General features: G+C 42.4%; 1 non-coding gene across 1 annotated transcript; it reads right to left on the reverse strand.

The window, feature by feature from the left end:
* Positions 1-38,399: 38,399 nt before the first annotated feature.
* On the reverse strand, positions 38,400-38,474 carry Trnat-ugu. Its single transcript has one exon. It is a non-coding gene; the product is annotated as a tRNA-Thr (tRNA).
* Positions 38,475-72,089: the final 33,615 nt, after the last annotated feature.

Consider the following 72,089-nt stretch of genomic DNA (forward strand, 5'->3'; position numbering starts at 1 on the left):
TATAAAAAATTGGATCTGCCATTAATGTAGCCTCATTAGATCAATATCTTTCCTCAAAACGTTTTATTACAAAATTCTTTTTAAATAGCGCTGCCTCTAATACACGGCTGGCCAGCTTCTGTCCGTTTTAAACCAAGTACATTGCCAGACTGTCCAACACACGCTGACTGCTACTTGCTGATTTACTCCGACCAACATCGCTGGTCTCAGACACAGTCTTACAAGGAGTATGATTATATCGGTACCATAGAGGTTGAGTACAAATTCACATTTGTGACTGAAACTTTTTGAAAATTACCATGGCAAATAGGCCAGCCCTCTTTCACAGTATCCAGGGTACTACGGACTACATACTACAGTTGTGGGCTAACTTGCCTCAGGAGAAGATATAGTGACTTCATGACAACCTTTCTAACCGAATCAGGTCATGCTTGCAGGCCCGACTGTGTGAAACGTCATGATGGTAAGTGGACTCACACTTTTTAAATTTGACTCAGTACTGTAGTCACTACAATATCGACTCCTCGGAACCCTCGGAGCACTTCACTCTTCTTTGCCAACCAGTGTGCTTTTATATCTTATATGAAAATTCTATTGTGCAATGACTGTCACATACCGCTATACTGGGTGTCCCAGCTATCTTGTCCACCCAAAATATCTCTGGAACAATAACAGCTATTGGAAAACGACTTTCACCGGTATCAATGTAGGGCTGGGGCCCATGAATGTACATATTTGGAAACATTCTAAAACGAAAGCACATGTGTTTTTTAACACAAACTTACGTTTTTTTTAAATGGACCTCCTATATTTTTTCCTTCAGCAATCCATAGCATGACAAAGCACATACACAATGGCGTTGATTGCATCGCAATAGTCCCATTACATCCCGAGACATTGAGATGCGAAGTTGACGCTTGAAACAGCCGACATGCGCTGCTAGCGCACGTCCTGAGGCTCAGGCGTGAACCCCATGCTGCCCGTAATCGCGATGTGATTGACATGCGTAATCAGACTTCCATACTTATCAATAGGTCCGAAACGAATAATACGCTCTGCTGCCATCCTGCATTAACGTCGTACATTCCAGCAGGTATTTATCCCATAGGCTAGGGGTGATGCGGTTCTGTAAAATATCTGAGTACTGCAACGTTAGTCACAAAGTTAACTTCGCTTATCGTTAATCCGTTACTAAAAAGGTAATGCCGTTCAACGTTAAAACTTAACTTTGCTGTAGATCTAGCGCAAGTGACAGTTAATCATTCACTCGTAATAGTAAAATTCATGTTGATGGTTTTAGTGAAACGAGCAAGTGGACTAGAAGTTTTACCGTTGTTTAGGTAAAAATGTTTTGATTTGCGAAGTTCAGGTAGGACATAGATGATAACTGTAAACATCTTTAACCAATTAGTTTTATTACCACATAATTATCAATGTTATGTTTATCTAATGCGATAAATGGCAAGTTGTTGCAAACAAATGTTTCTTAACATCACTGGGTAAAATGGCCCTTTGTAGGAACTTCCACTGTGATACCAGCACTACATACTAAACATAGCGTTCACATCTCATGCTCAAAGTGATGCCCATTGGCTTGCATACATAGGGTCACTCTGCGGATGAAGGATGCCCTACTTCGTGCTACTGTTTCCTCTTTGATGGCTGTACAAGCATCAATAATGCGTTGCTTCATGTCCTCTGGTGTTGTTGGTTCATGTTGGTAAACAGCATCCTTCACTGCTCCCCAAAGAAAATAATCCAGTGGTGTAAGGTCCGGAGATCGGGCAGGCCACCTAACTGGGCAACCTCGTCCAATCCACCTACCAGGGAACTTACGGTTCAGAAGTCGTCGTGCTCGTAAGGCGTTATGAGCAGGGCATCCGTCCTGCTGATACCTCATGACCATTCTCCGGTTCAGAGGTACGGTGTCCAAGAGAACAGGAAGATTGTGTCGTATAAATCTGGAGTATTGTCTACCATTTTGGATGCCATTTATAAAGAAAGGTCCGATAATGGTATCTCCAATAATCCCACACCAAACATTAACTTTCCACGGACGTTGATGCTCTACCTGACGGAGCAATTTAGGATTGTCTGCGGACCAATAATGCATATTCCTCATATTGACAATTCCTTTGTTGGAGAATGATGCCTCGTCGGTAAAGAGAACATCTGCAAATAATTAGGATTAGTCAGAAGTTTTTGCTGAGCCCACCGACAAAATGTTACCCTATTGTGGAAGTCATTTCCATGAAGATCCTTTTGTAAATGAACATGGTAAGGATGAAATTTATGACGTTTAAGAATACGCTGTGCACTTGATTTCGACACACCAACTTCACGTTCAATTTGACGTGTGCTGATTTGAGGATTCACAGCTATGGTAGCGAGCACTGCTACTTCAGCACGTTCATCTGTGCGTATTCTAGGACGATGTCGAGGTCTTGGATTTAAGCTTCCCGTTTCACGTAGACGAGATGTGAGACGACCAAACATCCGGCGCGAAGGCGATGGCTTGTCAGGGAATCGTCTTCTGTACAGTCGTTCTGCCTGAACAGCATTTCGTCCACCTACAACAGGGTACAGTACAGGTATGTAGAGTAGGGTAGAAAACAGACATATTAACTTAATAATCATAATGTTCGCTACACATTACTATCAACAAACAAGCAATCTCATAACGTATTTCCCGTCAACGTACATTCTCCATAGATCAGCAGCATTTCTACCATATCATCATGTGTGTACATTATACTGTACGGTATAAGTTCCACAACACAACGTTTATTCACAATGTGTACTACCTCCGTGCCGTCACTAGATTACTCTGATGCACGACTACACTGGCAAGCGGTGTACTGCACGCCAAAGCAACAACAAATGGGATGCTCGGAGGGTGGTGGAGTACAGGAGTTTGCATGGGTCGCAAATCATAAACAAGGCGAAGTGGTAACTGTGGCAGTAGTGGGAACTACGTTGGACACTTGACTAGGTAGAGCCAGGCCCTGCGCGACAGGCACAATGGGTCACATAACGCATTAGATAAACCTTATTTTGGGTGTGCAGGATAAATAAGACAACCTGACGAGTGTACACCGATCGGTACTGGTTCATATTGTGTACGTAGATACGTAAAACGTGCGAGAGGGAAACCATTTTGTGCTTATGAGAGTTGATGGCGGCAGACCGTATTATTCGCTTCGGACCTCTTGATAAGTATGGAGGTGTGATTACACATGTCAATCACATCGCGATTACGGGCAGCATGGGGTTCACGCCTGAGCCTCAGGACGTGCGCTAGCAGCGCATGTCGGCTGTTTCAAGCGTCAACTTCGCGTCTCAATATCTCGGGATGTAATGGGAATATTGCGATGCGATCAACGCCATTGTGTATGTGCTTTATCATGCTATGGATTGCTCAAGAAAAAATATAGGAGGCCCACTTAAAAAAAACATGTTTGTTTTAAAAAACACATACGCTTTCGTTTTAGAATGTTTCCAAATATGTACATTCATGGGCCCCAGCCCTACATTGATACCGGTGAAAGTCGTTTTCCAATAGCTGTTATTGTTCCAGAGATATTTTGGGTGGACAAGATAGCTGGGACACCCTGTATAGTATTGTTTAGTTTTCTGCAACTTCTTTGTGGTTATTTTAGTGTGAGTAGTAGACGTATTTGAGAGGGAGGAAATCTTTGTGTTTTTCCTCGCTGGGGAGGTGCGCTCGTGGTGTGATCTCAAGTTCCTGTTTGTTGGCAGAAAGCGGTCTGTGAATCTCATTAAGATCAGCGAGCGTCCGTGGGGCTGAGTAGTTTACGTGGAAGTTTAGCCGTGATCAGCTCTGTATTAATGCTGGCACAGACGGCTCCTGTCCTCGCGAAGGTCATACGATGCCGTGCCGCCACTGCTGTTCCCAAAGTACCTTTCGCTCCAAAATTTTGATGTAACCGGTCGAATGAGGAACCGCCACCACTGTGTTGGGCATGAGGAGGTCGCCCAATCGAGAAGTCACTGCTCCACTCCAGTACCAAGCTCTCATTTCTAAATATGCGTTTTGTACACCAAGAATGGGAAGTTTCTGATGCGCAACCTCGCTTTCTCTTAAAGTAAGCGATATTCTCGTTCATAAAAATGGTAGCGGCACTGAATGTTTTTTGAAAGCCGGCTGATTGAGGGTTTTAAACGAAGATTTGCGGCAATTCATCTCCCAGCCACCACCTGGTAATCACTAGTGCCCACTACCTAATTTTCGCGAAATGTACATGTTGTAATCGTGGTACCATGATCCATATCCTGAGCAGTTCGCTCCTTACTTTCTCTGTCATGAAACTTATGTTGCTTAATTGGCTGTAATCTTTAGCCTCATTTTGTTTTGTTCACGAGCTGCTCTGATGAGAGATGGAGATGTTGTAATGTTTTCTCCATAGCGCCTCACATATAATTCGGTACCTCCCTACAGTGTTAGTGTACTTTTGCACTTTCTTTTCAGTTTCTGGAGAACTCTTCTGTCTGTCAGTTTCGTGTGAATAATGTCAGTCATTAAGAGCAAATAAATGTCGGTTACTCTCAAATTTGACATAGATTTCAAGATCCGTTACTCTCCTACAACGTTTCCCTGGTTAGGCAGTGGCCGGCCGCTTTGGCCGAGCGGTTCTAAGAGCTACAGTCTGGAACCGCGAAACCGCTACGGTCGCAGGTTCGAATCCTGCCTCAGGCATGGATGTGTGTGATATCCTTAGGTTAGTTAGGTTTAAGTAGTTCTAAGTTCTAGGGGACTGATGACCTCAGAAGTTAAGTCCCATAGTCCTCAGAGCCGTTTGTACCATTTGGTTAGGCAGTCCACAAATAATAAATACAACCTGTTGTATTCAGAAGATGTTGTTCTCACTGTGACGGTGTTATCGTTGTACACAGTGGCCACACTCAGGGATCAGCTATTTAAAAATTCAGAGAAGGAACCAGGGATTCCGCTTGCTCATCCTTTGTGTTTACCGATTTGCTTATTGTTCAGAAAAAGGGGCTACTCGGATTTACCTCCCGACTGTAAATTGGTTTTGTATTGTTTCATGATATTACAGCTAACAACTTTGCAGTAGACAGCAAATGTACTAAAAAATAAACGTAAGAATGCCAAGATCATCAAAGAGAAATCAGCGTCCCTATAATTTGTTTTGAATATTCCATTCTCGGTCTCCCTCTACTACTTTTTTCCTACCCGCTGCTCCTTGTAGCTATAGATTAGCTATTGGATGTCTTAACATATTTCATGCTAATCTCTCCCTTCTTCAGGTAAGTTTTTCCATAGACTTCTCCCATCATCCTTTTTACTCGTAATTACCTACGTCTTCACTTCGCATCCGCTCACTTAGTTTCTAACCTTCTTTTCGATGCTTCCACTTTGTTCCTCACCGGATTCATGCAGTATTCTTATGAATGTAATGAAAGATGCTTCTAATAGTAAAATATGGTTAACTGAGTTTTTTGACTAGTTTATTTTGTGCTGAGTATATTGTAACTTGTTATTCAGCCAGACTCAAAGAAATTTTACACAGCGTTTCATTTAGTGTTTGTTTATAACTAATTCTGGAAAAATGTAACAGTTTCGCTTGTTTAAAATTGCACAACAGTGTTTCAAGATATAAGCGCCTAAACTGTAAACCAGTTGCAGGCTTTTACGGAATTTTCTGGACTTTTCCTGGTAAGATGACGTTGGGTCACTGATTAGTATGGTCGTGTAATCAGTACACGATACAGTTTTTGAATCGTCCTCTTAAGCCAGTGGATGAAAGTTTATGTAGGTTGTAAACAAGATCGGATACAGTACCTAGTCTTCTTGAACTCAACAAGTTACTCTCCTCCGATGAGTAACTGTTTTCATTCTGTGTCACAATTCGCCAGTGTGAGCCTCTGTTTTCCATACAAACAATATGTATGCAAGAAGAATGTCATCAATGCTACATCATTTTAATTTCTCAAGTGCAACTTCACAGGTTATATCAGTGGGATAATACATTTTCTCTAGCTCTGCCTCGACTTTTATGGCTTTCTCTGTAGAGCTGCATTACTTAATCGATGAAGAGAGGTAGATAAAGAGTTCTATGAAAGCCCATATTCTTAAACATCTAGAAAAGACTGCAGGGGGTGAGATAGGTATGTAATCAGATGTTGTTTCCGGATTCCAGCTTTGTAGATGGGTATTACTTCAGCACAATTAAGTCTGTATACAAGCACCTATGACGCAGGGCCACAGGGGGGAAGTTTTTAATCTATGGCCGCACTGCAGCCTGGCGCGGCCTGGACGGTTTTTCCTCAGTCTTGTTTGTGTCTTCGTGTGCGTCGTATCGTTGTTTGCTCCGTAGCATCAGTTAGTTAGCCCGATAGTAGCGGCACAGTGTGCGCGTAATGTCCACCATGGGTTCCAAGTGTGTTCAGAGAAAAGTTCCAGTCCGCTTTAGTGTCGATAAAGACAGGCATGTTGTGCAGCCTCGATCTTTGGAGTTTCATGATTGCTTCGTTGATACAAATTATGTAATATCCGACCAAATTCATGCTACCTATTTTGATTTTGATAACTATGCCTTTTCGTTATAGTTTTTGGATCCATTACAGTAGATAGGTTGCTTTTGCGTTATGGTTCTAAAGTTCTTGCCAGCGTGGAACTCTATTACGTCAGTGTCTGAGTGTTCAGTCTCCCGCCGGAAGTTGACGACAATTTACTTAAGGAGACGACGTTGCTCCCTTATGGTGGTACGAGGGGTATACGACGCAAACGCTGGTCCACACCGGCTGCGGTATTATAGCGGAATCCGTTCAGTGGAGATGGTAGACAATCGCAACATTTCTTCCCATCTACAGGTCTGTGGTTACGGCATTCATATAAGTTATAGTGGACAAGTGGTGACAATTTTTCTCATCAATGAAAATGGCCATCTTAGGTCTAATTGCCCGCGGTGGGCATTTGTCTGAAGTCCTCAATTGAATAAAGTCGAAAATTGACTTTAACTGATGACAGATGGGCAGCTTACTGCATTGCCAAGCCGGCAGTGTCCGCAGAGCAATATAGGATACCTCGTACACAGGACGGTGAGAAGCAAAGGACACCTCTACTTCTCACCCATCCTTCCCTGAATAACTTAGTCTGTTGATGTGTCTTGTAGTGCTGAGTCTCGTATTGAAACAGCTACTGAGAACTCTAGGGTTTCTCCTAGTGTTCCTCCCGCGGTCGAGGTAACTCTTCCGGAAGCACCCAAAGGTGTGGAAGTCTTTGAGCCTTTTGGTATTCCAGTAATTCAACAGCAGCTTCCCTAAATTATCTTTTCCCTTGCTGTCACCCATTCAGGTGACGTCGGAACAACGAACTGTTTTCACTCTAATGGAGGCGATTGGTGGCCATGAAATCCCACCTGTCGACCTAGATGTTGTGGTGCCCTACCCCCTCTTGTGTGTCGACCTCAACCGCACGGATCACATCATACAGAGTGGTCATCACCTACTTTAGTTAATGTTTAAGTACCGCCTATGTAACCGCCTGTCGATGCTACATTGCATCGTAGTCATTTTAAATAACGCTTCCAACTTGAGCGGGTGGTGGCTAGTAAAAAGTAGCGACATAAACATTCCAGAGGCGGGGTTTAGAGCCCTCCACCCTCTGATTCGTCACTAGATACAACGAAGGATCTTGACCCTCACTGATGACGTAATTGAGTTGGCCAACATCTCAAATTTAATTTTCTTCTTGTAAAAGTACACCGACTTGAACATTTCTTTCTTTGGATGTTAATAGTGTGGAATCGCATTTTCGGCTCACTTATTTGCCTAAGTTTATCCATGATCCCTGTGCGGATATCGTATTCCTACAACAAGTACAATTTACTCGCTTCTCTCTCCCTGGTATTTTGCATTGTGTTTAGTGCGCCTCCCGAAAGATCTACGGGGACAGCCTTGTTCTTTAAGGACGGCGTTCCCATTGAAGGGATTAAAGTTACTGATAAAGCTAGAGCCGGCCGTGGTGGTCTAGCGGTTCTAGGCGCTCAGTCCGGAGCCGCACGACGGCTACGGTCGCAGATTCTAATCCTGCCTCGGGCATGGATGTGTGTGATGTCCTTAGGTTAGTTAGGTTTAAGTAGTTCTAAGTTCTAGGGGACTGATGACCATAGATGTTAAGTCCCATAGTGCTCAGAGCCATTTTTTTGACAAAGCTAGAGGAACAGGATGTACTTTTCTTCCTCTGACCTTGATTCTCCTTTATGCACGTCCGACACCGGACTTACTTTGGACCATCCCGATTTTATAAGGAAGAGGTGATTTATTTGTTACGAAAAATTTCGCAGAATAGTTTGATAGGAGCTCATGTGCATCCTGTAGGTTAGTCGCCCAGTTTTAATCTCTGTTAGGAACTGCAAAATTTAGTTTCTTTCTCGAAACTGGATGATTTTTGGCTCTGTAAATATTCGACTCCTGTTAAATATACCTATTTTACTGCTATTTCTAGCAGTAGGCTTGACAGGTTCTATTTATCTGATGGGATTCGAGATAGGATTTTTGCTGTCGATGAAATCCACTCCAGCTTCACTCACCGTTATGCAGTGAGTGTTACTTTAAATCACACGTGACGGTCGGTGCAATTGTTTCGATCGCCCACGATGCTTAATGTGGCACACGTTGAGGATACCTCTCTCGACCACGTGATCCGGGAAGTGTGCACCGTAGTCTCTATTCAGCTGCACGATGCGCCACTATTTTTGAATGGTGTGTCCAACTTGCAAAGCCGAGGCTCAGGCAAACGTTGATGCGATCTGCTCTGGCAGAGTTCAGGAATATCGGAGGACGCGAACATTTTGCTATCCTCTTTCACTCGACCATTATGAAAGTGCGCTTTGGGCCCCGCTACGGATTGCAGACGACAGACGTGTAAAGGCGCAGTTGTTACGGTCGAAGCAGCGTCAAATGGAGGGATTCCGAGGTAGCGGATGGTCGGACCTCTTGATATAATCTAATTCGACATCAGACTCGTCGTCGATGTGCATAACAGAAGGCGGCAATATTGTGACGGCACAAAAGGACATATTGCATGCTCTACATCAATTCTATATTGGGATGTATGAGGTTCCTATTCATGTCGATAAGTCATCCGATTTATTTGTACAGGCTCTGGATCGCAGACTAACGCTCATAAAGTTGCGTTCTTAGAAACTTTTCAATGTGGCGATGTCTATGATCCTATTGTCAGTTCACCTTTTCACAGGTCGTATGGAATTATCGCATTTTTCAATTACGTTACGAGGGCGCTGCATGTGCGTGTTCTCTCGGGGGACTTGGGACTCTTTGGTATTCAAAGGAAAGTTTCTGTGTTATTCGTTCGGTGCACCGCGATAACTCTCACGTAGTGCACAAATTCACTTCTCGTTATTTTACTGTCTGCGGCTGGCCAACCTTGATCTGCCTGCCGATGTTTCTCGAGAGAATTTCCAGTTAAAACATGTCCGTTAATTTTATGTAGTGTCAGTTATTAGAGGACTGACACTCTACAGAGTCAGAACCTCACTTCCACAGTTTCGTTAATGCGTGGGAGAGGACTGACTGTACGGAGCCGGTTGAAAGGGCATCACCGCAAACTTCTTGCAAGACGGTGTGGTTTCATCTTAGTCCTCGTGTTCTACCAATGGAGGTAACGTCCTCGTGATATCACGTGGTACAAGATTTGTTATCTACCAATGAGCGCCTATTTCGTATTGGACTTAGTGTTACGGATCATTGTAGTCGCTGTCCCTCCGTAGACACGCTACAATATACACTCCTGGAAATGGAAAAAAGAACACATTGACACCGGTGTGTCAGACCCACCATACTTGCTCCGGACACTGCGAGAGGGCTGTACAAGCAATGATCACACGCACGGCACAGCGGACACACCAGGAACCGCGGTGTTGGCTGTCGAATGGCGCTAGCTGCGCAGCATTTGTGCACCGCCGCCGTCAGTGTCAGCCAGTTTGCCGTGGCATACGGAGCTCCATCGCAGTCTTTAACACTGGTAGCATGCCGCGACAGCGTGGACGTGAACCGTATGTGCAGTTGACGGACTTTGAGCGAGGGCGTATAGTGGGCATGCGGGAGGCCGGGTGGACGTACCGCCGAATTGCTCAACACGTGGGGCGTGAGGTCTCCACAGTACATCGATGTTGTCGCCAGTGGTCGGCGGAAGGTGCACGTGCCCGTCGACCTGGAACCGGACCGCAGCGACGCACGGATGCACGCCAAGACCGTAGGATCCTATGCAGTGCCGTAGGGGACCGCACCGCCACTTCCCAGCAAATTAGGGACACTGTTGCTCCTGGGGTATCGGCGAGGACCATTCGCAACCGTCTCCATGACGCTGGGCTACGGTCCCGCACACCGTTAGGCCGTCTTCAGCTCACGCCCCAACATCGTGCAGCCCGCCTCCAGTGGTGTCGCGACAGGCGTGAATGGAGGGACGAATGGAGACGTGTCGTCTTCAGCGATGAGAGTCGCTTCTGCCTTGGTGCCAATGATGGTCGTATGCGTGTTTGGCGCCGTGCAGGTGAGCGCCACAATCAGGACTGCATACGACCGAGGCACACAGGGCCAACACCCGGCATCATGGTGTGGGGAGCGATCTCCTACACTGGCCGTACACCACTGGTGATCGTCGAGGGGACACTGAATAGTGCACGGTACATCCAAACCGTCATCGAACCCATCGTTCCACCATTCCTAGACCGGCAAGGGAACTTGCTGTTCCAACAGGACAATGCACGTCCGCATGTATCCCGTGCCACCCAACGTGCTCTAGAAGGTGTAAGTGAACTACCCTGGCCAGCAAGATCTCCGGATCTGTCCCCCATTGAGCATGTTTGGGACTGGATGAAGCGTCGTCTCACGCGGTCTGCACGTCCAGCACGAACGCTGGTCCAACTGAGGCGCCAGGTGGAAATGGCATGGCAAGCCGTTCCACAGGACTACATCCAGCATCCTTACGATCGTCTCCATGGGAGAATAGCAGCCTGCATTGCTGCGAAAGGTGGATATACACTGTACTAGTGCCGACATTGTGCATGCTCTGTTGCCTGTGTCTATGTGCCTGTGGTTCTGTCAGTGTGATCATGTGATGTATCTGACCCCAGGAATGTATCAATAAAGTTTCCCCTTCCTGGGACAATTAATTCACGGTGTTCGTATTTCAATTTCCAGGAGTGTAGATTTACCTGCCATGCTCACGAAGCGAATTGGCACTGGCTCAGTAAACAATTACCATTTACAACTCCATCGGCTGGAACTGCCTTTCCGGATGTTATCCTACTGCGTTGAGACTCCTCTCACTGCCCGACAGCAAAGTCAAATATCTCTACATGGTTGTTGGGCCATTATTTTCATTACATTGTCAAAGGAGGGGGCGGACCCACTACCCTTCCAGTGAATATTAGAAGTGTTTGCGCCTGCCACGGTATCACGACTTATGTGCCAGGACGTTGAACCTAGTATTTCGTCATCAAGATATCTGTTAGTCAACAGGTTCCTGTGGAATTCTCATCAAGCGTCCCTGTTCGGGAGTGCTGTTATGAAGTTTGTCTGATTTATGCAGCCCTGTTTGTCTTGCTTTTCTTGTTTACTTAACAAAAAGAAAATGAACATCAAATTGTTTCAGGCAACGACTGGAAATGATTTATTTTCTTTTTTTAATGTCGGAAGCCAGGAAGCCATGCAGAATTAACCCCAATTCTGTTTCTATTTTTGTGTACAGCAAATTGTATGGATTAAAAAAACCTAAATAAAAATTTAAAAAGGCAACATAAAAATTTCAAAAAAGGCTAGTAACATATGAGGGGCCAGCTTTTTTACAGGTGGGAGGGGGGAGGGGGGAAAAATTTGGACATTTGTGGTATGGTCTTATAGGACCAAACTGCTGAGGTCCTTAAGGTTAGCCTCGCGTCCAAGGCTTTTTGTGACGGTCCGCGCGGCCCCCCTCGTACGAGGTTCGCGTCCTCCCTCGGGCATGGGTGTATGTGTTGTCCATAGCGTAAGTTAGTTTGAGCCAGATTAAGTAGTGTGTAAGCTTAGGGACCGATGACCTAAACAGTTTGGTCCCATAAGATCTTACCACAAATTTACAATTTCCCTAAGCTTACGCACTACGTAATCTAACTTAAACTAATTTACGCTAAGGAGAGACTATTGGTGTGTGGAATGTGTGAGACTCGCGATATACCATCAGACTTTGGGGAAAACATCAACCTTAAAACTTGTAAGACTACAGGAGCCTACAGGAGCGGGAATTGTCACACAATCAACTTAACAACTCATGCACCCAAATTTCTGCCAAGAATAATATACAGCAGAATGGAAAAGAAAATTGAGGATCAGTCAAGGACGATAAGTTTGGCTTTAGGAAAGGTAAAGTCGTCAGAGGGACAGTTGATAAAGGAAACAAGACTGAAGTAGAATCAAGACACGTTCATTGTATTTGTCGACATGGAAAGAGCATTGGACAATGTCAACCGGTGCAAGATTCTCGAAACTCTGTGAGACATAGGTAAGCTACAGGGAAAGACGGGTGATATTCAGTACCTACGAGAACCAAGAGAGAACAATAAGAGTGGAAGACCAAGAACGAATTGCTCGGAGTAAAAAGGGTGTAAGACACGGATTAGTCTTTCAACCCTAGAGTTCACACTGTACATCGAAGAAGCAACGACGGAAAGAAATGTAAGGCTCAAAAATAGGATTATATTTTAAGGTGAAAGAATATCAGTGATAAGAAGCACTGATGATACTGCTATCCTCATTGAAAAAGAAGAAGAATTACAGGGTCTGTTGAATGGAATGAACTGTCTAATGAGCACATAACGTGGCTTGAGAGTAAATCGAAGAAAGGCAAAGAACTGGGGGGAGTGAGAACAGCGAGAGACTTAATTTTAGAAATGATGATCACGAAGTATATGAATACAAGGAATTCTGCTACCTGGGTAGCAAAATAACCAATGATGGATGGAATAAGGTGGACATAGAAAGAAGACTAGCACTGGCAAAAAGGGCGTTCCTGGAGAAGAGTACTAGCAACGAACACAGGCTTTAATTTGAGAAAGATTTTTCTGAGAATGTGCGTTTGAAGCATACCTCTGTATTGTAGAGAAACATGGACTATCGGAAACTGGGGCAGAAGAGGATCGAAGCAATAGAGATGCCGTGCTAACGAACAATCTTGAAAATTAGGTGGCCTGATAAGGTAAGGAATGAGAAGATTCTCCGTAGAATCGGCGAGGAAAGAAATACATGGAAAAACACCAGTAGGAAGAAGGGACACTTGATATGCCATCTGTTAAGATATCAGGGAATAGCTTGCATGACACTAGTCAGAAGACTGTTGACTAAAAAGAATTGTACCCAGAGTCACTGACTAATCTTGAAGGTAATCTGAGGATAATGCTATCAAGCATGCTAAAGATTTCAATATACTGGTAGCGTAAGGATAACATAGGGTAACTTCAATATTTTCTTATGTCGTAATGAATTTTTTTTAGCTCCTTATGGCTTTTATTGGTGAATATAATGTCTTATGGTGGCGATTTCATTGTCCGTTGTAGTAAATCTAGTGCTTCCGATTTTGATTTTTTTATCTCTTTTGATGTCGCTCGGGTCATAATGAAACATTTCTACCTGGAAAAACACTCTTATTTGCTTTTTGTTTCCCATAATTTATTTTTGCGACGTAGATTTCACCAATACTGGCTGGTACGTTGTTATGCATAATTGTATGAACATAAACTGTAAAGAATTTATGACAATCAGTGAAATTATTTGTTAATACTGTGTATACAAAGTAGCACATTCACAACCATACAACACTAAAACAGATAACTAAGTAACTGACTCATAGATTTATAGGGGGATATAATTTTAATGGATCATTAGCATATTTCTAGCAGAGACGGTTTCAGTCTATTGTGCACAGAGTGCAGCATTTCTTCATCCACTACATAACTGTGTCTGGTTTCCGAACTACATTGTGGAAAGATGCTTCCTGGTTTCTGCATCTCCGAACTTCTGCGTTGTTCTATTGCCTGGCACACGTAGATCGGTCCGTTTTTCCTGTGTAGTACGAGACAGACTATTTGCAACTGACCTTATGCATTTCATTCCTGCTCATTGGGGACCGCTTATCTTGGTGACTTTTACCAGCAGTCCATGTGGTATATTTGATCACTGACAAGGGAGGCCACGACGTTGGGATCACAAATTTACTTCAAACTTTGTACACCTTCAGTAGAACTTTAAAACAACATAATGGGCAAGTAGTAAGGTACACTACTCTGGCAGTTCCGAGAAAACCACAAGAGAAGTTTTACGCGTGTACTATGTAGCTACATCTACATCTACATCTACATTTATACTCCGAAATCCACCCAGTGGTGTGTGGCGGAGGGCACTTTACGTGCCACTGTCATTGCCTCCCTTTCCTGTTCCAGTCGCGTATGGTTCGCGGGAAGAACGACTGCCGGAAAGCCTCCGTGCGCGCTCGAATCTCTCTAATTTTACATTCGTGATCTTCTCGGGGGGTATAAGAAGGGGGAAGCAATACATTCGATACCTCATCCAGAAACGCACCCTCTCGAAACCTGGACAGCAAGCTACACTGCGATGCAGAGCGCCTCTCTTGCAGAGTTTGCCCCTTGAGTTTGCTAAACATGTCCGTAACGCTATCACGCTTACCAAATAACCCTGTGACGAAACGCGCTGCTCTTCTTTGGATCTTCTTTATCTCCTCTGTCAACCCGACCTGGTACGGATCCCACACTGATAAGCAATACTCAAGTATAGGTCGAACAAGTATTTTGTAAGCCACCTTCTTTGTTGATATACTACATTTTCTATGGACTCTCTCAATGAATCTCAACCTGGCACCCGCCGAACCAACAATTAATTTTATATGATCATTCCACTTCAAATCGTTCCGTATGCACACTCCCAGATAATTTGAAACGTCCCCTTTGAACAATTATACAGGACTGTGCTTAAACTGACACACAATATTTTGTTAGCGCAACGCAATCTGACTTTCAAAATTCCCTACAAAAGAATGGCCCTGACTAACATTAAACTATACCTTTCACAAATCACTTACCTCACAAAAATCTTTAAACTATACCTTTCACAAATCACTTACCTCACAAAAATCTTCGCTGCTCAAGCTACTGCAATACAGCGAGCGCCACTACTGCCAGCTAAATAAAAGATTCAAACTACTGAAGGCACTAACTACTGATAGGGATAGTTAGCAAAATGAAAGATATTAATAGAGAACAAACAATGTATTTACCTTGATATCATCATATACAAATATAGCAGTTCATGACAAATTTCAAAACTCCGCCATCTCTCTCTCCACATCCACCACTGCTGGCGGCTCACCTCCAACTGCGCAACGCTACGCGTTGTTCACAGCCAGCTGCCTAACACTACAATGGCGAGTATTACAACAATGCAAAGCAGCCACAGACTGCACACAGCACAGCCAGTGATTTTCATACAGAGGTGGCGTTACCAATAAAAAAACCTAAACAGCCTACTTACATAGCCCCCATGCTCCCCACAAAAAATTTTACAAAATATTTTTGGGCAGTGGCCAATAATGATTTGAAAAAATTTTTCATAATTACAATAACAAAGATATCAAATGCACACACTTATTGATACAATGTTGGTCAAAAGCTAAAAATTTCTCACAGTCCATAAAGACAGTCCAGATTGTTCATCACAGTAAAAATGCAGTGTTTTTCTCAAAGTCTGAGCAGTAAAAGACAATGCACACAGAAGTAGTGGATTTCCATGCAGTCTTGAAGAAGTAGTGCTGTCCTTCCAACGGAAAGACAGTGCTGACTCTTGACATGCTGACAGGTAGTGGGCCACAATGGAGCAAACCCACAGCAGAGTCATTCGAAGTTTTGAAGAATATTGGTAGGTAGGTCATCACAGAGCAGACCCACTGGAGTCCTGGTAGAGATTGTGGTATTGGTGGGCCATCGAAGGTGCAGACCCACTGCAGTCCTTGTAGAAATAATGGTATTGGTGGGCCATCAAAGATGTAGACCCACTGTAGTCCATGTAGAGATTACGGTATTGGTGGGCCATCGAAGGTGCAGACCCACTGTAGTCCATGTAGAGACGGCCAGAAGCCATCTGTTGTGACTGTGCAGGTGCACAATCACCATTGAAGAGTCTTGCGGAGAATATAGCAAGTCCATAAACCACCACTTGTGCACTCACAAAGTTTCTGGAATAGTCCTTAGATCCAGCAATGCTGTTATCCAGTCCCTTGCTGAATCATTAACACACATGCAAACACTATCAGTCCCTACTTCTCACATATTGTCCATATACTATGACCAACGGAAATGTGTGCAGTGAAATGAATGCTTACAAGTTACTTAGTTTGATAAACTGGTGTCAATTACAATTTTATAACATGAGAATAGAATAACAAAGGTACAGAATACATCATTAAAGAACATAACAATACAGATAACATTTGTAGTAAAACAGGCTTTACAAAAGAATAGAAATAGACATATACATCAATGTTACAGGAATTATGACATAAGTAAATACATAAAAGATTAGAATAATTATTGAAACATCACCTTCACATACAAGCATTAACACAAAACAGAATAAATAATGTCTAAGCATATTTACAAGGTAAATAACATATTATTAATGCCAATTATATTTGAGGATAACAGTATTCCTCATCATAGTGAATGTAGCTTAATATTAAAAGAAGAAAAAATTCTATGAAACTACACAGAGACAGGAAGAAAACAAATACACAAGGGTACACACACACATAGTGGGATAACACCAATAGGAAAGGACAGGGTTCGTTTTCAGTGTAACATTTGGTACTGCAGTCCAACCCAAAACTTCATATAGCTTTCCTCTTATTTCATCCTTTGTTTCCACCAAAAAAATTCTATCTAAGCATGCTTTCTGTATTTATATGTTCACACATTTCTTACCTCAACATTTATTTCCAAGAAAATCCTACCTAAACCTGTTTTCTGTACCTTTTTTGTATAACTTTTCAATGCATTTCTTCCAATTCATCGCAACTCATTCTCTTCTATAGTCTACCCCCTCTTAATCTAACTTAAATCTACTGAGCTCAGATGCTAAACTAAGGAACGAGGCAATGCAGCAGCACATAAAACAATTAATATAAACAGCAATAAAAAAAAATGGAAAATCGCAAAGCAAGCTACAGTAAATCTAAATTACCAAGCAATTCAACATTACAACTAATATGAGGCAATGCAGCAAACAAAAAATAAATCTGGCTTAGCAGAGTAACACAAATTAAAGTTCAGTAGCAGTATGCCTGGCAAACAGCAGCTTACATCTAAACATGACATAGCTCAAGGAGAAAAAATAGTACACTAAAGATAACAATGCAGATAAGGGAAATGTATATTCACATCTTAATGTCTATGTAATTAAAGTGGTGCACCACAACAACTGATTGTAAAAAGAAATATTACCATGTACTTGAAAAGAAAATTATGTGTTACTGTTACTAGTTCCTTCTTATTGTTCTTTCCTTTCCAAGTGCTCCTTTTTTAAAGAATGTGGATCATAAAATAATTATTTAATAGATCTGTTGACAGAAAGTGTTCACATTAGCAAATGCATTTCATTTTATAAAAGCAATGCTGCAACACAGCTGGAAATCAGATATCAAATGAAATAAGCAATTACGCAAACCAAAGCATAAAAACATCATTCAATAGCTATGTGGCATTTCGTAAGTCAGTAGCTCTCAATTCTCAATTCTCAGTAGCTCTCAATTCTCGTAGAAAGACACTTGTCATTATCAGGTTTGCAGATGTAAGAATATTTCCAAGGATAATGGCCTCCCCTTTTTTTTTTTTTTGTTCTACCTGTGCCGCTGAAAAGGGCTCGCAATAATGGCTTTTTCTCCAGGCGTCTGACACAGCTGGGTGCCCGTGACGCATTACGTGCAGGTGGTCACTTAACTTTCGTACGGAAATATTTACGACAGCAGTTTCTGCTACCGTGGCAGTCTCATATAAAAATATTTCACAGGTCAAGAATTAGCGTTGCAAATCTGTAGAAACAAAATCCTATAAATATAAGTGTCCAAAAAAAATATTGGTCAGCATTGTGATACAGTCACACATTTCATAACTCTTAAAGTACGTTTCTTGGTTTCCAACATCCTTTTCATAAATCAGAGTCCCTAAACACTACTCATTATTCCTTACCTCATTATACATATACATATTCGTCGACACTTCTTCAATATTTCATCGTGAGAAATACGTAGCATAATAAACATCCCTCAACAACATAATACACATCGTCGTCGTAATAATAACATCATAACTCTTCAGTCAAATCTCAAAATCGTCGTAACTTCCTCCAATAATTTGTAAGCCTAAAAAAATTCTCTGCTCATGTCAAAAGTGTCAGCTGCCACAAGCGTACTTTAAAAATCATGATCTCATACCAAATACATCATTCAAAGCTCTCATAGTATCACAATGATTCCGAAAAAATATGAACAGTTTACAAAGTACAGACAAAATACAGTTTCATAAGTGTGAAGTTATCCAACTGTATAATTGCGTAAACATGTGTCACTGATGTAGTAAAATAAATGTTTGTCTCTCTCAGTTAAATAATCAGATAGCTGTGTAATTTGTGTGTTAGAGAAATAAGGTACCGATGTGTAGAGTTGTATAAGCAAATACCGTATTAGCTAGGGTTCCTTGTGGTTGCCACACACATAGTACACAAAGTAAGCGTGTACCCCCCTGAGGATTAATGTAATTATACCCTCAGGTGTTACAGATTACAGCAATGGAATGAAATGTATCACGGAAAACTTTCTTTGTAATTCAAAAAATCTTTAAAAATAAATGTTTTAAGTATAAAATTGATCACTGAAATGCGTGTCCTGTAGCACTAAATGTGCATCTTGTTGTAAGATAATCTCTGTGGAAGTGTCGTAGTTATTTTCCTCCGAAAGCTAAGTTCTGCAGAAGCCAATGTACTTACCTCATGATAAACAAAAGTGAAATGCTTTGCGTATAGATATCGTAGTTATTATGCTTATTGGCGTGATGAAGAAAGTACTGTACAGTAACGTAATGTTGTGCCACGAAAAAGGCTGTCTCATTGTTGCTATACCACAAAAGTTACTACTGAAACATGTTTTTCTTTCCAGAAGAATTCAGAAGACTGTGCAGATATAAAACAGATACACCGCAAAAGCAACATTGTAAATTGTCACTCATTAGTAGCGTCGTGATAAAAATCGTGTAGCTGTCACATAAACTAACCACTGTGCCATCTGGTATCTCACTGAAAGTACTTTAAATCCAGAATATATTTTCAAGTAAACCAAAATGTTGCATTAAAATCTCATTAGCAGTACCAGATATAATGTTATTTTTCTCGGAGCCAGCCGGCGCACGTGGGTGCCTGCGGCGTGAGTCATTGTCTGTCTCTTTGTTGGCGCGCGTTGTTATTGGGATTAGGAGACCTAACTTCTACAAATTCGCCTTGCCGAGAGGGCCCAGCTCTGTTAGAATTCCGCCAGTTCTGATGAAATTCACGTCTGTCGTTTTGTTGGTAGTTTACATAGTTTCTTGTTTGTCGGTCATGTGGTGGAGAATTTCTCCCTGAATCGTAACTCTGCGCCGAACTGTTGCGTCTGAAGTTATTCTGCTTCCCTTGATAATACTTGTTTTGGTTCCCATATTGTCTGTTTCTCTGATTGTCTCTGTGATAATCATTACTACGGAAATGCGATCTTTCTCTGTAACTATTATTACTCTGCCAACGGTTGTCGTACGGGTGGTGTCTATTTTGGTCACGATTTGCGTTGTAAGAATAGCCTTGTCGCGTCCAGTTATTATTTCTTTCATCGCGGAATTGCGACTGATGTGATCTGTAATTGTTGTGCTCCTGCGTTCCGCGATTGTCAGTGTCACTTTCCAGTTCTTGTAACAGTCCCTGAAAAGCTTCAATGTCGTCTTTGCAACGTCCTGCCAAAATAATATGTCGGAAATTTTCAGGTAATTTGATTAAGCAAATGCGGATGAGTTCTGAGGGGCTGTATGGGTTTGTCAGGTACTGATTCTTGTGCAACATGTCTTCAAAATATTTCACAAGACTAGAGAATTCAGATTGTTCGAAATGTTTCATCATTATGACGCCATGTTTTACGCGGTCTTGTGTGGCTTGAGACCAATATGCTGAGAGGAAGGCATGGTAAAACTCTCCTTCACTGTGGCAATCGTGAATTACCGATCGCATTCTTACAGCTGGTTCATTCTCCAAGTAGCCACACATAAATTCTAATCTGTGCTCCAATGACCAGTTGGGAGGAAAACAATGAGAGAATTGATGGAGCCATGCTTGTGGATGAATGTCGTTGCCAGAATTTTTAAATGTTTTGAATTTACGTGTAGTAATGAACAGCTTATAGTCAAAGTCATCATGTCGGCGAGTCGCATATCGGTCATTGTTACGTCGTTTCGGCGGTTCCATTTCAAAATTCGGTGCACCTTGTCAATTTCTTTCATAACTTCCGAAGTGTCCTGTGTTATTATTTTGTGGTTGTTCCGTATTTCTAAGTCCCTCTTCCCGTATTGGAGCGCGAGTGGCCTCTGAAATACGTAATTCTTGTATTACCTGAGTCAGCTGATCTTGTACTTCCCGGATTTCTCTTTGGTGTTGCGTATTAATTTGATTCTGATTTTGTTTGAATTTCCTAATTTGTTCGCACTCTTCTGTGTCATTAAAGACTACCAGTCTTGCGTCAATCAGATTATCATCTACCTTCGTAGATAAATTAGTGAACTGATCCCAAAGTTCGGCTACTTTCTCCGATAGTGTACTTATTTCCTCAGTGTGTTTTTCTGAACCAAGTTTCAGAGTATCTACTGTGTCCTTAAAGTTTTCCTGAGTTTTTGCAAGTTGCGTAACCGATTCGGTAGATGCAACTGAGTCAAATTTAGCTTGCAAGGTCTCATGATTTTCATGAACAATAATTTGCAGTTCTTTTATGGCTGCTTCGTGAATCTGTAATGCCTTTTCATGCCGCGAAAAAATAGGTTGAAAATGCTCACAAATTTGCGTTTTTACGTCATTACAGACTTTTTGACATTTCGATTCAATGTTATGTAACTCAGTAGTTAAATCTTCACGCGTTTGTTCAAGAGTTTGTTCCAATGAGTCTAACTTTTGAAGCTGTTGCTGTGTTTGTCTCTGATTTTGCTCCATTGTGTCTAACTGTTGCTGTGTTTGTCTCTGGTGTTGTTCCATTGTGTCTAACTTCTTGAGATTTTGTTCCACTGTGTCTAACTTTTCAAGCTTTTGTCCCATTTGTTGCATTAATTGTAATAACAATGCACTGGTGTCTGAAACATGTTCCTCAGTGCTTTTCGGCAGTGAAGTTGCACCGGCAACATTCACATTTTGACAAGCGGAAAATGTGTCTTGACTCATTTGAGAAAACGGTGAGAACCCAAAACCTGAATCTACAGTATTTGCGAGATCGTGTCCTGTCATTTCGGCTTCCTGAGGCGAGCTATTGCCGACCGATCGATCGATAATGCTTCCCTCTTCACTAATTGTTTCACTGTCCACGCCATTGTTTGACGCCCGCTCCATTTCCCTGTGCACAGTTACCAAATTACTACTTTGAACATTAGTTAATTCATTACTCTGCGGCGCTAACACACTGCTTTCGTCTTCACTGTCATTTCTCAGTTTACTTTGGAGCCTAGTATTACGTTTTTCACACACCATAATTGTCACAATATTTCACACGATAACACAGAAAAGCACAATTTGAAGAGCAAAATAAAATAACATAGCAATGGAAATAATGTCTACTTAATTGCCAGCGCAGCTGCGAAATACTTGGTGCAAATCTACATGCATGCCACAACTGTTTTACTGTACAACAATGAAAAACTACAACTATAAAGGAAATTCTCTCTATGATTATGCGCTACCAATAAACAATAGCTACACCAATTACACAAACTACAAGAAAAATCAGAAGATTCCAGTGAGGTATCCTAGGCTAAGGGTCGACATATGAAACGTCCCCTTTTGAACAATTGTACAGGACTGTGCTTAAACTGACACACAATATTTTGTTAGCGCAACGCAATCTGACTTTCAAAATTCCCTACAAAAGAATGGCCCTGACTAACATTAAACTATACCTTTCACAAATCACTTACCTCACAAAAATCTTTAAACTATACCTTTCACAAATCACTTACCTCACAAAAATCTTCGCTGCTCAAGCTACTGCAATACAGCGAGCGCCACTACTGCCAGCTAAATAAAAGATTCAAACTACTGAAGGCACTAACTACTGATAGGGATAGTTAGCAAAATGAAAGATATTAATAGAGAACAAACAATGTATTTACCTTGATATCATCATATACAAATATAGCAGTTCATGACAAATTTCAAAACTCCGCCATCTCTCTCTCCACATCTACCACTGCTGGCGGCTCACCTCCAACTGCGCAACGCTACGCGCTGTTCACAGCCAGCTGCCTAACACTACAATGGCGAGTATTACAACAATGCAAAGCAGCCACAGACTGCACACAGCACAGCCAGTGATTTTCATACAGAGGTGGCGTTACCAATAAAAAAACCTAAACAGCCTACTTACAAATTTACAGAAGTAACTGCTACCAGTGTCTGTTCCGCTATCATATAATCATACAATAAAGGATCCTTCTTTCTATGTATTCGCAATACATTACATTTGTCTATGTTAAGGGTCAGTTGCCACTCCCTGTACCAAGTGCCTATCCGCTCCAGATCTTCCTGCATTTCGCTGCAATTTTCTAATGCTGCAACTTCTGCTGATGTATACGTGAGTAGGTGTCGGTTATTAGAATTCTTCGTGATCATATGGTTAGCGTTCAAGCTACGTAAGACGGACGTGTATGAAGCGACCGTTCGTCTCCTGCTTGAACTTAAGTTTTAAGCTCTATTTTTGCTGTCTCTGTTTATATTATTTAATTTATATGACGTTTGAGAGGTAATATAATTAAGAAACGACGTGTATTTACATGAGCATTAGTGAATTTCATGTTCCTTGACTACTTACTATTTTCAATTAAATTTAATTATTAGAACAAACATATTTATAACTGTCGAGAAGTAAATGAAGAAACGTATAAAGTATTCCTGAAGATGTCGCATTTGGCAGTCAACCTGCGTAGCGGTGATACGTTGCTTATATAGCAAGAACGAATAGTATAGGTGAAAATTTTCTGAATATCACCAAATTTACACTTGTACAACAAAAACGAAGGCTTGAGCGGTGGACGAACCGACGCCCCACACGCATTCGTTTTACCAAGCTCGAACGCTATCCACCTGACCACCACCAACTGCTAACATGCGGTACGTACGCATAGATACATGAGTTACGTAATAGGCGCGTAAAAGTTCTCTTGCGATTTGCTATAAACTGCTTGAGTAGTGCACCTTACTACTTGCACATTATGTTGTTTTAATGACCTGATAAAGTTGTACAAAGTTTGAAGTAAATCCCTGATTCCAACATCGTGGCCTTCCCTTGTAAGTATACCTTTTTCTTCTGAATATTACCTATTTTGGTCGACAATCTGTGAGAAAGTGGTAACTCATATCTTTTCCTGGCAAATATTTGAGACGCTGATGGTGCGTATACTATTGTTTAGCTTGAGTTGGAGAAAACTATTGTTGTATTTGATGGGCCATGATTCCAATTTGTCATCAGCTTTCCCATACTTTGTGAGCCTAGCTCATTTATATCGTTTTTTTGTATGTTCCTCGGGTAATAAATCTCCAAGTAGTTTTGGTTTTGATCCTGGAGTTTTATTTCTTGAAAATGGTACAAATATTCCGATTTTTAGGACACTCCAATACTGCTGTTAATGGAATCTCAGCTCATGTCTCTAGCTTGTCCACTGAATTATGCAGAGTTCTCTCTTCGTAGCAAAATAATCGGTATTCTTAAGAGTTATTCATCCCTGATGCCTACTTTAATTTAACTTTGTTTGGTATAAAAACAAATTTTCAGTGGCTGTTGCACTGTCATTCAATTTCCGTTAGTAATTTTATTGTGATAATTAATTCAAAGCTGAACTGTCTTGTTTTTAGCCAGTACTCTCTGACAGAATATGTACGTTTAAGTGTACACGTGTAATTGTTCTCCACCTAAGACTTCATACCCCTGTTCAGTTATCTGTAGCTCCTTCCTGAAGGTTATGGATTTCTTTTTGCTGGTCTGTAAACGATTAACACTACTAGCCTTTTCCTGATGCAATTTTGTTGCACGAAATTCAGAGGGCTGTTCAAAGATCATTGACATAAATGACTAATTTAGCTTTTTTTTAAAAAAAACACGTGGCGTTGTACAAGTTGCTGCATTTTGTTTTACAGCAGCCTCGAGTGCGGAAGCGGTGAACTGTAGTAAGTAAATAAATACATGTCATTCACGCAAACGAACTAAGCTGGGGTAATGTCAACATACAAGCATGGAACAAGGGGCTGACCCACGTAGCTATCCATGCAGACAATAAGAGAATTGTTACTGTCAGACGAGAACACTTCATTCTAACGATGAACTACCATACCTACATCCTGAAGGAGTCAGGTATCAGTATTTGATGCAAGACGTGAGGGACAATTGCTATGGTTGCAGGGTCGACTCCTGCCTCGGGCTTGGGTGTGTGTGATGTCCTTAGGTTAGTCAGGTCGAAGTAGTTCTAAGTATAGGGCACTGATGACCTCAGATGTTAAGTCCCATAGTGCTCAGAGCCATTTGAACTATTTGAGGGATATTTCATTTCGTATGACGCTTGAAATAAAAACTGTGACAGAAAACTGAGCTCACTCTTCCACCTACGTTCGACGCCAACTGTTTCAATCCAAAGATACTGTAAGGAGCCTACAGAGCGTAACACTATATTCTTCCCTCTGATGGAAGCTGAAAAATTTAATAGTCATGAGTAACAGCAGATTATTCCACAGAGTTCTACAAGTAACAATCTATTAATAATGTCACTTGATTATGTGTCAGCATGTTGCTCTTCCATGAGCAACAAACTCCGTCAAAAACTTATTTGCTGAAAAAGCTGCTGCTGTTAGTGCTGCTACGGATTAAGTAGGGGTTTGAAGGGACTAAACATCTATCGTTATCAGTCTCTTTTTCGCTCCCTAGATTGGAATCTGTATACTCCATCTGTCAGGGCCTACAGTTAATCCGATGTGTAGATGTAAGAACGTTTTCGAAATGTTTAAGTAGCGTGTATCTGAGGCGGATCGTTGCTACAAGATGGGTATTAACCAGAAAGACATGGAACTTCGCCTAAAAACCACATCCAGGATAGCAGAAGAGGATTAGATCAGGGTCAGTCCCGCCTCCTCGAGAGCTGGAAGCAGGTTGCTGAAAAGGAAAGTTTGTTTTGGAAATACGTGTGGTTCTTATCCTACAAGGAACCAAGAGAAGAGGAAGATTAATCCCAACTTCTGTGTTAACTACGAAAGAGTATGAGATATCCGCATGCTGAAGCTATTATACTAATACATGTTCATAGATCGCTCTGTGATCATAAACTTCCCTTACGCACCATAGGACATTTATCTGCAGATGGACCGCACATCCATCACAGTCACAGCTATTCATAATACGAGCTTCCAATTCGTCTCTTGTGTTTACTGTTTCTTTGTAGACTTCTATTTACGACCGATCCCACAGGCATAAATCCAAAGCACTAAGATCGAAAGACCCTGGTGGTGAAAAAACGTGACCATTTCCACCTAACAATCTACTTGGGAATGTACGTGTGGATGACGTACAATCTGGTGACTAGAATTTGGAGGAGCCCTGTCATGCTGGCCTTAAATACTCATCCCCGTAGCCAAAGGGAACTTTTCTAATAGTACTGGCAGCTCATTTTCGAGAAATCTCGATAACGGGGCCCTGTAAGTCGACGTGTAACGTAAGACGCGCAGTCAGCTGATTATTTATCATACGGTATCATACATTTACAAAGAGGCTTACTTTAATATATATCTCCATAAAGGCAAGTACGTTTTCGTGGAATCTCCGATGTGACTTACGAGTATTATACACACCGTCATGTGTGAAAATGGAACCACCAGAAAACAGATTTAATGGAATTACTCCTCTATTTGCGATTATCCAACGACAAAATTCCAGTCGTCTACCTTCGCCTCCTTCTCGAAGGTACCGAATCGGCTGTAACTGGCAAGAATAATCGTCGTGTATGTGTAATATATGCCATGTTCTTGTACGTGAAAAACGTAGAAGCAATGGAATTATATATGTTATTACCGAAAGACTAGGCCTACGCACTCCCAAAATTCTTCCACTTCATCCACTGCATCCTTTAGCACGTGCAGATGAAACAGTATTATTGGACACTGTACCAATGTCACGCAATCTAGTGAAAACCGAAAAAAATCCTTAATCTGGTACTTGGCAGATAGGACACCGTCCACTGCATTCTCTAGAAGCAGCAGCAGCCTTTCCGTTGCACAACCCGGGCAGAAATATCACATCGACAAAATCAGCATTTGTAAATACGTCCGGAACGTTAAACACCACAGTAAAACTATTAAATAACGATCACAATCACAGTTGACATATTCAGTTATGTAAACTCAAGCACAGCTTCACAATTAGAACTTCAAAACAAATATGACAACCTGTAACTAAAACTCATAACACATGTAGAATAAGCACACGAAATGAAAATTTATCTCTGTATCCAACTGGATCTCTGCAACACAGATCACATGGAATGTGTGATTAGAAATTTTCTGTACTGCCACTTCTTAAGATATTTAATGTTCTTCCTGAATATTACCGCGTTTAAAACCTAGTTGTTGTTGCTGACGTTTTGGTCTTCAATTTCATTACTGGTTTGATGCAACTTTCCATACTCTATGACATACTTTCTTATGTCTACGTAGCTATTGCAGCATACATCAATAATATATGGATGAAACAGTCGCAGGTCGCATAAAATTTGATAATATAACCGGTTTCGCCAGTCAGACGAGAGCATCATAAGATAATCGTTGCCCAGATAGCAATACGTTAGCGCAGAGGTTTTCATATTTTGCGGTCTTGGCGAACTGCCGGGGCTGTGCCGCTGAATAAAAATTAAGTCTTACTGAAAAAATTATTGGTATGAGCTGTATATTAGGGACGGTCAAATGAAATGAAGACAAATTGGAAAAAGTAAGTAGGTTATTTATTACAAAAGAAATATTAGTCAGACTGTGAGACACGGGGGGGGGGGGGGGGCAAGGGAGACACACGTTACCAAGATTGTTTCAGCTACGCTACAGAGGTTTCACTGGGAAGCCCTTACACACATCTGTACAGTTTCGATCTATCCCAGGCACTTTCCAAATTTTTGGAGCCCTGAAGAAATACTTTCGTGGCTGCGGATTTGTTTCAGACGAGGAGATACAGCCAGGGCACAATCATGGTTTCATAGGTAGCCGCAAACATTTTTCCATGAAGGTATTGGCCGTTTTCTCTCACGGTGGGGCAATTGGATTAAAAGTTATGCCGACTACTTTTTAAGTAATAAACAATTAACTTTTTTCCATCTGTCACGTTTTCGTTTAACTATCACTTATACTAGCGTCATTAAAAAAAAAACGAACCAGAGGCTGTAAAATGAAAACCACAGAAGGCAGTATGCCACTGCCTGCGGAAGAAGTTTTTTTCCGTATAAGAGCGCTAATGCCAAACTCGCCGTAGGAGGGACACGATCACACACAAACATAACGACAGAGGGAGCACGCGCACGCTTCGACCGTCCACTGCACACAGTAATGTCTAAAACGGTCAAACGGAGGCTTCAAAAGTATATCGGATGGTCGCTGGGGGTTTCTTTACAGCGGATTTAGTGAGGGAGAAGGGAACTCATCGATTAATGGCCCTTGTGTACCCAGTGCATTGCATATCCGTTGCAAGGGTCAAGGAGAGGCACAAGCAGTTCAAGGAATAAGGAATGTCGTTGACTAATTACAAACGATCTGGAACGTCACAACGCACTGCCAATGGCATTCTCCAGCAGGTGGATGCCTCATCATTGAAGAACGGGGAGCTACGGTCACAGCCATTGCACCAGGAAACCGACTCAGCAACGGAATTTGCAAGGAACATTCAGTGCTCGCTGTACAGTTGTGCCATTCCTCCATACATTTAATGGATCAGAACATGGAGCTTTAGATCCCTTGTTGGGTAGTTAGGTTAGAGAACTTAAGAAGGGAAGTGGAAAGTTTGAAGTTATATATAGTGGGAATTAGTGAAGTGCAGCAGCAGCAAGAACAGGACTTTCGTCAGGTCACTAGAAGGGTAACAGAAAAAGGGATAGCCTATGGTAATTCGATGTATGATGAGACGAGGACATTATTCAGATAGTTAAAGCAGATGAAAATTTAAATGTGATACGTGACTGGAATTCGATAGTAGGGAAACGAAGTGCAAGAAAAATGGTATGATACCATGGACTGAGGAAATAAATGAAACAGGAAGGACGCCGGTAGAATTTTGTATAGTGCATAATGCAATAATGTCGGCCACTTAGTTTAAGAATCATGTGAGAAGTGTGTATACACGAAAGGGACCTGGGGCAACTGAATATTTTCAGATACTTTACATAATGGTAAGACAGAGATTTGGAAACCAGATTTTACCTGTACGACATTTCCACGGACAGGTGTGGACTCTCCCCGTAATTTATTGATTCAGAGCTGCAGACGAAAACTGATGAAACTGAGATAAGTAAATTAAGGAGACTGACCTCGATAAGCCGAAGCAACCAGAAAAAAATGTGTGTGAAATGTTTTAGAGAGAGAATCAAGCAAAGTTTGCTTGAAACATAGGAAAAGAATACAATAAAAACACGGACAAAGAATTGGCAACTTTGGGAGATAAAATGGTAAAGGCAGCAGATGATCGCATAACTAAAAACAGAAAATCTAATAGAAACAGTTGGATAGCCCAGGAGACATTGACTTTAATTGGTGAAAGGCGAGAATACAAAAATGCACGAGGTGAAGCATGCGAAAAAGAATACAGACGTCTAAAATTTTTTACTGACATATAATGTTTAAATATCAACGATGATTTAGAGAAAAAAATGAAAGGCTGTAGAAGAATAGGTGCTGCCTATAAGAATACTAAAGAGACCTTTGGAGAAAAGGAAAAAAACCTGTATAAACATCAAGGGCTCAGACAGAAAGCCAGTGTTATGCAAAAAAGGGAAAGCTGAAAGCTGGGAAGCAAGGGATTACAAATTTAGCATTGGAGGGCAGCGTGGAGGGTAAAAATCGTAGAGGGACACCGAGAGATGAATACACTAAGCAGATTCAGAAGGATGTAGGTTGCAGTAAGTACTGGGAGATGAAGAAGCTTGCACAGGATAGAGTAGCGTGGAGAGCTGCATCAAACTAGTCTCGGGACTGAAGACAACAACAACATCTGTACAAGGCAAATGAACTTGGTACCAATATTTTAGAAAGGGAATAGTTGAAGATGAGATCGGAGATATGATACAGCTAGATGAACTTGACAGAGCATTGCAAGACCTAAGAGGAGGAGGAGAAGGAGAGAAGGAGATTAGTGTTTAACGTCCCCTCGACAAGGAGATCATTAGAGGCGGAGCACAAGCTCGGTTTAGGGAAGGATGGGGATGGAAATCGCCCGTGCTCTTTCGAAGCAACCATCCTCGCATTTGCCTAAAGCGAAATAGGGAGATAATGGAAAACCTAAATCTGGATGGCCGGACGCGTGTTTGAACAGTCGTCGTCTCTAATGAGAGTCCAGTGTGCTAACCAGTGCGCCACCTCGCTCGATAAGACGTAAGTGGTACAACGCCTCTGCAGAAGACAATAGTCCGTCAGAATTATTAAGACTTTTGGGAGAGCCAGCCATGACAAAACTATTCTACCAGAACTATTCAGCCAGAACATTATGGCTACCTACCTAACAGCCGAAACATCCGCCTTCGGCAAGGATAGCAGAGCCGACGCGTTGTGAATGGAAGCTAGTCAGACACACGCACGGTGCATGTACACGGTGTTTCAAAAATGACCGGTATATTTGAAACGGCAATAAAAACTAAACGAGCAGCGATAGAAATACACCGTTTGTTGCAATATGCTTGGGACAACAGTACATTTTCAGGCAGACAAACTTTCGAAATTACAGTAGCTACAATTTTCAACAACAGATGGCGCTGCAAGTGATGTGAAAGATATAGAAGACAACGCAGTCTGTGGGTGCGCCATTCTGTACGTCGTCTTTCTGCTGTAAGCGTGTGCTGTTCACAACGTGCAAGTGTGCTGTAGACAACATGGTTTATTCCTCAGAACTGAGGATTTTTCTGGTGTTGGAATTCCACCACCTAGAACACAGTGTTGTTGCAACAAGACGAAGTTTTCAACGGAGGTTTAATGTAACCAAAGGACCGAAAAGCGATACAATAAAGGATCTGTTTGAAAAATTTCAACGGACTGGGAACGTGACGGATGAACGTGCTGGAAAGGTAGGGCGACCGCGTACGGCAACCACAGAGGGCAACGCACAGCTAGTGCAGCAGGTGATCCAACAGCGGCCTCGGGTTTCCGTTCGCCGTGTTGCAGCTGAGGTCCAAATGACGCCAACGTCCACGTAACGTCTCATGTGCCAGAGTTTACACCTCTATCCATACAAAATTCAAACGCGGCAACCCCTCAGCGCCGCTACCATTGCTGCACGAGAGACATTCGCTAACGATATAGTGCACAGGATTGATGACGGCGATATGCATGTGGACAGCATTTGGTTTACTGAGGAAGCTTATTTTTACCTGGACGGCTTCGTCAACAAACAGAACTGGCGCATATGGGGAACCGAAAAGCCCCATGTTGCAGTCCCATCATCCGTGCATCCTCAAAAAGTACTGGTCTGGGCCGCCATTTCTTCCAAAGGAATCATTGGCCCATTTTTCAGATCCGAAACGATTACTGCATCACGCTATCTGGACATTCTTCGTGAATTTGTGGCGGTACAAACTGCCTTAGACGACACTGCGAACACCTCGTGGTTTATGCAAGATGGTGCCCGGCCACATCGCACGGCCGACATCTTTAATTTCCTGAATGAATATTTCGATGATCGTGTGATTGCTTTGGGCTATCCGAAACATACAGGAGGCGGCGTGGATTGGCCTCCCTATTCGCCAGACATGAACCCCTGTGACTTCTTTCTGTGGGGACACTTGAAAGACCAGGTGTACCGCCAGAATCCAGAAACAATTGAACAGCTGAAGCAGTACATCTCATCTGCATGTGAAGCCATTCCGCCAGACACGTTGTCAAAGGTTTCGGGTAATTTCATTCAGAGACTACGCCATATTATTGCTACGCATGGTGGATGTGTGGAAAATATCGTACTATAGAGTTTCCCAGACCGCAGCGCCATCTGTTGTTGAAAATTGTAACTACTGTAATTTCGAAAGTTTGTCTGCCTGAAAATGTACTGTTGTCCCAAGCATATTGCAACAAACGGTGTATTTCTATCGCTGCTCGTTTAGTTTTTATTGCCGTTTCAAATATACCGGTCATGTTTGAAACACCCTGTAGTATCAGCGATAGTAGGGGCCGAGTGTAGAATGAGGAAGGCACGCGATTTACTTGAATTTGACTGAAGGGAGATAGTGGTGCCCCAGAGGTTCGCCACGAGCACTTCGGAAACTGTCGACTTCTTAGATGTTTGAGAAGTACTGTGGTGAGTGTCTTCAATACGTTGCTAAACCAAGGTGAAACCACGTCCGGACATCGTGGGGCTGCGCGGGCACCCCTCATTACACATGTCGGACGTCGTAGTTTGGACAGACTGGTAAAAAAGGGCTAGCGGCGAACAGGGGCGGAACTAACAACAGACTTTAATGCTGGGCAGAGTACAAGTGTGTCTGGAAACACAGTGCACCGAACTCTCGTAATGCCTGCACAGCTGACGACCCATGCATGTGTCAATGTTAATATCGCGACATCGGCAACTACGACTGAATTAGGCACGTGACAATCCGTACTGGACGTTGGCGTAGTGACAGAGCATTGCATGGTCTGATGAACCACGATACCCTCTTCATCATGGCAACGAGAGGGCGCGAATCTTTAGTCTTCCAAGGCAAAAGCTCCTTCAAACCTGTACAAGCTGGAGACAGCTCCATTATGATCTGAGGATCATTCACGTGGACATCCATAGGTACAGTGGAAGCTCTTGCAAGGCACCATGGCGGCCTAGGGGTATTGCACATTGGTTGCAGACCACCCCTACATGACAATCATGTTTCCCGACGGCAGCGACATTTTTCAGCAAGATAATGCGGCATGTCACAAGGCCAGGAGTGTGATGGAGTGATTCGAAGAACACAATGGCGAACTGCAGTTGCTGTGCTGGCCCCCCAACGCACCACACCTGAACCCGATCGAACACATCTGGGATGTGACTGAACGAGTCGTCAGAGCTGATCGTCTCCCTCCCCGGAACTGGGTGACGTGTGTGCAGATGTAGCGCCAACTCCCTCCAGAGACCTACCAAGGCCTCATTCCTTTCAGGCCACTACGCTTGGCCGCTGTTATCCGTGCCAAAAGTGGACATACCGGTCATAATGTTGTGGCTGATCAGTGTAAATTAGTAATAGTGCATAAATTATTAATTGGAAATAGAAAGAAAAGGGCTATAAATAAGTTTTGAGAATATTTTTCTTTTCAAAAATTACGTTTATATTACAATTATAGCTTCCATTTCCTTCCATTGGTTGTCATTCATGTTTAATTTAGCACCATCGACAAATTAGTTGTCTTTGGCAGTCTTCTTTACCTATACTCGGCCATAAGAAGTTTTATATCATTTTTAATTTCCCGAAACTTCGTTGAAAAGATGCTGCACCCTCTGAAATTCTCATAAATATATTGAAAGCTCTTTAGATGTTTGGAGAAACATACCTGAACGATACCTCGAAAATAAAACTTCTAAATATCCAAATACGAAGCTGTACAGTGCTCTTCATCAGCGCTCTCTACTATAATTCGAAAGCCGCTGTTTCGTCAACTAGGTCAGCTGTAGTGATATATTTGCTATATTTAACACCAAAATCAGCTGCATAAGAATTAGAGCTCATATTTTAGGCGTTACTGAGAGGAAGTTAAATATATGGTGTGTTGTACGTAAGATCTGTTTCCCATTTCACTTTTTTATTCTATTAAATCATTTGAAGCACTCTGGCAGTTTCACTCCGTTCTTCAGTTGGTAGAAATCGATAGAAATCGTCAGCCTTCGGACAGGTAGCATACTCGCTTCGGCACCCTGCCGACAGCCTATGAGGTCCTACATACCGTATAAAAGTTGCAGCAAAAATTCCGTTGTCGAATATGGACTACCTGTGCAGACGTGCAGTTGTGTGAACCAAGCGCACTTTTGCCACATAACGCACGCGGCGCCTGCTCTGTAGTAATTTTTTTATGGTGCTACTTGGACGAAATGATATTGTGACAACAGCGTTCGTTTGCTGTCTCGGATCGAGTGAAGTGATTCTTCTCGCGGGAAGAAGATAGGAAGACGTGGGGCAAGTGAAATGACATACCTCTACCGGTAAGTTCTTAAACCGTTCTTGGATTTTTTTTTTCTCTTTCAGTGTCTGCCCCGTTGGCGCAGGCTACCTCGTCATGTCTTCGGTAAGACCCTATGTCCTCCGCTCCCATGATATCAGCCGGCCACGGTGGCCGAGAGGTTCTAGGCGCTTCAGTCGGAACCGCGCGACTGCTACGGCCGCAGGTTCGAATCCTGCCTCGGGCATGGATGTGTGTGATGTCCTTAGGTTAGATAGGTTTAAGTAGTTCTACGTTCGAGGGGACTGATGACCTCAGATGTTAAGTCCCATAGTGCTCAGAGCCATTTGAACCAACCCATGATCTCAACGTAAACACCCGCTGCTTCTTTCGCACGTAATACCCGATTCGAAGGCGACGGTAAATAGAAATAACTTCCGAATAAATGAAGAAGAGTAGTTATTTCTCTACTAACTGTTGACGTAATACACGGTAGCCAACGTACAATATTATTAGACTACATTTTTTATTGCAACAAAATTAATGGGAAGGATGAGTTGCTCTTCAAATCTCCCACTAAACTGGAAATTGCAAAATGCATTTCTTTCTCCGCATTCATTTGCGATCTGTATCTCAGCTTGATGACTACGAATGCTACAAAATATGTCTCACATCAGTATGATGAAATTAAAAAAATCAAAAGTCTTAGGGCCTTGTCACTTGCATGGCAGATATTCCTGCTTCACCAATCTCCAAAACTCAAATAACGACGAGGATCGAACATCGATTTGAATACCGCGCCTGAAGAAATATCAGGAAACTGCTGCTGCTGATGGAAGTTCTGCACTGAAAAGATCATTCGTTAACTCATTCTTGAAAATACTTCACAAAGTAATCCGTGACTTCAGTTAAATGATCCACAAACACAGTAATTCTTCACTCAACTGCAAGCCACTGCTTTCTAGAATCGTAGGAAGAGCAGAGAAAGCTTAATGTAAATCGTTTTCATCGAACTCTTTCTTCCACAATAGTCCCAATTTGCGTTTCTTCAATTCTGTATAATTTGGGACAAACACAAACAGAAAAATAGCTTGTGAACTAACCTGACGTCCAAGGTTCTCTGATATTCTGCAGTCCAGTCCATGGTACTCCGGCGAATGACCGTTCCGCCATCGTCAGGTGGTGCTGATCGAATGATGTATCTGCTGCGTGCTGGGGGTATTTATGTCTGTCGGTCCTGAATTCAGACCTCACCGACCCCGCTTCGTGCTCGCGGAAAGGAAGGGTGGGAGGGGGGGGGGGGTGAGGGGGGAGAGGCGTGCGGCTGCGGCCATGGTGGTGTGTGGAGTGAGAGTCTCTGTTGCCTTCTGCCCACATCCCCGTCGCTTCTCACATCTGGATGTTATGTTCTGCTTTGATGAAGCTTAGTGTTGGCTCACATGCCTTGCTCAGATGGAAGCCCGCGTCCCTGCTGGTTATCATCATTCACACGGATTTCAATCGTTTCTTTGAGAATGGAGTCACAAAATCTTTCTGTGGCTTTCATTTGCTGCTAAATCATTTTATGTCCATATTCAATTCAGTGTTACGCTGTTGCAGACTTGTTGGGCTACAGTAAGTGGTTGTGGCACTCATGTTCCGTAAATCGATCTCGGATTGTGCACATCGTTTGCCCGATGAAAGTTTTTCCGGATTCACATAGAAATTGGTACAACCCGTCTTTCTTGAAACACAGGTCGCCTTTCGTTGTCCCATACTAGTAATGAAGTTCATATTGTGATTGGCGTGCGGTAAACTGGCGTTATGTGGTGTTTCCTGCCAACTTTAGACGATACGTGGCCAGAAAACGGTATGAACGCGGTCTTGTTATCGTCTTCTTTCGTGTTTTCGACCTCCTTGTCGTGCTTGGGGCTCTTGCCTCACAGGGCCGTTAGAATCTGTCGGTTGCTGTATATATTCTCATGGAAGAGTGATTAGAGGTGCCTCATCTCTGCCGTCAGACTTTATATGAAAAGGAGTATGCCCTAAATACTAGAGTACTGAGCACGCTGTTCTTCTGCGAGGAATGGTGGCAGTTGGAGGCATGAAGATATAAATACGTACACTTTGGCTTGCAGTATACACTGTGGGCAAGAGAGCCGTCGGACTTACGTTGAACTAGGACGTTGAGAAAAGGAAGTTTGTCATCTTTCTCTATTTCCATAGTTAACAGGATCTTTTCATGGGTGGAATTCATGTGTTCTAAGAATGTCTATAGTTTCTCGGGCCCAGGTGACCAGATGACAGAAGTGTCATCGACTTACTTACTTCAGCGGTTTCCAGTGCTCTGTCCTCGATGTCCTTCCTGAACAAATATGCTACAACTGAAAATAAAACAGATCGTTGATAGAATGTTTCTATAAAGTTTCATGGAGTCGTCAAAGGAGACTCGAGTGGAAAGTGAGTGGACATCAAAGATGACCATAATTTAGGAATCCTCCCTCGGCCGATCAGTGTTATCGCCCGAGTTTTGTGTGTGATGTGTACAATTGTCGGCGTGAGGGCAAAAGAGACGAACCAGATGCTTCGCCATGGGATATGTTGGTGCCCCAATGTTGCTCACTATTCGTCGAATGCCTTCTTTGTGGGTCTTTAGCAGGCCGTACATTCTAGGTGGTACACTAGTGTGACGTCATCGAACACGCCGTTCGTTAATAAAGCGGAGATGCTTTGATGCACTTTCTTGTTTGGATCTGCTGCTGTTTTTTGGAATGCGAAATTTTCTGCTCTCAGTCCTTACATTAGGGGAAATGACATGATTGTGTGGCATTGATGGACGGGGAAGTTCGGCCGCCGGAGTGCAAGTATTATTTCAGGTGACGCCACATGGGGCGACTTGCGCGTCCGTGATGATGAAATAATGATAAGAGCAACACAACATCCAGTCCAGAAACGGAGAAATTCTCCAACCTGGCCGGAAATTGAACCCGGGCCAGCTGCATGGAAGGCAAACACATTACCAGTCACCTAAGTAGGCGGACTGTGTTAGGGGAGAACCGTATCGTCGCCCTTATCGGCTGTACGGACTACATTTCTTTGTATTCTCTCATGGTACAAGGTGCTATCCTTACTGAAATGGAGATTTTGGTGAGAATTCAGCAGATTTCACGACGAATTTCCTCTGCGGCATCGCCTGGCACAACTTGGACAGCCTTTCCTACAGCGCTCACAATTTTGGCTGTTGGAAGAGATATACGTGTCGGCGCAAAGCTCAGCCTTTTCTCCAGTAATGCTGTCGCTGCGTCGCCCAGTGGTTTCCCCAGAACTTTGCATCTGCTGGCAATATTATGCCGGTACGCAGCTGACACATCATTCGATCAGCGCCACCACATGATGGCGGAACGGTTATTTGCCGAACTATCGTGGACCTTCGACGCTTAGATCCGACAGTACCCCCGAAAGTTAGAAACTATATATATCTTGAGGCATCATAACTCGGACCTCATAAATTACCTAGACTATATTCATCCTATATTTGAGAATCAGAGCACTTAGCGACTTCGAAGAAACTTTTCACATAATTCCAAACCTTTCGAAACTTTTTCTGACTAAGCGACACACCTCACTCCGCCACAAAATAATAAAAGGGGAAAAAACTATCACTTACTATTCTTTCGATGTTCATGCTGTAAAACTAGAGAATCAGGCATGACGTTTTAGCTTTTTACTTCCTTATTGCTAACTATTTTCGTAATACATTTTGCATACTTTATGCACTTATACCACTGAACGTACCCGCACAATTGTACCACTATATGATCCAAAGTTCAGGAGACATGACGTCATAAACTGGTGAAAAACCAGGGTTCTCTCTCTCTCTTTCTTTCTTCCTTTCTTTTTTTTTCTTTTAAGCGGATAGGAAATTATTAAGACTATATTCATCCAGTGCTTGATAATGAGAGCAGTTAGCGATTTCCTACAAACTCATTTGTAAAGTGACCCCACGGCCACTGTTATTTCATACATGGAGATTTCGTTTCTCTAAGCATTTGGGATGGCGGAATTAGTAGTACTGGGTGGTTATAATTAAAGTGCAGCTATCCACGGAGGTCCAGTGTGGGTTGTAATTATCGTATGGCAGTGAATCTTGTCAGATGTACTAACACATTACATGGAAGCGATTTACGCTGTAAAAAATTAGTTCAAGTTTTGTCTACCAGATGCAAATCTGGCGCTGTACAGCTATTCGTCGATATCTCTGGCGCTCATACTGAATAAACTGTGTAAGTGATGGTTAATAATAAAATGAGCATGTGCCTTTGACATTTTCTCTGCTGCTACGGTCGTAGGTTCGAATCCTGTCTCGGGCATGGATGTGTGTGATGTCCTTAGGTTAGTTAGGTTTAAGTAGTTCTAAGTCTAGGGGACTGATGACCTCAGATGTTAAGTCCCATAGTGCTTAGAGCCATTTGAACCATTTGACCTTTTCTGCCTACATTCCGTTCCTTATCCATTACGTACGGAAATATTTCTATTAGACTTTCTTGCATTGACAGCGCCAGATTTGCACCTGGTAGTCAAATCGGGAACTATTTTTGGCAGCGTAAATGGGTTCCACACTATCACATTATAATGAAATGAAAATTAAATCAAGACCCTAAGCTATATACAGGCGTTGATATACATCAACGAGGACAGTTGAAAATGTGTGCCCCGACCGGGGCTCAAACCTGGGATCTCCTGCTTACATGGCAGACGCTCTATCCAACTGAGCCACCGAGGGCACAGAGGATAGCGCGACTGCAGGGAATTAACCCTTGCATGCTTCACGTGAGAGCCACATTCCCAACTTAATGTCCACACACTATATTCGTAGTGCCCCTGCCCATTACACTCATTACTCGCGGCAGACAATCTTACCGAGTCCCGCAAGAGTTCGGGCAATGCGTGTGCATCCAGCACAGAAGAAGAAGTTGAATGGCCGGTTAGCCTTAACTGTATATGAGGATGGTATCTGTTCTTTCTGACATGTCAGAAAGAGCAGATACCATCTTCATATATATATATATATATATATATATATATATATATATATATATATATATATATATATATATATATATCAAGTTTCGCTGCAATACAATAATCACTGCCCACAACGACTTCCGTGAATATCTGCACTTTAATTACAAAAGAGTGAGGTGGCGCAGAGGACGGCTGTTGCAATCCTAGTCTGCCTACCCAAATTAAAGTTTTACCTGATGTCCCTATATCTCTCCAGACGCATGCGGGGATGGCTCCTTCGCAACGATACCCCGATTGCCTTTCACATCCCTCTCCGAGATTGTGCTTCGCTTGTAATGACTTCGTTGTCGACTTCCATACTTTCTGCCACGCACATTTCCGACGAGATCACACTGTGACATAGTTGCCATTGTGGCAGTGTAAGTAAAGGCAGGAGTAAAGCATTCAAGAAGCGGAGTGCCCCTCGGGCAGTGCCATCTGTCAGCAGGAAGTGGCGGCGGCGGCGGCCCGGCGTGTGTGGCTGCGCTATTCAGTAAGCAGTGTTTATGTAAGGGGCGGCGATACACAGATGCTGCGTCCGACACCCGATACCCTGTCCCAGGGGATTAGCGGCGGCAGAGGCGGCGCCCAGGCGGCTCGGGGTCAGACAGCAGACCGCACAGCGAGACAGGGAAGGGGAAAGGGGTCGCCACCGAACCCACGAGGCGAGGGGTTGTGGCGAGGGGCGCGTGCGAGGTGTTCATCAGTGCGTGTCTACATATACTCTGGCAGAGACGAAATTATTGTGTGTAATCTTCACCTCTCTGATTTGTTTCTGCAGTCCTGAGGCATCAAAAATAAATCAAATGGCTGAAAAATGAAATGTCGTGTGGCTAGGGCCTCCCGTCGGGTAGACCGTTCGCCTGGTGCAGGTCTTTCGAGTTGACGCCACTTCGGCAACCTGCGCGTCAATGGGGATGAAATGATGATGATTAGGACAACACAACACCCAGTCCCTGAGCGGAGAAAATCTCCGACCCAGCCGGGAATCAAACCCAGGCCCTTAGGATTGACAGTCTGTCACGCTGACCACTCAGCGACCGGGGGCGGACAGCAAATGGCTCTGAGCACAATGGGACTTAACATCGGAGGTCAGCAGTCCCCTACAACTTAGAACTACTTAAACCCAACAAACCTAAGGATACCACACACATCCATGCCCGCGGCACTACTCCCACCTGCGACCGTAGCAGTCGCGCGGTTCCGGACTGAAGTGCCTAGAACCGGTCGGCCACCCCGAGGCATCATAGAATCATCCTTTTGATAACAGAGAGAAGTGTGTGTGTGTGTGTGTGTGTGTGTGTGTGTGTGTGTGTGTGTGCGTGTGTGTATGTGTATGTGTGTGTGTCTGGGGGCTGTTGTGTACTACTTTGTATACAACGGTAAAGAGAGTAGGACTACAGAGTTGTGCAACAGCTGCCGTCGTAGGGAAGTAGGACAGCAGCATAAATGATTAGTGACCACGCAAATATAGTAAGCTGAAGGTTTACTGACGTTGGATCTTTCTGAAAGTGCACAAAAAGACTTCACAAAAGAACAAAACAGCAATTAAGTCCAGCTATCACAAGAGGCAAACTGAAGATCTCAGTACTTTCAACATTGCAGCCCAGTCAGCAATCGTGATAATCTAATATATAAGAAACTATCAGCCGCCATCGAGGCTGATAGTTTCTTATACACTACTGGCCGTTGAAATTGCTACACCACGAAGATGACCTGCTACAGAAGCGAAATTTAACCGACGGGAGCCGGCCGAAGTGGCCGTGCGGTTCTAGGCGCTGCAGTCTGGAGCCGCGGGACCGCTACGGTTGCAGGTTCGAATCCTGCCTCGGGCATGGATGTGTGTGATGTCCTTAGGTTAGTTAGGTTTAACTAGTTCTAAGTTCTAGGGGACTAATGACCTCAGAAGTTGAGTCCCATAGTGCTCAGAGCCATTTGAACCATAACCGACAGGAAGAAGATGCTGTGATTTGCAAATGAGTAGCTTTTCAGAACATTCACACAAGGTTGGCACCGCTGGCGACACCTATAATGTGCTGACATGAGGAAAGTTTCCAACCGATTTCCCATGCACAAACAGAAGTTGACCGACGTTGCCTGGTGCACTGTGACGCTTCGTGTAAGGAGGAGAAATACGTACCATCACGTTTCCGACTTTGATTAAGGTCGGATTGTAGCCTATAGCGATTGCGGTTTATCTTATCGCGACATTGCTGCTCGCGTTCGTCGAGGTCCAATTATTGTTAGCAGAAGATGGAGTCGGTGGGTTCAGGAGTGTGATATGGAAAGCCGTGCTGAATCCCAGCGGCCTCGTATCACTAGCAGTCGAGATGGCAGGCATCTTATCCGCATGGCTGTAACGGGTCGTGCAGCCACGTCTCGATCCCTGAGTCAACAGATGGGGACGTTTGCAACACAACAACCATCTGCACTAACAGTTCGACGACGTATGCAGCAGCATGGACTATCAGCTCGGAGACCATGGCTGCGGCTACCCTTGACGCTGCACACAGACAGGACCGCTTGCGATGGTGTACTCAACGACGAACCTGGGTGCACGAATGGCAAAACGTCATTTTTTCGGATGAATGCACGTTATGTTTACAGCATCATGATGGTCGCATCCGTATCTGGCGACATCGCGGTGAACGTACGTTGGAAGCGTGTATTCGTCATCGCCATACTGGCGTATCACTCGGCGCGATGGTATGGGGTGCCATTGGTTACACATCTCGGTCACCTCTAGTTCTCATTGATTGCACTTTGAACAGTGGACGTTACATTTCAGATGTGTTACGACCCGTAGCTGTACCCTTCATTAGATCCCTGCGAAACCCTACATTTCACTAGGATAATGCACGACCGCATGTTGCAGGTCCTGTACGGGCCTTTCTGGATACAGAAAATGTTCGGCTGCTGCCCTGGCCAGCACATTCTCCAGATCTCTCACCAATTGAAAACATCTGGTCAATGGTGGCCGAGCAACTGGCTCGTCACAATACGGCAGTCACTACTCTTGATGGACTGTGGTATCGTGTTGAAGCTGCATGGGCAGCTGTACCTGTACACGCCATCCAAGCTCTGTTTGACTCAATGCCCAGGCGTTATCTAGGCCGTTATTACGCCCAGAGGTGGTTGTTCTGGGTACTGATTTCTCAGGCTCTATAGACCCATACTGCGTGAAAATGTAATCACATGTCAGTTCTAGTATAATATATTTGTCCAATGAATACCTCTTTATCATCTGCATTTCTTCTTGGTGTAGCAATTTTAATAGCCAGTAGTGTATATTAATCTGAAGATCGTCGTCCACTGTGAAATTCACACTACCATTGCACGAGCGAACTGTCGAAGGCTAACTGAGGCTGAAGAATGTCGAAGAGTGCGACTGTGACTGCGCTGTGTAGCTGCCGTCGGGCATTCTATAATGCGGCGGCAGAGGGCCCTCAGAGCCAGGGAAGGCGTGGCCCAGTGGGCGCGCATCGTTGGATCCACCGGGTGACCACGCGACTGTTATTGGCGTATGTCAGAGACATGCGTTTCTGTTGCCAGCTGTAAGACACTGGTGGTGGGTAGTATGGATCTATCACGCCATGGGGGTGGGCAGCTAAAATTTCAAAAGGGAAGCTTAGCCGTGAATGCAGTAAGCAGGCTCAAACGGATGAAGATGAATCCCACCAGTCATTTGTGAGTAGACAGTTTAAATGCGACCACAGCATATCAAGGTTTGTAACAAATTGTAATGAGGCAACATCTCTAAAACAAATGTTCATGACATGCTTGAGACTGTTTTAAAGAAGAGAATAGTGTGTGCAAGCCGCGCGGGATTAGCCGAGCGATCTCGGGCGCTGCAGTCATGGACTGTGCGGCTGGTCCCGGGGGAGGTTCGAGTCCTCCCCCGGGCATGGGTATGTGTGTGTTTGTCCTTAGGATAATTTAGTTTAAGTAGTGTGTAAGCTTAGGGACTGATGACCTTAGCAGTTAAGTCCCATAAGATTTCACACAGATTTTTAGTGTGTGGAAAGTTTGTTACCGAACAAAAACAACGACACGTGGATGACTCACACGACTTGATTCAAATGCAAAAGCCGGACAGTTCTTTTCTCGAGAAAATGACCACTGATGGCGAGACTTGGTGTAGTCACTGTGGACCTATCATAAAACGATAAAATGCAGAAATTCACATAAAGTATCAACACTTGATGACGTAACTGACTTTCAACTCAATGTGATGAACGAGTTGAACGACGTGCCAAATAAGGACGTTTCTGACTGTTTGTCATGCTTATATGAAAATTACGTGCGTTATACTGAAGTGCGTGGAGACTATGTTGAACACCTGAAGCTTTAAGACCACCCTATTAACTTTTCTGTATTTTTATTAATTCAGTCTCAAAACCTGTCTGACAGACTGCATAGATTAGCTTAGAGATCTGCATCAAATCGAAGACCACAACACACCTCAAATCCAAGACGGGTACCTATTTTCGCACGTGTAAAACAGTATACTATACATGTCTGATCAGTCACCAATAGTGTCGTCTTCAGTGTTCACCATACTGTCTGGTCTACATCAAATCATACACTCAGCTGACAAAAGTCGGGGAAGAATGATATACACATATACAAATGGTGGTAGAATCGCGTACACAACATATAAAACAGCAGTGCATTGATGGAGCTGTCATTTGCACTCAGGTGATTATGTGAAAAGGTTTTGGACGTGATTATGGTGGCGCGACTGGAATTAACAGACTCTGAACGCAGAATGGCCTCCACTCAACGACTGACAGCAACGGCGTTTGGGTAGACCTGTCACTGCTAACAGACAAGCAACGCAGTGTGAAATAACCGCAGAAATCAATGTGAGACGTGAGACGAACGTATCCGTTAGGACAGTGCTGTGAAATTTTGCGTTAACGGGCTATGGCAGCAGACGACCGACACGAGTGCCTTCACCAACAGAACAACATCACCCGCAGCGCCTCTTCTGGGCTCGTGACCGTAGCAGTTGCACCACAGACGACTGTAAAACCGTAACCTGGTCGGATGAGTCGCGATTTCAGTTGGTAAGAGCTGATGGTAGGGTTGGAGTGTGGTGCTGACCCAATGAAGCCAAGCTGGTGGTCGCTTCTTGATAGTGTGAGCTGTGTTTACATGGAATGGAACCGATCATTGACTAGAAACGGGTATGGTCGGCTAGTTGGAGACCGTTTGCAGCCACTCAAGGACTTCTTGTGACCAAACAACAATGGGATTTTTATGGCTAACAAAGCGCCGTGTCACGTGACACTACTGTTCGCGGTTGGGTTTCTAAGAGCCTACTGGACACTTCCAGCGGATTATTTGGCCACCCTGAGAGCTTGACAAGAATCTCATTGACCATTTTTGGCACGTAATCAAAAGGTCATTTTGTGCACAAAAGCCTGCACAGGTAAAACTTTCGCACGTAAGGACATGTGTAGTGGCAGTATGGCTCAATATCTGTGCAGGAGACTTCCAACGACCTGTTGAGTCTATGCCATGCCGAAATGCTGCACTACACCCGATAAAAGGGGGTCCGATGCGCTGTTATTACTTGTCCCAGAACTTTTTTCACCTCGGTGTAAAGTGAACATTTAATCAGCTGTTGTTTCTTTTCTGCAACTACATCTACACTCTGAAAACAACCATGAGGAGCATGACAGAGGGTACGTCCCATTGTACCAGTCGTTTTTCCTGTTCTATTCAAGTATGGAGCGCAGGAAGAATGATTGTCTGAATGCCTCTGTGAGTGCAGTGTTTATTATTATCTTATCCTCACGATCCCTGTGTGAGCAATAAATAGGGGGTTGTTGTATATCCCTAGAGTAATCATCTGAAGACGGTTTTTGAAACTTTGTTAATAGAGTTTCTCAAGATAGTTTACGTCTGTCTTCAAGACTCTGCCATCTCAGTATCTCCAGTATCTCTGGGAAACTTTGCCATGGATTATATAAACCATTCGTGTTGCAAATCTCTATATACGTTCAATATCCCCTATTAGTCCTATCTGGTACTGGCCCCACACACTTGAGCAATATTCTATGATTTTATCAGGGTACCTTCCATTCAGGAGGCTGTCGCACGCAGCGACTGTTATATTGAATTGTAAATAATAGATTCCTGCTATTAGTCGTCCTTTTTAAATTTTATTGGCAGATCAAGATTTCAGCTAGAAACTAGCCATTCTCAATGCTAAGAATATAAGAGGTACACAGTTAGATGATGTCATAAAAAAGTTGCAATTAATGGCTTAACTCATATGGTTTATATATTACATGCCACTATCATATTTGATCTACGCATGTGATGCCTGTTGGTCGGGCTTCATCCACAGTTAATTGAATACTACTGTTTGCGGAAGGAGGGCTGTATGGAAAATACATTGTTTGGTTACATGGTGCCATCTATTGACCTACGTATAAACCTCAAGGGAAGTAAACCACCTCAAATTTAGTTACGTAAAATGAAACGTAAGTAAAATTCTTACATTGTCATCCGACCTATTTTATATTTATCATCAAGTAATAAAATTTCCATGTTCATTCCTTGTATAAAAAAACGAACAGCAATGGTTCCAACAAAATTCCCTGGGCCACACCCAAAGTTACTTCTACATCTGACGATGATCTCCATCCAAGATAACTTGCCGCGTCCTCCCTACCAAAAAGTCCTCAATACAGTGATAAATTTTACTTGATACCTCATATAATCGTACTTTCGACGATAAGCGTTGGTGCGGTGTTGAGTCAAATGCTTTTCGGAAATCAAGAAACACTGCATCTACCGACTGCTTTGATCCAAAGCTTTCAGTATGTCAAGTGAGAAAAATGAGAGCCGGGTTTCACATGATCGATGTTTTCGAAAACCATGCTGGTTGTCATTGATGGTCATTCTGTTCAAGATACCTCATTATGTCTGAGCTCAGAAAATGTTCTAGTATTCTACAACAAATCGATGTCAAGAACATTGGACGGTAGTTTTGTGAATCACTTTGTTGGCACGGTTGTTTGTTCGGGGGGTCTACGTCAGATTATAGTGAGAAGAGGGGCTAACAGAGCCGAAAATTCCATATAGAACTGACAGGATTTCCTTTGGGACCTGCAGCTTTGTTCAATTTTAATACTTATTTCATTCACTTGATACTTAATTCATTGATATTTTCAGTAGAACGAAGATTAGATTGGGGCAATTCTCCTGGGTTTTCTTTGTAAAGGTACATTTAAAAATGGAGTTAAACATTTCAGCTTTTGCTTTGCTACCCTCAATTTCAGTTCCAGTCTCATTCGCTAGGGACTGGACACTAACGTTGGTGCCATTAACAGCCTTTACATAAACTACAATTTCTTTAGATTTTGTGAAATGTCATTCAGCAATATTCTTCTACGGTAGTCATTGAATGCATCACGCATTGCCCTCTTGACAGCTAAACGTGTTTCCTTCAATATTTCTCTAATTACAGCCCTACGCTGTCTTTTACGCACATTATGCAGTAATCTCTGTTTCTTTGGAAGTTTCTTTACAGTGATAGTACAACATGGAAGTTCCCTCCCATTATGAACTGTTCTACTGGGCACATATCTATCCAGTGCGTGGTCAGCTATTCTTTTAAACTTGAACCAGAGTTCCTCTATATGCTGCTGACCTGTGCTGAAAGTTTCAGGTTCCTCATTGAGATATGACACTACTGAATCTTTATGTAGTTTACTGAATGTGTATATCTTTCTCTTTGTTTTAGTTGTTCACTGTACTTTGGCAAACGTTGCTGCCACAACCGCGTCATGGTCACTGATGCCAGTTTCGATATGGGCGTCCTCAAAGAGGTCAGGCCTATTTGTTGCCATTAGATCCAATGTGCTGCCAACATGGGTAGAGTTCCTAACTATCTGTTCTAGGCAATTTTCAGAGAAGGCATTTAGTATGGTTTCACAGGTTGTCTTAAGACGCCTACCGCTAACAAAAATGTAACGTTTCCCAATTGTTGGATGATTAAAGTCGCCGCCGATGACTGAGGAACTTCCGTAAAAGTGAACTGAGTTTTTCCTGAAATTTTCGGTTACGTCAGAAGATGAATGGTGGTGGTTGTTGGGATGTTTAAGGGGGACTAAACAGCGAAGGTCATCAGTCCCCCAGAGGATGAGTCTTTTGGACTATAGAAGGATCTGATTGTCACTTTTTACCACCCCAGACACTGAGACTTGCCCAAACAATCTCATATGCCGCCACAATTTCTATCTCGCTGGAGTTGGGTTTTTTATCTACAGCGAAAAATATGCCACCTCCATTTCCCATTTACCTACCCTTTCGATATACACTTAAATTTTCCCCAAAAATCTCACTACTGTCAATTTCAGGTTTCAACTAGATTTATGCACCTAATATTATGTGAGCTTCACTGCTTTTCATGAGCTCTTCAAACTCTGGCATTTCTGCAGTTTAACATTAGGATTTTAATACTGTCACCTGTGGTAGGCATTTCTTTCGATCTTACACTACTGATACTTTTTGGTTTCCGGAAGCTATCGTTATCTGGATTGGATGGAGAGTAACCTACACACAGTCAGCTACCTGAGTAGCAGCCTGTGATATGTAGCACCACCTAACCTATTTAGGGGCACCCTACAGTTCTCAACGGTATGGCGCTAGTCCAGGAAGTCGCAACTTCGCTTGTCACAGAACTGAACCCTTGTTCAGTCCTTCCACTCAGCTCAAAACCAAATGGCCACGATCAGTTCTGGAAACAAAGTTGCAAGTTGTGAGGTTCGTTGAAACTCCACGTATGAGGCTGGTGTTCTCTGCCAGTCATTGGACTGACCCAAGAATCACTCTGCAACCCAGACGACAGGCATCATTAGTTCCAACATGTGCCACAATCTGCAGCTGGTTGCACCCTGTTCCCTCAGTGGCTGCTGGAATAGCTTCTTCAACATGTTGAATGGGTTCAAAATGGCTCTGAGCGCTATTGGACTTAACTTCTAAGGTCATCAGTCCCATATAACTTAGAACTACTTAAGCCTAACCTAAGGACATCACACACATCCATTCCCGAGGCAGGATTCGAACCTGCGACCGTAGCGGTCGCGCGGTTCCAAACTGTAGCGCCTAGAACCGCTCGGCCACCCCGGCCGGCTGTTGAATGTGGCCCCCATGCATACACAGAGTAAATCTAGTATCCTTTCCTGCCATTTTCCTAAGGGATACCGCCAAACGCCACACGTTTTAAGTGCCGACGATCGATAGACCCCCTACCCTTTTGCTTTTGCCCCTACCTGACACCGAACAAAACAGGTTTCCCCACAACAGGTGAAGTGGTTCCACTGGGTCAGTTTCAGTGAAAGACAGCACCTTAACCTTGATGGTTAGTTGGATCGGCGCAACACCATGAGTCTACCCTGTGCAGGACGCCTAGATCTATCACTGACACGCCACCCGCAATCAAGTGGACGGATAATGACAGGTCCTGTACTTTTTGCAGAGGAGACAGGATCTACAGGAGCGGATAGTACTTGATGTACCCCTGGTACAAGTATCACAGGCACACGACTCTCTGGAGCTTTTCCAACACCCCGATTCGCAGCAACTGTCAATCGTTTGACAGTAGTCAGGGCGATTTTCAGCTGCTTACGAACATCAACCAACTAATCCCATGTTTGAGAAGAGTATTCACAGCGGGCCTGCAGTTTGGCTGGTGAAATGTATTGCAAGACAGTGAACAAAGGACTTTAAATTAAACTTCCAGATTATCTTTACATCTGTAGAACTTAAAAGTTGCTAATTCCTTATATGAATTGAAGCAGATACACAAAACCAGATTTCTGTGAAAGCAACAAAATCTGTGGTAAAAATTACTAGTTTTCTAAAATTTTTTGATGTTAAAAATAGTTGTTAGGAAGTTAGAAAGCCGAGTTAATTTACGATAAATTTCCGAAAGTTTTCAAAAATGCACGTCTATTTGTGTTGATATGCAATGAAATTCAGGGGTGATGCGAACTTTGACCGAACTGTGAGCCGCAAAAGATGATTTGCTACAAATTAAATTACATATCCAAAATACTTGTACTAGTACCTTTAAAAAACATAGTTTTGTAAGCGTCCGAAAATTTTGAAACAAACCTGTTTCTCACAAACTGTATTTAGAAATTACAAAAGTATTGTTTTGAAGTAGGATAAGCCTACTGTTCTTAAAAATTTAAGAGAGCACAATTTATTTTAAGCCTACAGTTGACTATAACAATGCTAGTCTATTGTGGCACTCTCGAATGTTCGAAATTTGACAATATATCACAATGCAAACGAGTACTGATACAATCAATGAAATATAGCACAGAAGAAGCCACGCGAACAGTAAAATATGCGAATGTAGAATTTGAAATCTACACCCGGTCTCACTCAAACCAAAATTCCTAAGACGCTTTCGTATATAAGTAATAGTGCGTATTGCACGGATTTTTCACTTAGTTGATTCGGTGCAAACTTCTTCACTGGCGTCCCGAAGAAGAACACCGCAGTGTAAGTTTATCTCGGTCAGAATCGCTAAAATGTGCAGCACCAACGAAGTACGTCTTTTACCTGGTGCAGCTAACAGTGCCACATTTCCGGAGTACTACAACGATATTGTCTTCCCACTGAAGATCATAACAGCGACTTCCACTGCCTCCGACCTGCTCGTATAGCTTAAAGCAAAGCGTACTAGCTTACAGAGGGAAAGCAATTCCGAGGATTAACGACCGCAGGTCTTGTAAACCGGCCAGCCTGAGTGTGGTTTTTGGCGATTTCCCCCGACCGTCTACACAAGTGTTCGGCTGATATGCAGTGGTCACTCAGAAAATTCGATACACAAACGCTTAAAATATGATTCCACACAGAACAAAGTTTATACGGTTTACAGTTATCAGATGGAGCCCAAAATGTCCCTCTGTTAGTTTAGGTGAAGGTTGTTGCAACAGGAAGGGCATCCGGATCCGATTACGACGGTAAATGGAATACGTTTGCCACTCATGAACACAGCTGATCCCTACGAGACGATAAACACTAAGACAGTCACAGCGAGAGGTCGGGCGCCACTACCTCAGGATCCTTAACGAACGATGTGCAATCATATGTAGATGAAATGATGCTCGAGAGGTTATAATTATTAAGGACATAGTACAAGTCTATCATGAAGATATTGGTGGTACTTGAAACGTTCATAAAATGGCGGTAATGGAATCAGATCTCCACTAGGCGACTTGGTGCGTAACATGGCCTCCAAGAGTGGAAAATGTCGGCAACGAAGAATAATAATGATCGCACAGCTTCATCATATGACAGGATCGAACTGGATGGAGAAAACTCTTTTACTACGTTTAACAACCGGACGAAATAACATTCAACACATACATTCTCTCAATTGCTACGGTGTATTCTCCATCCGTACAAACAGAAAAAGGTGCAACAGCAGCGGTCTCATGGCTTATATGCGTGGGAAATATCTTGATCATGCCATCCGCAGTCATAGACACTCCTCCTTGAAGAAGAGGTATGAGGCTGTATCACTCATAGAAACATTGTTTGGACATTAATTTCAGATAACTTGTAGAATTTTGTTACGTACACAGAACTCAGTCACAAGTCATGAAGTCTTTCAGTATAAGGAGTCGCCGTCAATCTGCCAAGGAATCTTGTCCAAGAGGGCGGAGAAACCGACAGATGTTTGAGGCACCCTCTTGATCTTGGGCTGGGAAACAGCCATTAAAAAGCCGATCATCAATGTTTAACTGCATGATGATCCAGAAGGCAAGAGAAACCACAGAATTACTGTATGTAATGTGTATGCACAGGGCATACTGTCTGTAATGATGTCCTCTCCCTTGGGAAAAGATTCCAGATTTGTCCCCAGTTCATATCTGTGGGAGTAGACTGCCAAGGAGGCTGTGGCAATGAGAAAAAGATTGAATAACAAACGACAAGCACAATTCTACACGGCGAAAAGTTGCATGTCACAAATTTGAATGTGGTAACGAAATTAAAAACGCAAAATTTCAATCTAGATATAGTAGAGTCAGTAATATGAAATGAAAAGAAGAGAATGGTTTCCGGTCAAACCAACTAAGAACAATAACAAGCACAGCGTAACATGGTGTAACTAGAGTAGAATTCGTCGTGAATAGGAAAGTAGGAGTGAGAGCGACTTACTGTAAACTATTCAGTGACAGAATTATTGTTATCAGAATCGATGGCAAACCGATGCCAACAGAAATATTTCAGATACACGTTGTGACTTCATACGGAGAAGAAATACGGGTAAATAGTAGGATGATGAACATGTAATTCAGTTGTAATCGGAGATAAAAATCTATCATGGGTGAACGAAACGCTATAGTGGAGAAGGAATAAAAGACAGTGTTAAGGGGAAATGTGAGCATGGTAGCAGGACTAAAGGAGAAGAGACACTAGCTGACCTCTGCAATAAAGTTCAGTCGTCAATAGCGTTTACACTGGTTTCAGACATTGGCACTCCTAGTATACTCTGTGATATGAAACCTGTCCGCCAGCCAGTCGCCACAGAAACTAACAGTCGTTCTCATAAGTGGCCAATAAAACCGGCAATCCCTTCAGAATTTTAAGTCCAGCAGCCAGCACCATCTGGCGACACTGGCGGTGTGGAAGTATCTAGAGGAATTGTTATTTTCTACTCAAGCTGTTACTTACTGCATGCAGCATCTGCTCGTAGTGTAGTAGAGCTGGCGCGGTAGCTCGGCATGTTCGGCCTTTGAAGTATCTTTCAAAAACCTTTAAAAAACCTATTTATGAATTTCTTCTTGATGGAACGTGAAAGATGTCATGAAACATCCGCGCAGAATCATGACGATAAGCTACGAAGAAACAGATCGAAAGAAAAGACAACGTCTTCAGTAACAGTTTACTCATTCTTAATTTTTTCTAACCGCATTTCGGCTATCTGATAAAAGTATCAACCTGACAGAACGTCAAACGTAGTTTTCTTTATTCTCCAACGCGTTTGTAATAGTAAAACCTGCCGTGAAAGAGCAAAACAGAACAGTTAACGTTCGAGAGCTTTCTCGCCCTAAAATGGCCACGGACCTTCCGCCACTATCCGCTTGACCTGGCCACCATCTGACCAGGTGAACGTGTCTAGTTTCTGGTCTAGCACTGATAAGACTAAAATTTTTTCTTATTATATTATGAATTTCGGCTCAAAATAGCTTATATTAACCGAGTGAATGCTGTGCAGTCACACAACGTGTGTAGGTTACTATAAATGTACTTATCAACTCTAATTTTCTTATCTGAAAGTATAGTATATATCTTGCAATTATGAATTGGATTCTGCTTACTTGTATCTTTTGAACGTTGTTTCATAATTATAAAGTAGAGCTGAAAGAAAGGTCCGACGTTTGAGACATATTCTTGGCTTTAAGTTTAATAGAAATATCATAGTGATGGGTAGCACTCCATTTTTGTTCGAACGTCACCTGTCCGCGCATTAAGCATTGCTATGCAATATAGTTTTTAATGATGGCGCCTTTCTGTTAGCTGCTTAACCAAAAATTAATAACTGAGCCCTAGCAAAAGACATGTCCTCGAGGAATGGGCAGTATGAACAGATAATATTTTGCCTTTTGTGACACACAATTGATGCTGTGCCCTACAAACTTCTCCTCAAGGATGTGTGATTCGCAACTATTTGCTGCCAACACCTGAGACTTCTTTTGGGCACAATGCAGGATAAACGACCAACAAAAATGCATCCCGTTTTGCTACTACGGTACATGATAACTCATTTCACCGATTTTACAAACAAATATATTGCTGATTATTAATCCTTCTGTTGTTCTTACTGTTGTGTGCGATAAAGTAATCTAAGAACGCTATTAAAATATAAACTGTACTAATAAAAATGAATTACAGCTTCCAGAATGAGATTGAATTACAGCTTACTGGGATAGTCTTACGACGAATATTTTTAGCATGGTGCAGCAAAGTCATCAATTGTAAGATGTAATTATATTAAATTTCAGCATCCAGTTGCATAAGCAATGAAACTTTACGTAAGTTTCGGCTATAATAATGTAGCCTTCTTCAGAAATCCCACAATATAAAATTAAATTAAAACATACCTGATATTCGCCATGTCAAACTTAAACTGTTAGTACTACAGTACATAGTCATAAGGCTGTGTCACTTCTACTAATGTTTTGCCGTTAGGTCACACCAACGAGCCAGACAGGTGGTCCACAGGCGCTGAGTCGTAACTGGGCGTCGCGGGCAGCGAAGCAGCGAACTCAGCTGGTGGTCGCTCGCACTCGCGTGCGGAGTAATACGTACTTTAAACCAGTAAATGTTAACTGAGATTATTATGGACAATAGTGTAATATAATGATACGAACTATTAATGGCATTAAAACCATAAGTCACTCATGTTACCGTTCCATAAAGGGCGAAAGATATAAAAAAAGTGTACTCTAAAAAAGTATTAATAATGTTTATTTGCGCAGATTGTAAACACTTTGCACCATGCTTCAACAAAATCACACCCCAGCAGAAGCAATGACAGGTACGTATGAAAGGAACGAGTAGGTAGAGCATATTCCACATATCATAGTTCTCATGTAGGAAATATGAAAAAAATCGTCAAACATTCGTCTTATTCTCAGCCACAGCATAGTTACGAAAGTCAGCCATTGACGAAAGGCTGGTACACATACAAAATTTCCAGGTGGGAGAAAAAGTACTCCTGAGGGCTCTCCCCAGATCTTCGCTGTCGCGTAAGAAAAATAAGGAGGAGCAGTTGCTATACATTGGTCCATAAACGGCTATTAGAAGTTGACATGAAGGGTGTTATCTGGTATCTTATCTAGGTACTAACAAAATAAAAGGTCTTTATCGCCTAAAACATGTCAACAAATATCTACAGTAGAAACATTTTTCTCGGCACTAACTAATGTATATAATATGCCTTAGGTAAGGTGTTAAGAATATGAATATATATGTTTTCTTGTTGTGTACATGTGCGTATAACGATCGCTTAGTGCGTGCACTGATTAAGAGAGCTCAGACTATACTCATGTGTGGAGTTCATTTCACAGCAAGAAGTAAAATATGATCAGTATATGGCTATTTGTTCATATTCACAATTCATATGTAGTATAGTTTGTTAAGATTTCACAGTATATAAGTCAGCTTTGTGTCCATTCCAAGGTTAATTCAGCTGAAATTTTTAGTAGTTTCTTTTTGTACGCTATGTACATGTCATAGGCGCGAATTTTGGACTGGGATTTGTTTACCTTGTGGTATATACGCTACGCATTTATTCTCCAGCAAGAAGCCAAAGTGAAAAGTTCCAAAATAAGTGAAAAGCTTACATAGTGTAGGCTCAGTTCTTTGTTTACCTTTCGTTTCGTCACGTAAACAATACAGGCTAAATCGTTTTTGATTCTCCAGAAGTTTCGAATTAGTATCCGAACTTTGGGCCTAAACTTTCTAAGAAATTTAATACATTTTTTGAGTAGTTTATGACGTTATTCTAGTATTAACTTAGACTAAAGCTAAAATTTGTTTGCCATGAGTGAGAAGTGTATGACTTGCCGTAGGATTGTTAGTTCCACGGTGTGGTGTGAGGGTTGTTGCAGTTTCTTTCATGTGGAAGACTGTAGCGGCATAGGAATTGGGGAAATAAACAAGGCTCATTGGTTGTGTAGAATTTGCTGTAGATATAGGAAGATAGTGGAACAGGAGGAGAAAATTGCTGCCCTTCAGGCGGAACTAGATAAAGCGAAACAAGGTCTGGAAAGGTTAAGGGGGGGGGGGGGGGAGAAGAGAAAAGAGAGGTGGGAAGTGACAACAGGTTGTAGAAAAAATAGGAATAGGACGTTCTCAGACAGTGTGGTTGTGAATGTGAAAAACAGGTTTGATCTGTTGTCACAGTTGAAAACTTATGAGCCACAAGTAGATGTAGGAGTAGAAAGGACAATACAAACTTTCAAAACGTGTTTAAAAATTAAGAAGTCAGGAAAAGTTGTGAAGAAGAAGAAAGTTTGGTTGTTTGGTGGTTTACATGGCAGAGGTGGTGGTCAATTGTTTTAAGATGAACTAGGGTCCGTTTAACCAGGTCACAAGTTTTTTTAAACCTAGTGTAACTCTGAGTCAGGTGATAGAGGATGTAGGTTCACTTTGAAAAGACTTCACAAAGGAAGACACCATGGTAATAATGGGTGGGATGGGCAATTCCATAGATAGAAACCATAATTATTCAGTTGAAAGTGACCTGGTATTAAAGATGGCTCCAGCAACGAATATACTGGTGTTGGGCGTGTGTCTGTTCTGATGTGCCATGACCGGCCTCATTTAAACTTTTGTGTTAGGAGATTTAATTTTGATGTGGAAAGGGCTGCTTGGATCAGGTATGGGGTCTCATATCAGTGTGGTTCCTGTTGACTCTATCAGCAGGTGGGACTATACTATGGTCTTCACCTCAACAGGAAAGGGAGGGGAAAACTGTCTGGGCTAATAGCAAATAACTTAAGGGGGAGCACTGTCACAAGTGGTAAAGTGCCAATGGTTACAAGAGACAGATCAGCAGTTTTTTTAGCGTGAGGAGGGCAGAAACAAAAGATGTTCAGAGGCAGGCTGAAAATGACATTCAAATTGATAAAACAGGAAGCCAGAAAAAATTTTGATGTAACCAGTTCATGCAGACAGCCTCTGATCGAAACTAGAGATACTCAAAAATTGACAGGAAAGTTAGGTTCATCCAGTTGTAATTCAGCTAGTGAAAAAAGTTTGTTATTCTTGTTGCGTCAGAATATCCGAGGACTAAGGGGTAAGCTTAAAGAGTTGCTTATTTGTGTTGAAGAAATAGAGTTGATCAAACCAGTTGATAAATCTGCCTCTCAGAACATCATGTGACCACTGGTATAGATATGTTAAATGTTACAGGATTCCAGTTAGTTTCTTACTTATGTAGAGAAAATATGGAGGAAGGAGGAGTTGTCACATTAGTCAGAAACTGTTTTGATTTCAAGAATATTGATATTAATAAATTTTGCTCAGAGCAGCTCTTAGAAGCTTGTGCAACAGAAGTAGTATTTCATAATAAATCCTTTATTATAGTAGGTATATACAGATGACCTTCAGGAAATTTGAAACTCTTCATAAAAAATTTATAAGCTCTGTTGTCCCATCTCATGGTAAAAAACAAGAAAATAGTGATTGCTGGTGATATTAATGTGGATTTATTGAAAAGCTCTGTCAGTGAACAATTACTGCAATCAGTAACACTATCATTCAATTTAGTTCCTACTGTGAACTTTGCAACTAGGATATGTAATTGTTCTGAGACTACTATTGACAATATCTTTGTAGACAAATCTAGGGATAATGTCGTATCACAAAATCAATAGCAAATGGGCTATATGCGCACATTTCACATGCAGCATCTTGTGTTAAATGTTGAAACATGTCAGGATAAAAAAATTTATTAATCTGAGTACAGGAGGGTAATAAATAAGTCAGAAAACTGAGAAATTCAAGAAATTGCTCAAAGGTATGAACTGGATGGATGTTTATAATACTTCTGACTCAAATGGAAAATACAAAGCGTTCATTAATAAAGTTACCTACTTTTTTGAAAGTTTTTTCCGCTAGAGGTAACTCAAGTCACACCCAAGTCAAAAAGTTAACCATGGATCACACAAGGAATAAAGATATCATATGGGACAAAAAGGAGTTTGTATCTACTATGTAAGAATAGTTGTGATGTTAGAACTGTGAAGCACTAAAAAAATACTGCAAAATATTGATACAAGTAATCCAGAAATCGAAGCAGTTTTATTATGAGAAAAAGATAATTACATATGGTAACAAAATAAAAACTGTATGGGATATAGTGAAGACAGAGACAGGTGCGGTCAAGAAGGATGAAGAACAGATAGCTCTAAATATAAATCAGACTTTGGAAAGAGATGCACATAGTGTTGCAAACCTCTTAAACAAGTTCTTCATATCTGTTACTGATAACTTGGGGTTATCATTTTTTGTGAACAGTTCAATGGAGTATCTGAGATCACTCTTTCAAAATAACTTCAGTAAAATGGAGATGACACTCACGTCTCCCAATGAAGTAGCATCCATCATAAAATCCTTAAACTCTAAGTGTTCCAGTGGGTATGGTAGCATATCAACGAAGTTAATCAATGAGTACTCATGTGAGTTGAGTTCTATCTTAAGTTATTTGTGTAATCAAACTCTTATCAGTGGAACATTTCCAGACTGGTTAAAATATGCTGAAGTTAAGCCTCTTTACAAGAAAGGGGATAGAGAGATACCATCAAACTATCGACCAATTTCACTTTTGCCGGCTTTCTCAAAAATATATCTCCTTAAGCATGTGACTGCAAATAATATGTAATATTATGGTGTTACCAGCAGTGCTGCAAAATGATCTGAGACTTATCTACCTAACAGGAAACAAAGGCTGTCGTTGCAAATTACCTGTGAAATAAGCAGTCAGTCTTCATCTGATTGGGAATTAATTACATGTGATGTTCCTCAAGGTTCCATCTTGGGTCCATTGCTTTTTCTTCTGTACTGTCTCTTAGACAGTAAGTAGGAAGTTAAGAACAGATTTAGAAATAGCTGCTAATCACATTTGTACTGACATTAATAAATGGTTTAAAGCTAATTCACTGTCATTATACTTTGACAAGAACCACTATATACAGTTCAGAACCTGTAAGAGATTCTCTTTCAACATGTGTATAACACATGAAGATATGCAGATCAAAGAGGTTGACAGTGTAAAATTTCTGGGATTACAACTCAACAATGAAGTCAGTTGGGAAGGGCATACCACAGAATTGCTGAAGTGCCTAACCAAGTCTGTATTTGCAGTGAGAATCATGTCAGATGTAGGAGATATAAATTTAAAAAAAAACTTGCATACTTTGCTTACTTTCATTCTATTATGTCATACGGGATCATATTCTGGGGTAAATCATCAAACCAAGCGAAAGTTTTTAGTATGCAAAAGGGTGTGATAAGGATCATTTGTGTTGTAAATTCAAGAAAATCATGTAGAAACCAGTTCAAGGAACTTGGTATTGTAATCACTGCTTCTCACTATATTTATTCCTTAATGAAATTTGTTGCAAGTAATATATCTTTATTTCTACCCAATAGCTCAATACATAGTATCAATTCTAGGAATAAGAACAATTTAAATAAAGGCCTAAAATCGCTTACCTCGGTCCAAAAAAGGATCAAATATTCAGGAATACACATTTTCAATAAATTACTAGCAACCATTAAAGCTTGGTTTCAGATAAACCGCAGTTTAAACAGAGTTGGAAAGACTTTGTGATGGGCAAATCCTTCTACTCCATAGATGAATATCTTAACTGAGACTGTTAAGCCAGCTTAAGTAAAAATGTCTCTTAGATTTAAGTTTTGACAGCTATTGGTCACACCAGTCAAGATTAGGTATTTTTTGTATGATAAATTTATTAATAGTGCATAACAATGTTTCATTCTGGCAGTGTGTTAATTCTGTAAATATTAGCTGCTCCAGTTTACCACACTGTATTGACCTATTTCGACAATGTCGTGACAAATGATCAGGGTAGTAAGTATTATTATCAAATGTTTTATGTTTTTATTTTTTACTTTCTTACATGTTTCACAGCCATGAGAATCATATCATTTTTGGGGTTCTATGGAACGAAAACTGAATCGAATGTAATCTAATCTAATCTTAGGCTAAGCTGCAAGAACTTTTGTAGTTATGTACAAACTAGGATATCCTACTCAGGAGACGAAAGTTCAGCAGTTTCTTTTAATGAAATGTACTTGTGAGTATATACTTTTCTACATAGTGCGTGAAATTTGGGAACAGCTTTAGAAATATTAAAAGAGCTATATCCCATAAACTTGTTATATAGTGACATGTAAATTTATGAACAGAATATGGATAGTACACTATTTATGTAACGTAATACAAAGGTCGTAATCTGTGACAGACATGCATAATATTCCAATGAATAAAAAAAATTTGAATGATAAAAAGACAGCTTCGCTGTCTATACAGCCAGTTATTGGTGCAGTGCACTGGAAATGGTATCTAAATATAAAACATTTACCAATCAAGTAAAGATCAACATCTAAATATTAATGGAATATGATTTAGATTTACTATCTCGAATGTAAAGAATAAGTTGTGTTATGGTTTTACTAATTAACTATGCCTCGGTGTTTTTTCATACGCAAAGGATGCAAGATAATGGCACTAACTGAAGGAAGCGATTTTACTGCATTGCCTAGGTCACGTAAGGATTAAGCAAAAGTATTTCTTGGTGTATCTTAGGAGCTACTTTTAGTTCACGTAGATGGTGGGTGATTTGCTTTCCCACTTTCATGTTCAGTTTTTCGGTTCATTCGTAAGCATCCTAGATTTCTGTGTAAGTATAGAATCGTGGTGTCCTCTTTGGCGAAATACATAGTTTTACAATTTGAAAAAAACATTTCATATGGAAACATCAGTCCACTGTACTAACTAATTAGGAACATGGTCAAATAAAATGAGGATTACAGTCTTGCATAGATCTATATTCTTAAAACCAGAGAGAAAAATATTAGGATCATGGTAAAATAAAATGAGAATTACAGTCTTGCATAGATATATAGTCTTAAAATCAGAGAGATAAATTTTAGATGTATAAATAATTTTATTATTGTAAGAAGTTTCACAATCCTCAAGAACTACGTACTTGAACAACCTATATTCATTTGAGGAGATAGATAGAAACATACAAGGAATACAGAGTAAAATATTCTGAGTAAATCACAGTCAAAACGAAGTGCAAAAATCAGGACACTCACCAAACTTGTAGGGATAGATTGCTCAAAGCAAGGCAAGTGAAACGTTTAACAGTGCACAGTAGTACGTGAACTTGTGCTTACCTATGCTGCTAACGGATGTGGAAATAATTGTGTGATGTGTCGACGAACGCTATAAATTCTGTGTGTCTTCAAAAAACTGATATTGCACAGCAACACGAGTAAACTCATGTGATGCAATTGGCTCTGCTACAGTGAACTAACATCTGTAATAATTATAGCTTGCAACAGTGTTTAACGCAGGCACTGTTGTTGCTGCGTGTGATCACGCTTGTGTAACACGCGAAAAACGTCAAAGAATGTGTAACAAACTCTGCCCTACTAGAACGCGTAACCAGTGCTTGTGATGAACACTTTTATAAATACGGTTAGCAAAAGGTTACACTACATGCTGCATGCTAACAGAGCTGTTTAGTCGACGCGATCTGTAGAACAGCCCAGCAACAGTATTACCAGCGAAAATTTAGTGAGAACGACATGTTTGCATTGCTAACGGATCGGAGGAATGATAATGATGTATGAACTACATGAGGCTTCTAACGAGATAAACGTATTAATTGAAACTCCTTGTAGGGCTGCATAGTATGTATCAAATGTACTTTTCTATCTCTGTTCAAACTACAATAAGAAACATATATGAGCTTACCAATGAAAGAGCAGAAATGTTCCCAAGATGCAACATGTTCACCTGATCACATGCCAGCCGCACCAAGCGGACAATGCTGTGTGGACACTGGGCGCAGTAGAGAGGGAAAACTGTCGTGAGTACACTGTTCTGATCTGGACACAGCCACGAGTTCTTTTGCAGAAGGCTTTACTATTCCTGTTGGGTTAGAAAGTGAAGAAAATTATGTTTGAGGTTCTATCAATCTGATACCTTTGTCAGACAGCCGCAAAACATTTTAGAAAAATGAGGGGATGAATAGATCGAAGCCACGAATTTGTGTCTACATAGAAGTACGTTTACCACTAGACCACGTGCAAATATATCACTGTAATAGCTCGAGCCAAAGAAAACACTTCCTCCTGATATATCTGCACACTACAGTGTTGCCAGATTGTGCAGATCGTGGATTTTCGAATTCTGATGGGCAGACAGTTCTGTTGACCATTTAGGTCAATGACTCGGACTCGTCTCCCTGGCGGACGGTAGGCGTCCGGGTTTTATGACAAAGAATGTACATATAGTCCCTGGCCGTAGAGCCACTCCAGTCCACCACCTGCAACGGAGGGTGATCCTTCGACAATGCCAGCCAGTCGTGCTGTTGAAACATCGCGAAAATTGTTAAACAAACCTCGGCCAAAGATCCTGAGACAGAAGCATACAGCCGATACTTCTATAACACCGACAATTTTTGTAACTTTTAACTCTGCTTTTAAATTCTGTTCATAGCTCCTAGCCACCCCCCAGAAATTTCGAGATAATGACAGACACTTAGCAAATACAAATGGTGACAGTGCTTTCTGTGACTGGAGCTAAGTTAATTTAAATCTCACTGTCATGTTAATTTTGCCTCTCCTACACCCCAGATCAAGCTAGCTCTTTATGAACTTCAAAAATGGCTCTGAGCACTATGGGACTTAACTTCTAAGGTCATCAGTCCCCTAGAACTTAGAGCTACTTAAACCTAACTAACCTAAGGACATCACACATCCATGACCGAGGCAGGATTCGAACCTGCGACCGTAGCAGTCACGCCGTTCCAGACTGAAGCGCCTAGAACCGCTCGGCCACCCCAGACGGCCTTTATGAACTGTTACCTGGTGGTGTCAGTTGGTGTAGAGGGTGATACACGAACTTCAGTATTACTGCTGGAGTTTGTTAGTGAACCTGATTCCGGTAATAAACTGATTCATTGATAAATTTCCTTTTTTTTAAACTAGTACAAGACTTTTTGATGTCTAATAACGAGTCAACCAGTGTATCCCAGTTAATATATAAAGTAAATCCACTGTGCTGTGGACTGCACTGTCAGTTCTATTTCATAAATGTTGTCTCTTGGCATCTCCAAGCATGTTATTAATACGTCAGTCACATTGAATTACACTCAATTTCTATTTTGCACAGCGTCTTTAGGGATGATAAGAGAGAGGATCTGTTTATTTATTACTCGATGAAACCTTTTTGGCTCATAGTCCACCCTGAAAACCTTTGTAAGCGATTGGATGGATGTATCTGTCTATCTTGAAAGTTCGTTGAAGAACCGGAAAATCAAGTGCTGTATGCATGAGCTACGCCTATCTTGCACTGTTCTAGTTGTTGAGAGGCTATCGACAGACGCAGAGTGTATCAGCAACATTCTGTTCCCTTACAACCTCGCTGTCCAGCAGCTGGCAGTAACAGTATTTGCAATCCCCCATTCCGTCACCACTACTTGGTAAGGACAGGCAGTCACTTTTGGTCGGCGTCTCGTAAGTATAGCACAATATCATATGTGAGCTTACTGATACGCCTTCGAGATAGACACTGAGTTGATATTTCGTCATGCAGCAGCGTTCGACCGGTTTTCTTTTAGAGTTAAATTTCAGTAACTGTTTTTTTGGTCACGTTTTCGGTTGTATTTAATCAATTTACACTTATAGAATGCGTTTTGGTGAGGTAGTCTTTGTCCATTAGTAGATGCGCCCTTGTCTGCTTATAAATCAAAGAGTTTAGTCTGTTGTGCATTTGTTTACTACTCAATTAAATAGTTTCTGTTCACAAAACTTTTAAAAGTCCCTTTCTTTGGTAGTCCGTGTTATTTTTAATTGTTGATCCGAGCTTTTTTCCGTTCCTTTGTTCCTTGTTTAAATGAACGTACCACTTCCTTCAGCAATCACATTTAGTTGTTTTGCGCCCGTCTCTTTGGAAATATTTAATCCGAACTAAGGGACACCCACTCAGTGGTATACGCTCATAATGGGCAGTATCTGCCGTGTACCCCTTACCTTGCATTCAGTAAGCAATACTAAGGCTTCATATTGTCGTACATATGACTGTGCGCCGAACGAATTCTATCACGTGTAACGAGTTTCTTCTCATCCGGTACTTACGGAATTTATGGTATTTTTCATCGGATCAGTATCTGACTGGTAACAGTCTTGTGCTCACGCTGCTTTTACTCCAGTGGGTTTCGTTATAGTACACTCATGCTTATAGACGAAGGATAATTGCAGAATGTGGTGCCACACAAAGTGGCAGTACATAAAACTGGCGCTAATAGCATGGGCACATAGGGAACACACACGACATAGATCTGTAAGTCCATGGTATAGGTGATAAATTGAGAAAACCGTCCCAAAACACATGTGTTATAAAACACCACTGTTTCCTACGCATGTACCCAGACATCAGTATGGGATATGATCACCATGCACATGTACACAGGCCACACAACGGGTTGGCATACTCTGGATCAGGTGGTCGAGCAGCTGCTGGGGTATAGTCTTCCATTCTTGCACCAGTGCCTGTCAGAGATCCCGAACTGTCGTAAGGGTTTGAAGACGTGCAGCGGTACGTCAACCGAGAGCATACCAGACGCGCTCGATGGGGTTTAGGTCTGGAGAACAGGCAGGCCACTCCAGTCGCCTGATACCTTCTGTTTCTAGGTACTCTTCCACGATGGCAGCTCGGTGGGGCCTTGCGTTATCATCCATCAGGATCAAGGCTGGACCAACTGCACCTCTGAAAAGGCGGGCATACTGGTGCAAAATGACGTTCCGATGCACTTGACGTGTTACAGCTCCTCTGTCAAAGACATGCAGAGGTATACGTGCACCAATCATAATCCCACCACACACCATCAAACCACGACCTCCATACGGGTCCATTTCAAGTCATTAAGGGATTGGTATCTGGTTCCTGGTTCACGCCAGATGAAAATCTGGCGAGAATCACTGGACTAGTCCGTGAACATAACCTGGGACCACTGTTCCAATGACCGTGTACTGTCTTCTTGACACCAGGCTTTACGGGTTCTTCTGTGACCGGGGTTCAGTCGAATGCACCTTGCAGGTCTCCGGGCGAATAAACTATGTTTGTTCAGTCGTCTGTAGACTGTGTGTCTGGAGACAACTGTTCCAGTGGCTGCGGTAAGGTCCCGAGAAAGACTACCTGCAGTACTCCGTGGTCGTCTGCGGGCATTGATGGTGAGAGATCGGTGTTCTTGTGGTGTTGTACACCGTGGACGTCCCGTACTGTAGCGCCTGGACACGTTTTCTGTCTGCTGGAATCGTTGCCACAATCGTGAGATCACACTTTGTGGCAGACAGAGGGCCCGTGCTACGGACCTTCTGTGTTTGACCAGCCTCCATTCGCCCTAGTATTCTACCCCTCATAACGTCATCAACATGTATTATTTGAGCCATTTTCAACACACAGTCACCATTAGCACATCTGAAAACGTCTGCACACTTACTCGCTGCACCGTACTCTGACATGCACCAACACACCTCTGCGTATGTGGACTGCTGCCAGCGCCACCCTGAGACGACCGTGGGTCAAATGCACCGCATGGTCATACCCTGAGGTGATTTATACCGGCAAACCGCCCACCGGAGCGTTGTTTCACCATGTATCAGCATTATCCTTAATTTGTGAGCATGAGTGTAGTTGAGTACCTGTAGCTTCCTCGCTGATCTACCATTGAATGTAACATGGTACTTTTTGAGAGTTGCAGTGAATATTGTTTCCGTTATATTTGTCGGATATGACCCTCCCTAGCCATCAAGAACATGAAGCAAACTACATAGATAGTAGCACACGCTTGTTCACAAATTAATGTTATTAATTATTTTAAGTGACCGCTTAGATAAGACTGCGTCATTATTCTTGTTATCTAAGTTGCATTTGTCGAAGCGATTATCATTAGTCTTTTTGTAAATACTGATGGCAAATATATGTCATAAGATCCAATAAATGGATGTCCTTTCTGATATCTGACGCACTCTGTTTTACTGGCATCTCGTATAGTATCAGACTTCATTTCCTCGAGTGATTTAACCCCTTCCGACAACGTAACGAGTATTTCGAAATTAAATGAAATTAATTACTACATTGTATATTCAGTGACTCCATCTACCATTATGTACGCTTGAGCTCATGTGCAAATGAAAGTTATCCATTACACAAAGTATCTATGTTAATTTCATTCGTGGGGCATTTTCACTGAAACAGATTCGTATCATGTACACTGAAGAGCCAAGAAATCTGGTACACGTATCTAACATCGTGTAGGGTCCCCACGACCACACAGAAGTGCCGCAGCACGATGTGGTCTGGACTCGACTAAATGTCTGAAGTAGAGGTGGTGGGAATTGACACCATGAATCCAGCAGGACTTCCCATAAATCCGTAAGGGTACAAGGGAGTGGAGATCTCTTCTGAACAGTACGTTGCAAGGCATCACAGATATGCTCAATAATATTCAAGTCTGGGGAGCTTCGTGGCCGACGGAGGTGCTTAAACTCAGAAGAGTGTTCTTGGAATCACTCTGTTGCAGCTCTGGACGTGTAGGGCGTCGTATTATCCTGCTAGAATTGACTACGTCCACCGGAAAGCACTGTGGACATGAATCGATGCAGGTTGTCAGACAGGATGCTTACGTACGTATCACCTGTAAGAGTCATATCTGGACGTACCAGTGGCCCATATCGCTCCAACTGCACACGCTCCACACCATTACAGAACCTCCATCAACGTGAACCGTCCCCTGCTGAAATGCAGGATCCATGGCTTCATGAGGTTGTCTCCATACCCGAACACGTCCATACAATTTGTAACGGGACTCGTCCGACCAGGCAACATGTCGATGTTGACTAACCGAGGCGAGACGTAAAGATTAGTATCGTGCTGTCATCAAGGGTACACGAGTGGGCCTTCCGCTCTGAAAGCCCTAGATGATAAATGGTTCGTACGCTGACACTCGTTGATGGTCCAGCATTGAAGTAATTTGCGAAACAGTTGCATTTTTGTTACGCTGGACGATTGTTTTCAGCCGTCTTTGGTCGCTTTCTTGCAGGATCTTTTTCTGGCCGCAGCGATGTCGTAGATCTGATGTTTTAGAGGGTTCTTGATGCCCACGGTACACTCGTGAAATGGTCGTACAGGAAAATCCCCACTTCATCGCTACCTCGGAGATTCTGTGTCCCATCGCTCGTGCGCGACTATAACACCACGTTCAAACTCACTTAAATCTTGTTATCCTGCCATTGTAGCAGCAGTAACCGATCTAATAACTTTGTCAGACGCTTATCGTCTCATACGTTCGTTGCCGACCGCGGCACCGTATTCTGCCTATTTACATATCTATGTATTTGAATACGCATGCCTATACCATTTCTTTGGCGCTTCGGTGTATATTATTTCTCAACTCAACATCCCTTTTCCTCAGCTCACGCTAATTGTACAGGGATGAATTACGTTTCGTTAGATTGGTTTTTCACCCGCATTCTGCAGCTGCGTCCCAATTTTGCGCTAAAACGTACTATTTGTGGAAAATTTTAACAGAGAATAGACTTTTAACTATCATAGGCAAAAGGAAATCTTGCGTGTCCAGCTTCATTCCGAAGCTAACTTACTAATCACGGTAAGAGACACGCTTTTCATATTACCTTATTATAAGTACCATTTTATTTGTTTTAAAGTAATTGTTAACTGAATAATTTGTGTACACTCTTGTCATAAATAATAACTCTGGTCATTGCGGTATTCCTTTATCTCTGCCCGTAGTACAAGTTGACTTTTCTAACCGAATATACTTCCCGGAGCGATATACATCACTTTCGGCTTGAATTGTGATTTGAATTATTACTTATTGCTAGTAAGGCCTAACGTGCTTGCTGTAATTGAATCTTGTTCAGAATCATGTGCGTGGAAGTCTAGATATACAAGGATGTATCGTAAATCACTTATTATTATTTCATGTTGTTCGGTTCATTTTTAAATATGATTTTCCTCATTCTCACAACGACCCTTAGTCCAACTGCTACTCTTATTCTAAACACTGTCATTTTTCGAAAGTACAAAAGTTTGAAAGTTGCGCGCAGGTCTCCTGGCCTTTATAGACCCACATACATCATACGAGCTCAGTGGCACACAGATAATATGATGTGATTACACTGTGGTGAGAAAAGACATGGGATAGCGCCATATACATGTACATATGGCGGTAGTATCGCGTACACAAGGCATAAACGGGCATTGCGTTGGTGGAGCTGTCATTTATGCTCAGGTGATACATGTGAAAAGGTTTCCGACACCTTACTATGGTCGCACGACGGGAGGACGGGAATTAATAGACCCTGAACGCGGAACAGTAGTTGGAGCTAGATACATGGATCATTGCACTTCGGAAGTCGTTAGGCAATTCTGTATTCAAAGATCCACAGTGCCAAGGGTGTACCGAGAATACTTAATTTTAGGCATTATCTCTCAACACTAACAACGCAGTTTCGAATATGGCGCAGACCCAGTGAAGCCACGGACCCAATTTGTTAACAAGCCACTGTGAAAGCTGGTGGTGACTCCATCAGGATGTGGGCTGTGTTTACATCGAGTGGACTCGGTCCTCCTGTGCAACTGAAACGATAATTGACTGGAAATAGTTATGTTCGGCTACATGGGGACAATTTGCATCCGTTCATAGATTTCATGTTCCCAAACAACGATGGTATTTCAAAAAATGGTTCAAATGGCTCTGAGCACTATGGGACTTAACATCTGTGGTCATCAGTCCCCTAGAACTTAGAACTACTTAAACCTAACTAACCTAAGGACATCACACACATCTATGCCCGAGGCAGGATTCGAACCTGCGACCGTAGCAGTCGCGCGGTTCCGGACTGAGCGCCTTAACCGCGAGACCACCGCGGCCGGCGATGGTATTTCCATGGATGACAATGCACCTTGTCGCCAGATCACAGTCGTTTGCGATTGGTTTGCAGAACGTTCTGGAGAATTAGAGCGAATGATTTGGTGATCCAAATTGCACAACATGAAGCCCAGTGAACATTTACGGGACATAATCAGCAGATCAGTTCGTGCACAAAATCCTACGCAGGCAACTCTTTCGTAGTTATGGACTGTTATAGGGACAATGTGACTCAATATTTCCGCGAGGGCTTCCAACGACTTGTTAACTCCAAGCCGCGTTGAGTTGCTGTACTATGCCGGGCTAAGGATGGCGCAACGCAATATTAGGAGTATCCCATGACTTTCGTCACCTAGTTTTTATTTTACTTAAAATAACCCATTTGTCTGATATTGCATCGTAGACCTTCGTTTTTACAATCAAGAAGCAGAATACTTTTATTAAATGCCCCCTTTGAGATGGAGTGACCCGGTACACGAATGAAATGTACAGTCATACGTCTCTGACCTTGACGCACAGTTCATCTAGCAGCGTTTGTAGCAGAGCCAATGTACTGATACCGTGCCATGAAATTCTCATCTCAATGCAAGTTTGAAATCCCGCCCGCTCATCAGTTCGCGCCAGTGAGGGTCATGCCCTCTGGTGCACCAGAGAGAGGGTTAATCTGTTCGCCGGCAAGGGCAGAGCTGGCCGATCTAAAGTACCCGACCACAGTGACCACATTTGGTTGATGACACTTCGCTGTAGGCAGTGGCGGCCACGACTTGGATCGCCACCAGGCCCACAATGGCGCTGCGGCTGGCCTAGCTTGTGTTCGGTCTCGCATGCCGGCCAGCCGCGCAACTCTGTTACTACTGCAATGTTGGAACATGCAGACACTCTCGTTCGAGACGATCGACGAGTAACAATTAAAAATTTCGCTGCACTATTGGACGTACCTATTAGTAGTGCTGACGCACTTGTCCACCAGTTGAGGTACTCAGTTGTGGGCCCGCAGGGTCCTCGTCGCCTAGCAGAAGACGATGGCCCAATGAAGGATGCACTCTCCAGATGAGGAGGTTACTGGTGCAACAGGACGTTGGCTTCGACGTTGGCCAGTAGAGTGGTACCATATGGGCATATAGGCCCTCCCAGTAAGGTGGCGTAAGGCCGTCGTCTTGAGCGAAGATTATGTTGAAAAGTAGTTTTGTAGGCAGCATAGTGGGGAATAATATGGTGAACAGGAATCCTGAATAAAACCAATCTGCTTTCAGAAATAAAAGTGTTGTATTAGTTACTGAATGTCCCTCGTAGTTCTTTTGTCAGTGTAGACCGTGTTGTCAGTACGTGTTGGCGTGCGTGATTACGTTGTTAACGTATTGGGTGTAGTTGTGTGTTGTCGTACCATCTGGTGAGCTAGTGTCATTCAGTGACATGAGCTAGAGCACCATATTTGGTGATTGTCCCGGAACCTGCAGTACGTAGCTCACGTTGATCTTTATAGGAGTGACAGTGCAATTATTTCTCCAAACTGGAAGAACTGCTTCCCTGTTACGTACCGTATCGCTTAACTGCGCCGGCAGCCAGGCGCGTTCATCGGCTGGTTACAGATGGGCCAGAGGCGGGCCGTGTGATCCACGGCGGCAGATAGCCGCGGCCCGAGAATAGCGCCGCCTGCCGCCTGCCGGCTGCTGCTTGCTGCCGGCTACGCACGCACGCATCACGCTTACGCACGTGGCGCTGCTGTTCGCCACGCCTTGTCACAGGCGGCGCTACTATCGCAACCATTCGTCACTCCGCCGTTCGCCGTACGCGTCTGCTGTTCGTAAGCGGCCGAGACGAACAGAAGGCAAAGCTACATCATCCGCAACTCTCAACATACTGCGTCACACTTTCAGGGAATATAGCCGTGACGCAGGATGTCAAAATGACATCTGTTCACGTGCTATAGACACCGTCCTCATGACCTGTCTTAATTTACCGGTCTATCAGCGTTTAAGTTGGAAGAAATTCGTGTGGCATCAGTCACTGAGAAATGCAGGGTGTTCATAAATTAGTTATACAAAAGTGAAAAGGGTTAATAATTTGTGTAAATGTTTGATACAGCATTGAATGTAGCATATCTTGAAGTTTTATTTCAGCCTAACACTATTAGTGCCATGCGCGATTGCGTTATTCTAACAATCACCATGGAGTCGTACAGCAGTGTAGAGCATGTGCATTGTTGTTTATGGTTTCATGAATCCAAATCCGCTACTACACTCCAGAGACAATTCAGGACTTGATATCGCAAGCCATCTTCCCAAAGACTGTTTTTAATTCGTACAGTTTCACCGAAACTGGCTATTTATCACATAGGACGCTGGGCCAGAGTCGACCCATAGTCTCTGACGCAGCAACTGAACAAGTCCGGTAGTCATACATTCACAATGTGGATAATCAACGAGACGTCCCAGCTTAGAATTGAATATTCCGAGTCTTACAGTGCGGAAGGTATTACGCAAATGGCACTTTCAAACCCTACAAATTGGAACTGTTGCAAGCCTTAAGAGAAAGAAACGAAGAAAAATGAGCTGCGTTTTGTGTAGAAATGTTTAACAATATGGTCGCTGAAGTTGTTTTCTTAATAGTTCAGTGATGAAGCCACTTCCCAAGCCTGCTGTAAAGTGAAACGGCACTGTGTTCAGATATGGAGTGACGCCAAACCGCAACACATAATTGAAAATGTAACGAATTCACTCAAGGCAAATGTTTCTGCACTCTAAGCTGTAACAAGGTTTACGAACCTTTCTTTTTTCGGAGTAAACTGTGATTGGCATATCGTACCTGGACATGCCTGAACATTATTTAATGCCTCAATTACAATAGGACAAGGGCATAGAATTTATTTTACAGTAGGATGGCGCGCCATAACGTTATCATACTGAAGTTGTCGCATATCTCCGTAGTAATATGACGACTGGGACTGGACGTGCTGGAACAATATCCTGGCCATCATAATCGCCTCCTTTAACCTCAATGCACTTCTGTGTATGGGATTACGTTAAAGACAGAGTGTTTCTTCCTCTGTTTCTGGGAAACGGCGACGAGCTGCGACAAAGGATAACACAAGCAACTACCGTCATACTTCAAGGCTTCCTTCATAAGAATTGGCAGGAAACTGATTAGAGAGACGGGACATTTGTCGTGTTATAAAAAGTAGCCACTCTGATCATTTATAAATAAGGCTTGAAGATATACAGCATTTAGTGCTGTATCCAACATTTCTGCAAGTTATTTGCCTTTTTCTAGTTAAAGGTTACTTCTGAATAATTAATTTATAAATGCCCTGTACATTACCTCTTTACATGTGTATGATGGATGGACAGTAAATATACTTCTACTATCCCTTCCAAAACTTCATTTTTTGGGTTTAATGACCAAACTTGTTATTTAGAGGGATCCGAAGACTGAGTACAGCTCATATTATTTTCGGGTGGGCTACTACTGTGTCAGCGAAAATCGGCAAACCAAGGTGAGTTTTACATAGATTCTCCTATGACATTTTCCAACAACTGCAAAAACATATTTCATTTGCCTCGTGGTAACAACAAGATGTGTGGAAACCCTGCTATACAGTATGTCTCAACTCCTCAGCGTAAAAATTATGCACAATGTAGAGGATTCTACGCTTAGTAGTTTCAAATCAGGAGCAATTGGTTAGAAATGAGTATTGATACCAAATGTTCAGAGTCGCCATGTACTGTGGCAGCTTGTTAACTCGAGTACTCTTTACTTTTGGGTAGCAAAGACAAAGTGAGTCACTGTACTAATGCCACACTGCCTTCTATTGGACTTCCTGCTGTGCTAACACCGTAGTACACTTGCTTCCGGCACATCACAAGTGATTAAACGCACTGTGATTATGTTGCAGTAGACGTTATTTACTCGTAATGTTAAACCGGCTTCAGAAAGTTCCAGCGGTGTTTTGAGCCTAATTATTATTCAAAGTGGAATGAGTGAAATTATGTACGTCACCAAACTATAAAACGACATAATTTTTTTACATAACTTCACAAACAGTAAGGTTAAGTAGCATTTGTGTGCAGTATATAACAAGAAATAGATTTTCGGAAGCTCAGAATCTTACATCACTCAGCGAGACATATTGCAGCTTATCGCCGCGTATTGGAATCTAAACTGACATAAAAATTCTATTCGCGATTGATAAGAGTCCAAAAAATTCTAATTAACTTGTATAAACCTTCACCTCGAATTAACTTAGGGGAGAATTTACTTTAAAACGATAACTTTAAGAATTTTTCTGATTTATTGTAGTAAATCATTATCATTTCTTCATTATGATAAATCTGCTAGCGTGAAATAACAATATCTATGAGTGCTGCCGCTGAGATATTGTATTGTATTGAACTAGGGACCTAGAAACGACGGAGAGGCTTCGTCCCCGTCGAAGCGCTCAGTGGTTCACAACCCCACAACAGACCACAGCAGTCCACTTACACTTCCGCCGCCCGACGCCGAATCCAGAGTTATTGTGCGGTTCGGCCTCCAGTAGCCCCCCCCCCCGGGAACGTCTCACACCAGACAAGTGTA

The sequence above is a fragment of the Schistocerca piceifrons genome, chromosome 3 (genome assembly GCF_021461385.2).
Source record: "Schistocerca piceifrons isolate TAMUIC-IGC-003096 chromosome 3, iqSchPice1.1, whole genome shotgun sequence".
In the NCBI taxonomy this organism is placed as follows: domain Eukaryota; kingdom Metazoa; phylum Arthropoda; class Insecta; order Orthoptera; family Acrididae; genus Schistocerca; species Schistocerca piceifrons.